Genomic DNA, 56,357 nt, shown 5'->3' with positions numbered 1-56,357 from the left:
GAACACAGGTTATCAGGGGAAGGCTTATTGTAAAGATTCCTAGATTGTAAGCTCTTTCAGCAGTCACATCTCTTCCTGAGTAGTAACAGTTATTTCTAAATTCTGAGATGCTGAGCTCTTTGTGTATAATCTGGTTGGTCCCTGGAACTTTGGGTATCAGTGTGACACCTGAGACTCAGAACTGTAATTATGCAGCTATGAAACTCAGCATTAATCCATATAGCAATTGTTTAAAAAGCTGAAAAACAGATCAGACTTCAGATAGAGATATGAATGAAGCAGATCTGGTTAGGACTAGGGTAAATCAGACTAAAGGGTAAAAGATGATATTGACTATATTTTAAAACTTCATCTTCTGTGTGAGAATAAAGGAAGAGATGTTTATTTGGTGCAAATTTTACATTTTCTGCAGCTATCTAATTTAACTTGTATGGTTAGTTTATCCAAACACCATAATTACATGGAACCTTGAGTAGGGTGTGAGATCTTGTTGGTTTGTACAGGTTAATCTGATGCCCCAATACATCCCAGAATAATTTGCGCAGAGAATAAAAAATTATTTGCAAAACCTCCTTGTGGGACTGGGGGAAAACGTGGAAATTCCACCTGGAGAATTCCAGATATTCTTGCAAGCTTTGGAGACTGCCGATTTAATAGGCTGAGCCCTTTATCTTGGGGCTTGCCCTTATGAAACTTATTCCTACAGAGGAGAAGCTAAGCCTACTTATAATTATGCATAAGAGTGACCCCCCAGAGAACCTCTTTTGTTGCTTTGAGTGTCCTCTCTTTTGAAACCAACTTGGCAGATATACCCTACTGCCTTCTCCCCCTATGTGGGACATGGCTACCAGGGGTGTAAATCTCCCTGGCAATGTGGGACATGACTCCCGGGGATTAGCCCAGATCTGGTATTGTGGGATTGAGGAAGACTTCTTGACCAAAGAGGGGAAGATAAATGAAACAAAATAATGTTCCATTGGCTGAGAGATTTCAAATAGAGTCGAGAAGTCATTCTGGAGATTATTCTTATGCATTATATAGATATTCCTTTTTAGTTTTTAGTGTATTAGACACCCAGAAGGAAATGCCTGACACTGTTGAACAATATTCCAGTAGCCTTGATTCTTGAAGACAATTGTGTATAGCTTTTACAGTGTTACCATGTGATTGTGAAAACCTTGTGACTGACATTCCCTTTGACCAGTATATGGTCAGATGAGGCAAAAAATAAGGAAAAAAAATAAATAGATAATAGAGGGGGAAAAGGGGTATCATGGTTAGGTTCATGTGTCAACTTGGCCAAGTGGTGGTATCTGTTTGTCTGATTGGGCAAGTGCTGGCCTGTCTGACACGATAAGGACCATTCATAGAATTAAAACATGATCATGTCAGCTACATCCACAGCTGATTACATTTGTAATAAGCCAAAGCGGAGTGTCTTCTGTAATGAGTAATGCTTAATCTGATCACTGGAAGCCTTTTAAGGAGGATTCAGAAGGGACAGGCTCTTCCTGTTCTGGCTGGTGAGCCTCTCCTGTGGAGTTCTCCAGACCCTCCATCAGAAAGTTGGCTTCACAGCCTGCCCTGCAGATTCTGGACTCTGCGTTCCCGTGGTCATGTGAGAGACTTTTATAAATTTGATATTTGCAAGTATTCCCTATTTCTCTAGAGAACCCTAACTAATACAAGGGGTATGGGCTGTTTGGGGTGTTCTCTTTCATTTTATTATTATTTTTATATGTATTTTGGGGAGGAGTAATGAAAATGTTCAAAAATTGATTGTGGTGATGAATGCACAACTATATGACGATACTGTGAACCACTAATTGTACAGTTTGGATGCTTATATGGTATGTGAAGATGTCTCAATAAAATTACATTAAAAATTTTTTTTTAAAATTGGGTGGGCAATGGTGGCTCAGTGGCAGAGTTCTCACCTGCCATGCCGGAGAACCGGGTTCAGTTCCCGGTGCCTGCCCATGTAAAAGAAAAACAAACAAACAAAGCACATTAAAAATAAAAAAAATAATAATTTAAGAAAACCACTTCCCAAACAAAGAAATCTCCAGGATCAGATGGCTTCACTGGGGAATTTTATCAAACATTCAGACAAGAACTAGTGCTAACCCTTTTCAAACTCTTCCAAAATTTAAAAGGAGGAAACATTTCCCAACTCATTCTATGAGGTCCACATCATACTAATACCAGATCAAGATAAAGATACCACAAGTAAAGAAAAGCACAGAGTAATATCCCTCATGAATATAGACACAAAAATCTTCAATAAAATACCGGCAAACTAAATTCAACAGTAGATTGAAAGGATTATATGCCATGAGCAAGGGGGATTTAGCCCAGCAACGCAAGGGTGATTCAATGAAAGAAACCAATCATCAATGGAAAGAAGGGGGAAAAAAAAAGTCACCATCTCAGTTTATGAAGAAAAGGCATTTGACAAAATCCAGTGCCCTTTCTTGATAAAAACACTCAGAAAACTAGGAGTAGAAGGGAAATTCCTCAACATGATAAAGGGCAAATATAAAAAACCCACAGATAATATGATACTCAATGGTAAAAGACTGAAACCTTTCCTCCTAAGATCAGGAGCAAGACAAGGAGGCCCATTTCACCCAGGCCATTCGACATTGTACTGGAAATTCTAGCCAGAGCAATTAGGAAAATTTCCAAAAGGAAATGAAAGGCATCCAAATTGGAAAGGAAGAACTATAACTATTCCTACCTATTTGCAGATACACAATCCTATATACAGAAAACCCTGATGACATCAACACAACGGAATATCATTCGGCCCTAAAAAGGAACGAAGTTCTGATAGATGCAACAACATGGATGAGCCTTAAAAACATCACACTGCGTGAGACACAAAAGGATCGGTATTGTGGTTCCACCTATATGAAATAAATGAAATGTGCAAATACATAGGGTCAGAAAATAGAGTACAGGTTACCAGGGATAGGAGACAGGAAACTCAGAGTTAAAGCATAATGGGTGCAGGGTTTTGTTTGAAGTGATTGAAAAATTCTGATAATGGATGGTGGCGATGAAAGCAGGGCATTGTGAATATGATTAATATCACTGAATTGCATGTGTGGGAATAGTTGACATAGGAAAGTTTAGATTGTATATATGTTACCACAATTAAAAAGAGAGAGAGACTAAAGAGGTAATGATGATTAAATGTAATGCATAATTCTGGACTGGATTTAATAATGGAGGAGAAAGTGCTCAAAAGAATAACATTAGAACTGAGAAAAAGAAAGAAACATAGACTAGACTGTGTGCTTTATATCATGTTTGAATTCTAGAAATTGAGAACTGTACTTAATGTGGCTATATAAGTGAATATCCTTGTTCTTAGGAAAGATACATGAAAGTATTAAAGGGTAAAGGAGAATGATGTATGCAATCTTCTCTCAAATGTTTGGTAGATAGAAAGAAAGAAAAAATGATATAGCAAATGTAACAAAATGTTAAAAGTTGGTAAATCTGGTATGTGAGTAGAGTACATTCGAGTTCTCTGTATTTTTATTGTTATTGCAACTTTCCTTGTAAGTTTGAAATTATTTCAAAATAAAATGTTAAAAAACAAAACAAAACAATAATGAAATCTCTGATGGTAGTTGGCAATGACAGAGAATGGTTCCAGAAGATAAATAATAACTGGAAGATGTCTACCAGGATTTGCTGTGGATTGTAAAAGAAATCCATCAAGTTTGCAAATGGTCCTTTGAGGAATCCTATCTAGGTTCTTATATATAAGCCTCTCACAGTATCATCAATATTTGGCAGGAAACATAGTTCTTTACCCTGCAGGGTTGCAGGATGGAGTGGTAAGGACAGTCTCTGGAGGAGGGCAGCCCAGAAATGAATTCTAGTGTACCCCTTACCAGCTATATGTCTTTTGGCAAGTCACTTATTTATGTGTTGGTTTCCTCCTTGGTAAAACAGAAAACAACAGAACATAATTCATGGGACTGCTGTGAAATGAATGCAATAATGAGGATAAAGCTGGTAGGACAGCATTTGGAACATTAAATGTGCTCAGTAAATGGCTGCCATTCGTTATCAATTCAATTCAACAAACATTTCCTGAGTGCTTCTTATTTGGTAGATATCCTGTTCGGCCCTGTACAGTATACAGGAATAATTTTCCTAACAGGCCATTTTCCTCCTTGGAAAAGACATTGTTCAAAAGGGGATGAAGCAGGGGGTTATAAGGGAAAGAGCTCTTTGGAATTAAATACAAAAACGCACCCTGGCTTGCAAAAGTGGTACTACAGCATATTGGCAAAGAGCATGGATTCAGGGCCATTCTCCACATAGTATGTAGAAAAATGCCCCTCCCACTCACCCCCACCCCACCCCTCACCAAAAATGCCCACCTCCTGATCTCCAGAACCTGTAAAAGTCACGTTACATGGCAAAAGGAACTTTGCAGATGTGATTAAGTTTACGGACCTTAAAATTGGGTAATCTCATCCTGGAATTTCTGGGTGGGCCCAACCTAATCACACAAGTCTTTAAAGTGGGGAATCTTCCCTGGCTGTGGGAAGATCAATCCAAGAGATGCAGTCTGAAAAAGACTCAATCTGTCATTGCAGGTTTTGAAGATGAAGGAAGGGGGCCATGAGTCAAACAAATGGATAGCCTCAGTTTACAGCCAGCAACAAGATGGGGATCTCAGTCCTATAACTAAAAGATACTGAATTCTGCCAAAAGCCTGAATGAGCAGTGTGCAGGTTTGAAAGGCTTATGTACCCTAGAAAAGCCATGTTTTAATCCTGATCCTTCCAGTGAAGGCAGCTCCGCTAGAGCTGCCTCTAGTGAATAATCCCTATTCAGCACTGTAGTTGGAAATTTGATTCGACTATCTCCACCCAATTGTGGATATTATCCTTTGATTAGAGATGAGACTCCACCCATCCCAGGTGGGTCTTGATTAGTTTACTGGACTCCTTTAAAAGAGGAAACTATTAGAGACAGCCACGAGAACTATAAGAGACCATGCAGCCAGAGACCTTTGGAGATGAAGAAGGAAAATGCCCCTAGGGGAGCTTCAGGAAACAAGAAGCCTGGAGAGAAAGCTAGCGGATGTCACCCTGTTCACTCTGTGTCTTTACAGTTGAGAGAGAAACCTTGAACGTCATCAGCCTTTCCTGAGTGAAGGTAACCTCTTCTAGTGCCTTACTTTGAACATTTTTTTATAGACTAGCTTTAATTGGGACATTTTCACTGCTTTAGAACTGTAAACTTGCAACTGATTAAATTCCCCTGTTTAAAAGCTGTTCTGTTTCTGGTATACTGCATTCTGGCAGCTAGCAAACTAGAACAAGCAGGAAATGTGTTCTTCTCTAGGGCAACCAGAAAGGAATGCAGCTCTGCCAACATCTTAATTTTAACCCAACGAGACAGGTGTCAGTCTTCTGACCTAGAGAAATATAAAATAATAAATGTTTGTTGTTATTCCACTAAATTTGTAGTAATGTGTTGTAGCAACAACAGAAACCTAATACACTGTGGCTTGCAATTTTACAAATCACGAAACAGTATAGCATACTGCTTAAGAGCACATATTTGGATGCCATTTGCCTGGAATTGAATCCCACATGTGCCACTTATTAGCTCTTTAACCTTGGGCAAATGATTTAACTCCCCCGTCTCAATTTTCTCGTGTCACAGATAAAACAGTATATTTACCCGTACAAGTTATTGTAAAAGACCAGGTTAAAATAAGAGACTATTACAAAAACCCAGTAATAATGTAATTTAAAACTGAAGGCATTTATTTCTCTCTCCTATCATAGCTGAAGGTGAGTTTCCCATTTCAGTGTGCATAGGTAGCTCTGCTTCATACAAACCAGGTGGACCATGACTCTGCATTTGTAAACAGGTAGCTTCCAAGGTTGCTACAGTCAACACTTCAGTGGAAAAATAGCAGAAGTCTAGGGACAGAGCTGTCTCCTTAAGAAAGGGGAGTAGAAGTTCTGTTCAAAACCCAGATGCACAAGTGGTTCAGTGGTAAAATGCTCACCTTCCATGCTGGAGACCCAGGTTCAATTCCAAGACCATGCAGCACCCCCACAATCCGCCCCCCCCCCAAAAAAAATAAGAAAAAAAAATACATTCCATTGGAGAACACTCAACAATTGCTAGTTATTTTTTCCCCAGGTTCTTGGGGAACATTGCTGTAGTTCAAGTCACCTACATTTTTCATATCCTTTGTCTAATCTTGAAAATCAAGCATGTTAGATAAAATTGCAGCTAATTTACAAATGAAAAAACAGAGGCTCTGAAAGCTTTCATAACTCCAAAGCCCAAACACTTTAGATTTAGCCGAAGTTTCCCTTCTGTTTAAATGATATTGTGAAACTAAAAAACAATCACAACTTATAAACAGAAATGGTCAAGAGAGAGAAAACAAAGCAAAATAAAACCCAGGAGATTAAGCAGGAAGGCAAGTGGAACAAACATTAGACAGAATGGAAGTTAGGTTGGAGCTGGAGCTCTAGGGTAACTCTGCTCCTAGCTGTATGACTTGGGTAAATACATTCTCCTTTCTGGGCCTCAGTTTCCTCATCTCTAGAATGGGGGTCTTGGACTAAATCATCTCTGAAAGCTACTTCCACTTTGACATTCTATTGTTCAATTTGAAAAATAGTGAAGCAAAAAACATGTAAGCTGAGGGAAAATGGGTGATTTGAAACAATTGCTCCAATTAAGGAAATACAAGAGTGCTGGGGAAAAAAAAAAAAAAGAGCGCTGAAAGTCCTGGTGACCTAAACAAGGAAATCAGTGAGCCTTTTCACGAAGCTCAGAAGACAAGCAGCAACCTGACTTGGTGAGTCACACCCACTTTTCGCATTCCAAAGGGAGAGTCCCGGGTATGAACTGAAAGCAGTGAATAGTAAATTTTAGGGAGGAGTCATGGAGGTGGAGGTTAAACCCCTGAAGATAGCTGGTTCTGGAGTTCTCTGTGCTGAGCAGAGGCAAACGGATTTTCAAAACGGAAGTGTGAGGAGCTTTTTCTTGGAAGAACCGAGTAAAAAAAGTGTCTCTGACCTGACCAAGATTACCTTAGGCTGCTTGGTGCATGGGACAGCTAGGAAGCCAAAAATAAAGTCTCAAACCCGGGAAAGACACCTGTTTTGATGCAAGAAATGGATATAGTAGCCTTTGCCTTATAGCAATCACACTGCAGGAAAAGAGAAGATTTAAGATATTGAGCTCTAACTGTCCAAACTGTTCTAGGTACTCATATCAATTACCTCCTTTAATCTCTGGAATAGTGGAGAGACATTCGTAAATTTCATGTAACAGATCATAAACTGAGCTTCAGTGGAGCTAAGTGATTTACTTGCCCAATACCCTCTTCATCTTTAATCTGTTTATTTTCTAGGCAGACAAGTGACAGTTTTTTGAAGTGTTTCTTGAAACAAGGGCAAAGTGATAGAGTGAAAAGAATGAGGAATCGAGGGACTTGCTAGTTTTAGTTGTGGCTTTGAATCATCTTTGATCATGAGGGGTTCAGTCAGTTGATCACCCAGGTGCTTTTAGCTAAGGTCCTTCAGGGATTTAGGAAGTGGAAAGCACCCAGAAATCCTCACTCTTGGTTAACCTCAGGCACTTTTGCCGTTGCGGAGCCAGCCCACAGCCAAGCCTGAGAGGACATTTCGGACCTGAAGGGAGGTCCTCAGTCACTGGAGTGGTTGCAAGTTTTGAGATCTCTGGCAGTCAAAAAGTATCCAGTCCCCAAGCCCACACCAGCCCCAGCCCCAGGCACTGAGGGCAGTGCTGGAGAGCTACCTCCCCCCAGATGTTACAGCTGTTTGACTTTCTGGGGTAGGTGGGCACAGACAATAGAGTAGGAGTGGGAGGAGGGGCATGATATGGATTTCAGGGAGAGAGACTGAAGTCCTAGATCCAGCCATTTCCTGTGGGTACATCAACCACTCCCTCTTTTGTGCACACCCATTGTTACACGGATTTCCCAGTATTGCAGAAACTTGTTTACCAGTAGACACCCCCACAGTGAGCTTCTAATATGCACAGCTTTATGTGAATGAGTGAAATAGAGGAGAAAAGCAGCTAGTTTTCAAGGCCAACAAACTTTAAGGAAATAAAGCTTTAAGTTATACAAGTTAAAAAATCTTAACAAACAAACTGCCCACACCCAGAGCCTAGGATCCACTACAGGTTGGCTGTAAATATTTGGGAAAGTCATTTAATCCCTCTCAGAGCCACAGTACTTTGGGATTAAGAAACATGCTCAAGGGCTAAATGCAAATACCACCAATTTCAGAATTGGACTGGGGTTCAAAGGAGATACAGTCTGTAAAATGAATTTAGCTTTCTTTCTCCACTAGTGGAAAAGAAACCCATAATGTTAACCAGAGGCTGACACTCCCTCTAGTCCTAGTAGCTAGTGTAGTCTCCTCCCTCAGACATGTCCTTCTGTAGTTTAAAGGAGTGAGGTTTCCAAATAATCTTATTTAGAAAGACCAGTATTTATATAACCTAGACAGGACATCTCAAGAAATACCACAGTAGCAATATGAAATATTTGCTCTGACAAAAGTGTTTGAAATAAAAAGTCCAAGTCAAATTAGAGAAGACCAAAGTGGTTTATAAATCTGGAGCAAGTTTTCACAAACTCCATCTTTTGGCTTGCGCCTTTTATAAATTTTATTAAATTCATGTTTAAAAAAATTCATGACACCATTATCAAAGACAACATATGTACAAACATTTTACAAAAGAAAACATTATTAATATAGACTGTAATAAGGGCAAGCTGAAGAATTGACACGGAGTTTCTAGGACAGAGTCTGCCCTCAAACAAACACATTTAAAATGTGTTCAGGCAGTTGAAACAGGATCCTTTCCTGGTGACAAACATACGCGGTCAGTAATACAAAAGATGGAAAATGAGGCGGCTACACACGCCCTGCTAACAAAGTTCTCTTCCCATCAGGAAGGAGCTAATCAAATAAACCCAAGACAGTAAAAGTACTGTTTCCCATCTAAATTCTTTTAAGCTTTCAAAATCAATTCCATCACTTGCAAACAATACTGGGTTGTCATTCAAGATGCTTGCTTCTTATATACATAACCCAACTATCCTTTCCTTATCTCTAAGTCAGGTTTCTCTTCGTTGGACCAAAAGGGATTTTAGAAATGTTTCCTCCAAGACAGATGTCAGAAAGAGAGGTAATCCTGGATCCAATATCTACTTGGTTGGGGAGGGGATAGGGGGAGGGGCAGGCAGGGATGGGGGTGGTGGTTGGGGATGAGGAGTGTCTCCTTTAAACCAAGAATCAAGAAGAGTGAGTGATGTGACTCCTTTGGTCTGGGATAATCGTGAAATTCGGAACCCCACCCCACCCCCTGCCCGCCGAGTACCTACAAGCTTGGTTCCTTATTCAACTCCCCCAGTTCCTTGATTTCCACCTTCTTGTACCTCCCCGTCTTCCTCCAGTTCGTGATCACCAGGACAGCCACCCCAGCGGCAAGGGCCACCACGACCACCACGATGACGGCGATGAGGCCGGCCGTGAGGCGCTTCATAGAGAACTGGGGGGGCTTCTCGTCCAGGTAGTAGATGAGTGTCTGCTCCACTTGCAGGGGCTCGCCCCGCACGCGCACGTCGAAGGTTCCGCGGCCTGAGAACAGCGACTCACCCTTGACGTCCCTCTCGAAGTAGTAGGCGGCGTCGGCGATGTCCACGTCGCCCGGGGTCTTTTGCGACGCGTTCTGCCGCAGCTCTATCTGGATGGTGGGCTGTTCATAGTGCACGGCCGCCAGGAACCTGGGGTGCAAGCGGTAGCGCTCGTGGAAGAGCCGCCGCAGCTCGGTTTCCAGGTCCGAGAGGTTGAAGGCGCCGGCGGCCGGGCGGTGGCGCAGGTCAATGAGGATGTGGTGAGTGCGCACCAGCTCGTCGCAGCGCAGGCTCAGATCGCCCTTGTCCGTGCGGCGCACGCCCACCGAGTTCACGCACCAGCACTCCGACGTCTGGTTGCACTGGCGGGCTTTGAAGCGGCCCTCGTGGTCGCATTCGGGGTTGTACAGGCCGTCGTTGTCCACCAGCGCGTGCTCGCTTGGCCGCACCAGCGCGCGGGCGCTCTTGGGGGCGCTCATGCGCGCCTTGAGCAGCAGGCACTTGGAAGTGAGCGTGGAGCAGTCGACCACGTGTTGGGAGCCCAGCGCCCGACACTGGCAGCGGCCGCCTGGCCCGTCCGGGCCGCAGATGGTCATCTTGTTGGTGGGGCACGTGCAGTTGTACTGCGCGGCCGTGTGACGAGCCACCGCCGCCAGCAGCAGCAGCAGCAGCGGCGGCAGCGCGAGCCCGGAGCTCCGGCTCATGGTGGCGCCGACGAGCGCAGACGGGTTACTGGCGGACGCGACGCGGAACGCTCAGCTGGTCTTCGGCTCCGTGATCTCGGACAGTCTCCGGATGTCTGCCGCCCGCCGCTCCCTCCCTCTCTTATACTTCGCCCGACCTGCCCGGCTGGTTCGGCCGCCAACTCGCTGGTATTTGGGTGACACATCCCGCCTCCCCGTCCCGAAGAGGGCCGAGCCGGCCCTTTGCCACCTGCGATAGGATCGGGGCAGCCGGGACTGCTCCCGCCTCCCCCGGACCGAAAGCTAGGGAGAGGAAAACCGATACTCACCTGCGGCCTGCGGGGGACCCGCCCCCGCCCGCCGGGCCCCACCTGCAGAGGGACCCGCCCTCCGCGCACTCTCTGGGTAGGCACCTGCGCCTTCCAGGCCGCTCCTCTGGACAGGAGTTCTCAGGATTTTCATTGGAAAGTGCGTTTCGGGACAGTCGCGCTTTTTACCCCCAGACTCTTGTCCTTCCTTTACTCTCTCCCTTTCCCAATCCCTGTTCCTCGCCTCAAGTTTTCACTTCCTGTTTTCCTTCCCCAGTTCTCATAATAAAGTTTACACAAACATTATTAGCTAATCTTCACACCGGTCCTGACAGGTATGAAATACCTATCAGATCCATTTTATAGGCGATGGCAATTGAGTCTTAGAGACCCAAAGTCGTCCACAGGGAAAAAGACAGCGCATCAGTTTATTTCCTCAGATTCCTGAGAGGGGTGTTTGGTACCCTGCCTGGCTGTTAAATAAATAAATAATGTAAATTTAAATCTTTAAATAAATTAAATGTTTGTGGAAACAAAGTGATACAGAATCTGAAGAAAGGAGAGCGATCGGTCTTTCAGGATATCATGGATTACAATCAGGCATACTGGTGTCCACTGTATTAAAATTCTGTTGAACACTTTTTTTTTCTTTCACAGGCACACAAATATTTACATATGTTCACATACAAGGGAGAAGACAAGGAACAAATTTCTTTAAAGAACCAACAAGATCATAAGGAGTTCTTTTTACAGAGTAATTCTGAAAGAGCAAATCATTGCTTTTTTTTTTTTTCTTGTGACCCATACAGTTGCCGAACCACTTCAAATGGTGAAATAATGGAGCTTGTGGGAAATTGCTTGTCTGCCACTGTGTGGCTACTTTAATGGAAGAGAAGGATTGCAATCTCTTTTTGAATCATTGAGAAAGTCCGGGGTTTCAAAGCTGTAGTAAAATTAACAATAATTAGCAGGGTATCATTATTTCCAGCTCCTCCCTCAAAGTGCATTTTATATTTTCGGCATTTAATGAGCACCAGCAGTAGTAAAAGGGTGTTGTTTAGCACATGAAAGCCAACCGAGCCTCTTCCCCATTAATTTTCAAGCCATTCCTGAGGCAGACAGGTGGAAAAAGCATTATTCCACCATTACAGGTAGAGGAGGCTGAGACATATGAGGGACCATTTCTTCCCAACACCACAACCAGGTGTTAGAAGGATTTTCCTCTGCTCTCTGTCCCTATTGCCTCATTTTGGCCTTCTTTGTGCCAATAACCTTGACAGGATCCAATTTCTTTCCCCTCCTCAATACCAATCCCCCCTGCCTCAAATCAGACTTTAAACCAGGGGGCTGTTGTCTTTTAGGATAAAATTCATACTCTTTAATTAGTTTGTAAGACCATTTCCTATAGGACTTTGGGAAAGCTACTGAATATCTCTATGCCTTAGTTTCCTCATCTGTAAAATAGGGAAATAATAGTACCTATCTTGCAAGATATGTATAAGAATTAATGTAGATAAGCAAGTTAGAACAGTATTTATTCTAACAGGATCTGTACATAGTAAGCGATGGATAAGTGTGGGCTGCTGTCATCAGTATCATCATCATCATTCTCATCATCATCTTGTCCCTGCCAACCTCTCCTGCCTCCCTCGTAACTTTGCAGTCACTCTACCTGGAATCCCCCCCTTCTTCATCTACTTAGGGCATAACTGTGTTTTGCGCCTCAGTTCTCAGGCCCCCTCCAGGAAGCCTTTCCTGATAGGCCCCTCTCTGTTACATGTGGGGGAATGCCCCTTCTCTAGCTCCCTGTTGCAGAATGACAACAAATATTTTTTTCTGGGCTTCTGTCCTCCCCTCTGTAAAATGGGAATAATAGCATCTCTCTAATTCCTAGGTTATTCTGAGAATCAAATCTGAATAGCTGAGATTGTAGATGTCAAACCTTTGTAAACGGTAAGATGTTCTAAAAAAGATAGGTTGCATGTTTGTTTTTAAAATATCTATCCTGTCTTCTCACCTGTCCAGCTACTGCCTAAGTTGCCACACTCCCTACAACTGACAGGGTCAATGTACTTATCATTCCACTGAATCCCAGCTTGGCAAGAGGAAAACTGATAGGGGAGGCTCCTCAGAACTCAGGAATGCATTTGATAGTGTGATTGATTGACTGCTTAGCTAGGACAGCTGAAGTGGCTCTTCTTTGGTCAGTGTTCTGAAGTCTCCAAACCTCCATCCATGTTGGGTGCTGGGAGGATGAGCATAGAAGAAGATTTTGGCTAAAGAGTTACTTAACAGCCCTGGCTTTGATATCCTCTATGGAAAGATGAAGTAAACACTGAGGATGTCCAAGCCCCTCTTCCCCCTCCTTAAATCCTGGGGTTCTGCGAGACTTTCACAGGCACATAAATACCATAAATACCGTAATGAGTTCATTTAGTAAGCACAACCCCAGCTCTGATTCTCCCTTCTCCCTTGGTCTCTGTCTTGCCTAGGTCTGCAAAATATCACATTAGCTTTTTTATTTTAATTTTTAAATATTTAACAAAAGCTTCATGAACTCAGGCTCATCAAGGGTATATAAGGAGCATAAACCACATCTGAGCACTGTAGCCCCAGATCCAGGCGTATATTAGGTAGTAGTAATGTTTATTGGGTTCATTAACAATGAGTTGTATGTTTCAATGTATGAAATGTTGCTGTATTATTCTACTTTCCTAGGAAAGTATTGACCTTTTCAATACTTTTCTCCTGGTCCCATTCTCGCAAACTACTCTCATCATGAACGTCCATCTACACCCTAACCTGCCCTCCAAACACTTAATTACGTGGAAGACTGGGTGATACCTTTTGTGTCACTTTTGCTTTTAGCTCTATCCCAAACTTTTATCATCTAGAGGCTGTAGGGAGAAGAGATGTGGTCTGATGAGGTTGGAGCTGCCTGGGAGTCCATAGGCAAGCAGTGTGGTGTAACTTAAAGAAAATGGACTCCAGATCCAATGAGGCTTAGCTTCAAATTCCAGCTTCACACCACTTACTGGCTATGTGGTTTTGAGCAAGTAACTTCACCCCTCTGATCCTCAGTTTCCTTGCTTAACTGAGGGTAATGATGCCTACATTGCCCCAATCTCAGTTAAACGTTCTACCAAACATTCCAGAAAGAATTAGTACCAACTCTCCTCAAACTCTTCAAAAAAATCGAAGTGGAGGGAAAACTACCTAATTCATTCTATGAAGCCAACATCACCCTCATACCAAAACCAGGCAAAGATATTACAAAAAAAGAAAACTACAGACCAATCTCTCTAATGAATATAGATGCAAAAATCCTCAGTAAAATTCTAGCAAATCGTATCCAACAACACATTAAAAGAATTATACATCATGACCAAGTAGGATTCATCCCAGGTATGCAAGGATGGTTCAACATAAGAAAATCAATTAATGTAATACACCATATCAACAAATCAAAGCAGAAAAATCACATGATCATCTCAATTGATGCAGAGAAGGCATTCGACAAGATTCAACATCCTTTCCTGTTGAAAACACTTCAAAAGATAGGAATACAAGGGAACTTCCTTAAAATGATAGAGGGAATATATGAAAAAACCCACAGCTAATATCAGTTAAACGTGATTTCCCACCTTGTTATTAAGAGCATGCTTTCCTCCCATTGAACTTCACCAGCCGTTCTCGTGCTCTGTTTCAGAAACTGTTTTTGATTATCTGATTCTCCTTGGTATAAGATCTGTACCAACATGTCAGTTCTATATTAAAGGGTACAATTTATAAAAACAAAATGGAAAAAATAAAACTGTCCTTAAGAAAAAAAACATCCAAAATTATTTTAATGATTCAAGATAAAGTATATGAAATATGTAGCACAGTGTTTGCCATGTAGAAGATACTTATAATCTTAGCTGTTATCACCAGTCATCTTAGGAATGTGAAAATGCATAGAGATCATTAAAGGATTCTGTACAGAGCTGGTGATGGTGAGATTGCTGAAGAAGAGGTTCAAGGAGCTGGGTGCTGGTGGGGACAGCTGTCTGAGAGTCCCTATTGATGTCCCCTTTCCAGCCACCATCCCCTGCCCCTTAGGATGCAAGAATATCTTAAATATTTAGCTGCTTTATTGTTTGTACTCTGATCATTTCCTGCAATCTCCACAACACCCCTGGGGAGTAGGCAGGGAAGGTATGATTAGACCTATTTTACAGATGAGGAAACAGAGACCTTGGCAGGGGAAGGGAAGGACTTGCCCATAGTCACATGCATAGAAGTAGTGAGGCTGGGCCTAGACTCCAGGTCTCCTGACTGCACCTGTATATATAAATTAACACAGATTGGAAGAGGATTGGACGGGCAAAAGAGGCTAGTCTTGCGTTCTGTAGTTTTATTATTGTTCTTTCTTTCCTTTACATGTACAAATATTTTTGGTAAATTCCAGTTTCGTGAAGAGTGGATTCTAATTGTGTAGGGCACAACAGTGAATTCACAACACTTTTCCGTGACACAGTTTAGTCTCTTACTGAAGGATCCTGAATAAGCAAGAGGTGGTCAAAGATGTTGGGAAGGTAAACGGGGTGTGGTTTGGATCTGAACCTCATAGGGAATATCTGATCTTTTCACTTTTCTGGGAAGACAACACATTTCTCTGTTTGCACTTTTACACCTGAGTGGGGCCTTACTCAGTTTTTTAAGGACCAGTTAGCTGTGACACCTGTGGTTCTGTTTGGTTCTTGTAGGCCATCAGAGTGGGAAAATTGACTGCAATTTAACCTTAAAAGTGTGTGTCATGGTTTCACTTCAATATCTCCTCGTCATGATCTCTTTATGATCGTGACATCACAAACTGCACACCAAAAGTGACTCCTCTCATTCTGGTCTCTTCCTGTAGGGGTAGTTGATGTCTTTTCCAAGGGCTTTACACTCCAGGGAAAGCCATAAAACACTCAATAGCTTTGTACTTATTTTGTAGCTAATCTCATTGGCTGTCTGGCCCAGCAGTTTCAGGAGAGATTTGGCAACAACTGAGGATGGATTGGGAAATCTCATCACAACATTACTGAGGCAGCCACGTTTCTCAAACCCCATATTGATGAGTCATGGTGCTTCTTTTCCCAGAACTGGCCAGGTGATGTGTGATGCCTGCTGAGGGCGTGTGGAAACCTTTGCTGGTTCTGAGTACTTCCAGCTATTCCGGAGGTGAGGGTGGGTGGTGAGAGTTCTCAAATGTGCTGCTGCCAGTCCCAAACCAGCCAGCCTTTCTGGGAGGCCCTGATCTAAGTTATGTTCCTTAGAATTATTGAAAGGGATCTTAGATGTTATTTATTTCAGTCTCTCACCCAAAGGTAGAATTCCTTCTCAAATCCTAAACAGGTGCTTATGTGCTACCTGCGATGAAACGTCCATTCTTCCCTACGAGACAGCACATTCTGGTTCCAAGCAATTTTACTAGAAAGGTCATTATAATATTTTGGGAAATTCTGTGCCTCTCTAATTTTCACAAACTGACCCAGATCTCCATTCTTGGAGCAGTAAAGAGTAAGTGATTTTCATCTTTCACTTGCTGACTCCTCAGGCATTTGAAGCCAGCTCTCTTGGTTCCCAGTTCCCTCCCCTCTCCTCCTTTCTCCTCCCTGCCTCTCTCCTTGCTTCTCCAGGTGATCACATCCTCATTCCTTCATCATTCCCCCTGTGCCAACTGCACACCCTGGGGTGTAGCGCTGTTTCCAACAGTGGCCCAGTCCAGCAGATGATGTTATGTGACTAGACAGTCTTGGGAGATACCAGCAGAAGTTCCTGGGGAGGCTGTGAAGGAGGTTTTGCTCCTGTCCTCTTGCCTCTCTACTCCCCTGCCCTGGAAGGTAGGCATAACCAAAATTGCCCCTTACCTTATCCACAGAGTTCCTCTTTCCTAGGAACAGATAGTTTCTTGGCAATACTAAAAATATCTAGAATTTATTGAGAGCCTATTGTGGGCCAGCTACTCATGTATATTATCTTTCTCCTTACAACATATATATAAGGTAGGTTTTATTATTCCTACTTTATAGATAAGGCAACTGAGGCAAAAGGACCCTTTCCAAAGAATATACAGTCTGTTTATGGCAAACTGGAAGTCACTTTCTTTTTTGTCCAGTTCTGAGACCATGCTCTTCCTATTATATCATGTTGCCACAGACCATATGAATTTCCTGAACACAAATGTTTTAAACTCCATCACACCCAGTAGGGTGCAAATTCAAACCACGTCCCACCCTCTTTTTCTTCTACAACTATTGAATCAGAACATCAGAACATCAAAACAGTCAGTCTCTCAACTGCATCTAAGTCATGAAATGGCTTAGATTTTATCCAATGCCTAGTTTTGCTAGCTTACACCTTGGGTGAGCCCTGCACCGTACAGATGATAAAAGTCCAGTCTAATGCAGGTTAATGTTTGTCCAAAGCAACAGAGCAGGACAGAACCCTCCAATCTTTCTGGTTGCAGACACATCATTTTTTGTGCCACCCTTTCCACGGGTGCAAGTATCCCAGCCTTCCCCTCTGCGGAAGGGATTCCCTGTTTGCTCCTCCCTGCCTCTGATCATATTGAGACATCCCCAAGCACATCCCATCAGTTGCTTGGAGACTGTGTGTGCTGAGAGGACTGTATTCCATTCATAATCTCACTAGAGACTCACCCAGGACATAGAAGTAGACGTGAGAAGAAATAGGAGAAAGGGGAAATTTCTGAACTCGAGGAAGAATGAGGCAGGCAAGAGAGAGGAGGCTTCATTATTCTCTAATTCCTGGTTGTGTGTGTCTAAGACAAAGGGCAAGAAAGTCCCAGCTGTTCCTCTGATCTTAGTGGGATAGAAGCAATTGGATTCATTTCTTTGGATTCAGGTGGGAAGTTCTGACTCTGTCAGCTAAACTTCAGCTATGACCATTCAGACTATGATTGATAGAAAGGCAGGACTGCCTTCAAAAGTTTCTCTGAGGTCATGGGAGGCTACTGATTGGAAAGGAACCAGGAACCAACAGAAACCACAGTGCCCAGCACCCTTAACCTCCTTTCCCCACCCCACACTACTGATTCTCATACCTCCATTCAACCATCTACTCAGCCAGTCAGCCAGTCAGCTGGTTATCATTTATTCATTTCAAACCCTTACTGATGATATTATACAGCCATGAAAAGGAATGAAATGCTGATAAAAACTATAATATGTTTGAATCATGAAGCTGTCCTGTAGAGTGAAATAATCCAGATACAAAGGACAAATAATATATGATTTCACTTGTATGAGATACCTAGGAGAAGCAAATTCATAGAGAAAAAAGTAGATTACAGGTTGTCAGGGCCTAGGGTGGCGGTGGCGGGGAAATGAAGAATTATTGCTTCATGGGTACAGAGTTTATGTTTGGGATGATGAAAATTTTTGGTAATGGTGATGACAATGACACAATATTGTGAATGTAAAATTGATATTTAATTGTACCACATAAGTGGTAAAAATGGGGGAAAAGAGAATATGTTGATTACAAATAAAATAACTAAGTTTTGTACAGAGAGAAAAAAACCAAAAACCTTTATTGAATGTCTGTCTTGTGCTTGGCTGAGGCAATACCAAAGCAAATAGCACATAACCCCTGACTCTGGGGCACTCACCATCTCGCCTCAACCCCTGCCTCATAGGAGCTCAGTACACATTTGTTGAATGAATAACATAGAAACATATGAATAATTACAATAAAGAGTTATAAACAATAGTCCCTGCCCTCCCCACTAATGTAGCTTATTTATCTAGGGTTATCTAGAATGGCAGACTGCATCAGCAGGAAAACCAAACTTGTTCTTAGAGTTTTCCTACCTCTCCTCATTTTTTTCAATTATGAATATGTAGAGCTTTTGAGGAAAAAGACACAACTCAGTAGATAAAACGTTTGGGATTTAAAAAAAAAAAAGACAACCAAACAAGCTAATATCTGAGCAGAAAAGACAACATAAAGGATAACATTTAGGGGGAAAATATAACCCCAACAGGTAACATCAAAGACTGTTAAAGCTGGAGATAATCATCTAAGAAATCTCATTTAGTAGTTCTTATCTTTTCTGAGTCATAGAATCCATTTCTGAGGAAAGCGATAAAGTCTCTTCCCAAATAAATGTACCTCTGTGTACAAGCATGCTAAATTTTGTACACTGCTTCCAGTGGGGGTGTCACAGAATTCCTGGAGTTTATTCCTTTCAAAATCCCACCACCCCCAATTTAGAACCTCTGATGGAGTTCAACGCCATCATCTCATTTTACGGGTGTGGTGAAATGACTTGTTCAAGGTCACACAGCCAGTTAATGGAAATATTGGGGTGGGGGGGATAGAAAATATTAAAAGGGGACATGGAAGCAAGCTGCCTGGGTTCAAAACCTGACTTCCCCTTTTACCAGCCATTTGACCTTCTTTAGATTACTTAACCACTGTTTTCTCATCTGTAAAATGGGGATTATGTTAGTGACCTACTTTATAGGGTTATCATTAGGATTATGAGTTAATCCATGTTAAATACTTAGAACGGGTCACAAACTCTTTCAGAAAAAGGCCAGAAGAGAAATAGTTTAGCTTTCTGAACCAAGGGGACAAAGTCAACATTATTATGTTGGTACTTATATAACCATTTTAAAATGTAAAACAAATTCTTAACTCATGGGTCATTCAAAAAATGGGCCTGTAGTTTGCTGACGCTTGTCTTAAAGCAGTGTCTGGCTAAGCACTCAATAAATGTTAACTTCTGCAACCCAAACCAAGGCTTTTTTGCCTGCCAACTACACGTCCATGCAGCTTAAATAATAATAGGGAACAAGGTGCTGGCTGACCAAGTGAGCCAACCTGTTTGTTAAATAACTGAGGTCACCACTGTGTAAAATCTCCCTGCTCCACCCTGTCGTGGAGACCTTTCCGACTACATCCAGCTTGAGCAGGAAAAGCAGCCAAAGTCCCATCATGTTCGAGGAAATCTTTTGGCACCTGTAGGAGGCCTGCTGGCCAGGCCTGCCACCTTCTGCCCACACCTACTCTACCTTAGAGCTGCCACACCTAGGGCAGCCCCAGACACACGCAGAGTTCGTGAGTTAGAAGACACCCAGTGGTCATCTCTCCCCAATCGTCTCAACTTACAAATCGGAAACAAAGGCCCAGGTTGGAGAAGTGACTTGGCTGAGATCACGTAGCAAGCATTACTCCTAGGATTTGAAATCTTGGCTCCTACCTTCCAGATGAATCCTGTTTCTCTACCTGCTCTAGTGCGCATTTCCGTCTTCAGCCTGTACAGGAAACTACCGAGAGGAGTTGCTTCATCCAGTTTTCATGCTCATCAGGGTGCAGATGAGTTTGAAAGTGGTTACAGTTTTTTGCAGCGTGCAGTTGCTTGTTTATTTCCAGAGCTCCTTCTATGTGCCAGGCTCTGGGCTGGGTGCGAAAGATGAAGATAGAGCCAATTTTTGCTTTCGAGCAGCTCAACTTCAATTCGGTGTGATTCTTATTACTGATTTGCTTGTTTGACTCATTTGAACATTCATTCAACAAGCAGTTATTATGCACGCACTTTGTATATGGAGTGCAGATGCTGGGAATTCAGCATTAATAAACAAGTCTAGTGGGAGAGATAAACACAATAAACAAATACACATATACAGTAGTGTGTAGGTAAATGTTTAACATCTGGCTGTCTGTTAAAAAAAAAGAAAAAGGGCCAAGATTTGTCACCTGTAGTGGTTTTTTTTTGGTGTAAATGCTTCTATCGTGGCCAATTTCAAGGTACCAATGCAAGGTCCCTAAATGCCAGTTTGGGAGAAATGTACACAATTGTCTCTCGCAAGCTGTATGAGCTGGCCCCAGCACCATTGCATTGACACCCCAACAGATGAGGGTGCTTTGAGGGGAAAAACACATTAAGGGAATAGAAAGTGGTGGAGAGTATGCTATTTTAGATAGGCCAATCAGGACAAGTCTTTCTGAAAAAATTAAATTGGAGCAGAGACTTGAATGAAGTGAAGAAGCCAGCTATTTAGTGAATATCTTATAAACAGCATCTCAGGCAGAGTTGGAACAGCAAGTGCAAAGGCCCTGAGTCAGGACCATGCATGACCTGTTTGAGGAATAGTACGGAGGCCAGTCTTCATGGGCACCAGATTTTTTTTTTTAATTGTGAAAAATAATATCACAAAAAAGCAATAAATTTCATAGCGCACCACAATCTTATCTTTTGTGTTATAACTTCACCTTCTTCTTTGATCTTTTTCCCAATCTTTCAGGGTATTTGGGCTATGCCCATTCTAACTTTTTCATGTTGGAAAGAGTTGTTGATAATATGGAATGGGGATGAAACTAATTGATGTTCTGGAGAGGCTGGCCCTCTGAGTTTCAGAACTTATCTGGCCTAGGAAGCCATCTGAAGATTGTAAGTTTCTAGAAAGTAATCATTATGCATGGAACCTTTGTACAATCTCAGATAAAGTCCTAGGTGTACTTTAGGGTTGGCAGGAATGGTTTTAGTTAGGGTTTAGCAAACCATGGTAAATAGTAATATCTAGCTGAAGCTTGCATTTAAGAGTAGTCTCAGAATATCCTCTTGACTCTATTTGAATTCTCTCAGCCACTGATACTTTATTTTGTTACAATTCTTTTCCAGCTTTTGGTCAGGAAGTCATCGTTGATCCCACAGTACCAGGGCCAGGCTAATCGCTGGGAGTCATATCCCACATTTCCAGGGAGAATTTCACCCCTGGTTGTCATGTCCCACATAGGGTGGAGGTGGGCACTGGATCCTACAGGAGCACACAGAAAGGGTACACGGGGATCTGAATCTGACAAGTAGGGGTAGCAATCATGGGGACAGGGGTGGAGGGTAAGCATTGGAGATAGGCTTCCTGGAGAATATAATGTTTGGAGGCAATTTTAAAATATGAGTGAGGTTAACTGGAAAGGTGGGGAGCATGGGGCAGAGGTGGAAAGCGAAGGGAGTTCCAGGAGAAAAAATGGCCTGGACAAAGGCACTGAATATGGAACAAAATAGTCTGGTGGGGGCCTAGGTAATGTGTGGGCAGTCCAAGCTAGACAGGTAAGCAAGAGCCGCGTCACAGAGCTAATGACAACTTTCAACAAGGGGACAGGCACAGGCACATTTATCTGTAGAAAGATCGCTGAGGCAAGCACCTGTGAAAGATAAATTTGACGGGGAGACACAGGAAGCAGGGAGGCTGGAGGCTACTGGTGCAGAATAGAAAGAATGAGGGCCTGCGTCAGGGCAAAGTTCGGGCAGAGAGAAAGCGGTGGATTTGGAACAGATCCCTTCTCTCTTTAGTGTTTATCCTAAGGGCTTTCACACAGGCCATCTTTTCTCATCTTCGCGACAGGTCTGTGCGCTGCATAGGACGGTGTAGCAGATTAAAGATGGTGGCACCTCTGTTTTAGTTCACTAAAGCCGACAAAATGCAATATGCCAGAAATGGGTTGTAATGGGAATTTATTAACTTACAAGTTTACAGTTCTGAGGCCATGAAAACGTCCAAATCAAGGCATCGGTGATGCTTTTTCCCTGCAGCCTGGCTTCTGGTGATCCTCAGGGTGCATGGAGACTTCTACTCGTCTATCCCTTTTCTTCCTGGTTTTGTTGCGTCCAGCTTCTGGCTTCAGTGGCTTCCTATCTGTTCTGTGGTTTCTCTATCTTCTGTGTGTCCTTCTCTAGCTTTTCTCTCTCACCTTCTCTCTTGCTTCTCTGAATTTCGTCTCCTATAAAGGACTCTCCAGTAAGAGGATGAAGACCCACCTGGGGCGTGCCTCACCTGAAACAACCTCATCAAAAGGTCCCACCCACAGTGGGTCCACACCCACAGGAATGGATTAGCTTTAAGAACATGATCTTTCCTAGGTACGCAGAGCTTCAAACCATCACAACACCTTTAATAGTCCCCTCGTCACTTCCCACTGAATCTGGGTCAGTCGCGTGGCTCACCTATAACCAATAGAATGCCATGGAAGTGACACACAGGGACTTCCAAGCCCAGGTCAGAGGGAACCTTGTTGTCTGCCTTGGTCTCTTGGACTGTCTGTTCTGGGGAAAGCCAGCTGCCATATGACAAATCTCACCACCTTAAGACTATCAGGGTCTGAAGAAGTCCCGGCCAGCAATATGGAGTAAGCAAGCAGCCCACCAAGCCCACTGTGTTCCATCATCCAAGCCCAGGCATCAGACCTCTGAACGAAAAAGCTACCTTAGATGTCCAGTCCAGGCAAGCCTTCAGATGGCTCTAGGCCCAGGAGCCATCTGACTGAAATCGCATGAAACCCTAAGAGTCACCTAACTGAACATATTCAACATGAGAAACCTCGAGAGAAAATAATACATTGTTGTTTTAAACCACTGTGTTTTGGGATGGCTTTTATGCTGTAACAATAATAACATACGACATGATCCCCTTTTTGGATGGGGAGACTATAAACTCAAAGAGATTAAGAGGGTTTGGTCAAAGTCACATGACTCATAGATGGTAGAGCCCGAGCTAAAACCCAGATGTGCTGACCTTTAGAACTGCTGTTTGGACTGTTTCCTGCCATATCATTAGTATCCCTTCTGTGCCCCAGGCCTTCCTGGGGAGGGATGTAGCAAGCCATCCAAATCTTTCTGCTAGTCCAAAGGCAGGCTCACTCAAAGTGTTTATACAAACCCAGATCTTTAAGAAGTAAGAGTAGTATGTCCCCTCCAGCATTCCTAGCCACACCCTGATGCCCAGGGATGCCCCATCCTGGATTGTCCTCATATTCTCCCTCTTCCCATGGAAGCCGTGCCCTCATTAGCTGTCCCCTTGGGAAGGAAGAAGCTCACGTTTAGGGGCATCATCCGGCTAAGCATTTTTACATGGTGTCAGCTCAAACAGTCTGCACAGTAAATCTATCAATAGATGCTGCCACAACTGGTGGGAGCTGAGGCTCAGAGAGGGGAAGGGACTTGCCTAAGATCAGAACTGGGATTCCAACCCGCGCTTGTCTACTATAAAATCTCTTTTCATTCTACTAGCAAATGAGGCTAATGTCATGCCAGCACAGCACCTGATGTACCATATGTGCTCAATACATGCTAGTTCCCTTTCCCTTTTTCTCCCTCCACCCTACTCCAAGTTGGAAAAAAAAATCTGACCTGCTAAAGGGCAAGGACAGTCCTTGAGTAGAAATATAATGGCCTTTATTTATTGACCTCTTTGTGGTCTAAATTCATGGATTATCTCATTTAACCCTCACAAATAAACTATGGATCAGCTACTATCATTAACTCCACTTTATAGCTGTCAAAGGCTCAGGTAGATAAATAACTTGTTCAAGACCACACAAGTAGTAAGTGATGGATTCAGAATTCAAACTCTGGTCTGTTTGACTCCAAAGTCCATGGTTTTAAACAGTTAAGGCTGCTTAGGTCCCTGAACTTGAAGCTTTTATGCCAGGTTCCCACCTGGCAGGGTGCCTGATGAAGCAGGATCGAATAGGCTGATTCATGAGGGCACTGACCTGGGGAAAGAATGAGGTCACATTCCAGAAGGCAGAGGCAAGGCAGTCCATGCATCACTTCAAAAGACTGGCTCTCTTAGGGACAACTAGCAGGGCTGAATACCTGTGCTACCAGTGAGTGAGAAATGTTGAAAATTTGGTTCGGTTCAAGACTGCTGGAGAAAATAAGTTTTTTTAGAATGGGATGGATTTTTCCAGACACCCAGACCTGACAGCGACTTAAGATGCCTGCCACACTTTATACTTTCAGCTTATCCACTCCCTAGAAAACAAATCACAGGGCCTCAAACCCCCTCCCATGTTGAAGGAACTTTTCTTCAGACGATGTCCATTCCCACCTTATTTCAAGCTGTTCTCACAGTCCTTTCCCATATCCTCTTATTTGTGCATTTATTTATTTATTTACTCAACACATTTATTCATTTAATATAAACTGGCTATAATGTACAGGCCCTGGTCAAGTTACTGAGGGTATAAGGGTGAACGAGATAGCTGTAGCTCCTGCCATCATGTAGCCTAGCAGGCAAGACAGATTCTCGGAGAACAGTGAGTATAATTTGTAATGGAAAAACACTGGGTGATAGGCAAATTCTCAGCAAGGGATGGGGGTGAGGTGGGGGTTAGGGAAGGCCTTCTTCAGGAAGTAAAGTCTGTCCCAAGACCTGAAGGAGTAGTAATGTCAGGTCACAGGAAGAGGGAAAAAAGCATGCTCCAGGCTATGGTGGATACAGTCTATTGGTATTCAGTATCTACTCTGACTTCTTTCTATAAAGCTTAAACCCATATTTCCCAGATTACCTTGCAGCATGAGTGCTGGATGTGTGTTAATTCCATCAGTCACATGCATTCATGCAGGATTTGGAAGGTGAAAGTGATGAAGTGGCCTTGCTTACCTACTTCTGTAATTTCACTGGAAAGTAAGCACCATGTGGATGAGATGTCTGGCTTTCAGGAGGCAGCTCTTGATTCTCGTGGTTTCCTGATAGCTTCCAGACTGTGACTGTATGCTGATTTTCATGGTTTCCTGAGCCTGGCAGCAACAGCTTCCCAGTTTGGGCAGACAGCTTCCTAAAGGGAGAAAAGGCTGCTGTGATGACTACAGCTGCTGTGCAGCTCTTGAGATTGTTCTTAAAGTCTTATCTTCGGGCTTGCCATTGCTTTTGAAACCAATGAATAATCTGTAATAAATCCCTTTGTTAAAAAAAAACCTAGCTAAAGTGGATTCTGATTCCTGCAGCTGAGTCCTAACTAAGATATAAGACGAGGGAACCACATATGTGAGTGTCCACTATAAGAAAGCTAGTAGCATTCCAAGGATGTACAAGCTGGCTAGGGTAGAGCCATTCAAGGGTAGAGGGACTGGAGGGAGCAAAAAAAGTGCTTAATTGTGAAGGGCCTCATGAATTAGGCTGAAAAGTCTACCCTTTATCATAAGGACAAGTGAAGGGTTTCAACAAATATAACCCCAATATCAGATCTGTAGTTTTCAAAGATGCTTCATACTGAGTGAGTGGACAAAGGGAGGCCAATTTGAGCCTAATGTATTTGTTTGGGATTTAAATATACCTCACACTTCAATACTCCATTTCATGCAGAAATACTGGAAGTTAAAATAAACAGATTCTTAAAATTATTTTTGTACAATTTAAATCTACTTTAGTGTCTTCTGTTTTATTTCAATTGGAGTGTGACCACAGTTCTGACCATCAGTTTACAATATTTATTTGCTCCCTTGTTGTGTCCTTCATCTGAAGCCTTCACTCTGTATGGTCTGTTTCTACTCTCTCTCTCTTCTCCACTTTCATTATGAGAACTGCTCCTTCCCCTTATCCCTTCATCTCTAGACTGGTGTTGTCTCTTGAGCTATAATTAGCTTCAGGGTTCTGCGCTATCCCTTCTTCCTTTATAGTCTCCGTATATCCAGCCCAAATTTTTGTGAATAGTCCTTTTATTAAACTCTCCTCAAATTACCTAATTTTGAATGTGCCATCTGTTTCCTACACACACATATATATATGCAGTATATGATAAATATACCGAGTTATTTGTCTTACAGAATTTTCCTACATTCCAGGTTTGGCCGATTTTTTCTTTTTAATGTCATTTAATGTTTTTCTCCACCTCCTGTATTTCCTGTCAACTGATAGACCTAGAGACTTGAGGAAATTCAGATTCAATTTGGGGGGGAGGGGTGGCAATAATATTTCATGGGTGGCTGCCGTGCATATCCTACAGCATCTCATTAGGAGTCACATAATGTCTAGTTGTCCTACTTTTGGCAATGTTAAAATTCATCAGTGGGTCAGGTGTTCCAACTTTATTGCTTCATTATAAAGTTCCCCATCAATTTTTTACCTAACTATTTTTTTGCAGCCGTTGATGATTATTGACTAGATCTATTAATTCATTAGGGAGCTGCAAAATGGTGATTTTCTTATTCTGCTCTTCTTCCTGCACTTATTAACTGGGATTCTAGAATAAAGAAGAATCCTTCAAAATCAATGGACTACTTTTTTATTTTTGAGGCACTTTTTTTTTTTATTTCAGATCTAATCTGTAGCATACCTTGAGATTTACATTTTAGACACATAAATGGACATGGGGCCGACCTGAAAATCATTGCAAGATTCTAAGAAAAAAGCATGTGCATGTGTGTATAATTAACACTTGTGTGTCTACTATGAATTAGCATCTTCACAAATTTTATTTCCTGAAATGCTCAAAAAGAGCTGGGAAGTATTTTCCTCCCCCATTTCACAGATAAGGAACCGGAGGCTCAAGGTTATTAACTAACTTGCCCAAGGTCACACAGCTGGAATTAAGGTATAAACCAGATTACCTTAATAACCCAGGCTCTCTGCCACGGCCCCAGGTGGATTCCCAATAACACCAAGATCATTGGACAAATCTCATGAATTTTCATTTTAAGAACAGAACTTTTCCTTTGACTTTAATGGGTGACCGTTACTTTGTACTTGTAATTTTGCCCACATTATAATACTTTAACTGGGAACATTTTATCCACCGATTATCATTTTTCCTTTGAGAGAAAAGAGAAAATTGAGACACCTAGAATCATGTAAGTTTGTCAAATGATCCTGCAACAAATGCACTTAGAGATAAAACTTGCTTTATAATTCAGCTATTGTACCTATGCAGGTCTGAGGGATCCTTTAGGACAAACTGTTCTCATCAGATACAGAATTACTACTGATCATAGCAGAACTCCATATACAACTAATTAACCTTGAATCCTACCCACAATTATTAGGTAATGAAGGTCCTTATTATAATAAATCGACAAGAAAAAGAACATTACTTTAGGCCATACATCAACTGGCTTTCTAATCAATTTATGGTCTGCATAGCTAAGGACACCACTTGAAACAAATGGTTTCTGCCAAGTAGTTTTTCAGAGTTCTTGATATACATGTTGGCAGTGGTAGATTGTAAGAGCCTTAGAGAGATCTTGTCTTGGACAATGTTGTATCTTTCCCAGAGTCCCCAAGCCCAATGTTTGCACATTCAACAACTTTTAAAATCAGTGCATGTATTTTCAAGGTTGGCCTCAAGGACACTAGAAATGTGAGGACAGACTGTAATGGACAACTATGCAAACTAGGAGGGGGAACTGCTGGCACCAGGGAAAATTGTAGATTTACGAGGAGCTACTTTTAAGATTTTCTGTTTGGTTTTCTGTAATTTCAGTGTGATGAGACTAGATGTGACTCAATACAGGTATGTCAGAATGCTTCACTTCTATTATCCCCTGGCATATATACTATAGTCACATACTCTTATTCTATACATTACTATTATTATTTTCATTTCAATGTTCATTTAAATAATCTGAAAAATATTACCCACAATTTTTGTTTCTTATTTTTCATTCTTTCCTGCATTTCTGACTTCCAATCTGGGATCAGAATATCCTTTAGAATTTCCATCCCTAAATTGCCTGACTACTGTGTGGAAAAATTCTTTTTCCCTTGGAAAATAATGTCTGACCAGGTTCAAAGACCCCATTTATTTTCATCATTCTTTAACTTGCCTCTTTAAGAGCTTTCTCCAAGTCACCCTAAAGGAATTTCCTTCACCTCTCCCTTCCATAACACCTAGAACACCCCTAAAACACCCGGCCTAGCCTTTATAGTCTAAAGTGGGTATTCAATAACTACTGTCCATTTGGTTACTTTGGACATTCTTCCTTGTCAGACTTTCTCTGATGCCTCAGGCTCCAATATAAGCCTTCATACCTTTGACCATTGAATCAGTAAGGACTTGCATTTGCTACAAATAAAAACAAAAAGTCAACCAAGCTTTTACAATTGGGGGTTCCCTCTACACACAAACCCACACATACATGTACACACAACAAGAAGTCCAGAGTTGCTAGATCAGTGGTTCTGAAATGTTGGGGCCAAGGTCTCTACAATTTTCACATAATCAGAGTACTCCCCTTTCCACCTGGTGCAAAATAGCCTCTGGAACCCTCCTTACCACCCCTTATGCCTCCTTCTCTTTCCTTACTCAACTTTATTTTTTTCCTCCATTGCACTTATCACTATTTGGTATTATATTACATTATTTATTTCATTGTTTGTTCACCAACTCTCTCCTTCCATTGGAATGTAAATTCCATAAGGGCAGGGATCTTTCCTATTTTATTCACTGCTCCATTCCCATTGCTTCTATCAGCTTCTGTGTTTGGTAGTCTGCCCAATAAATATTAGTTAAAGAAGGAAGGGAAGGAGGAAAGAACGCCAGCCACCATACCTGATTGTCTTTTCCACCTGATCAACTCCCACTCAGCGTAAAGACTCAGATAAGGTACTGACTTCTCCCTGGCTGTCCTCCCAGGCTGGGCCAAGAGCCCTTTGCTTTCCTTCGGGGCTCTCTCAGCCACCTGGACTTGTCTCGATTTTAGCACTGAGATCATGAGTGGTGTCTTCCACTCCAATCTCTAAGTTCCTTAAAGGAGAACAGTATTATTCATTTTTCTTTTTAGGGCCTTGCATAAACTAAGTGTTTGGTAGAAGTGGCATAAATAAAAGGATGAATAAATGAAAGAAGTATAGCAGAATTCTTTAATTTGCAAATTTGCAAATTTTCTGATGTGCAAAATAGCAATTTCCTTTGATGATATTGGTCTCACTTTGCTCTTGAGTCTCCATTTCTACTGATGCTGGAAAATAATTCTTAAATTTCCCAATTAAAGACAACTTAGTTTGTTTTGGACTAATGCAATCTCTCTCTGACTAATTCCGTCACATTGGGATAGACAGTTAATTCAAACTCAAGCTCTCTATCAATACCAATTTTTTTGCTCAGTCAAGAGTCTCCTCCACCTGGGTGTAAGTGTGAGTCCATGCATCCTCATGGCCATGGAGTTGGCAGGGTAGACAGGAGAGATGGGGAGGGAACTCTGATCCAAGAGTTCCTTTACTTCTCACAGTACACCAATACGGTGAGTTTGGCCTGGCCCCTGGGCAGCCTGCATCACTGTCTACTGAGTAATTCATAATTCCTGTGGTTTTTTTGGGTGTCATCCATCCATCCATGGCCCCTGATGCTGTAGACTTTGTCCCTGCTTTACCTTCTAGATGCGGGGTCTCTGTTTTCTATGGCTTCTAGCTTCAGATCACAACCCTGAGGCTTCTACAGATGCTCTTTATCTTTATCCACCCCATGCTAGTGTGCAGCCTCTGTGACAATGCCCTTAAGGCACCTCTTTAACTGTTACCCCTCACCATTCCGTGCTGTGTTGGACATGGTGCCGTGCTGAAAATGAGACTTGCAGTTTTCCAAAGTTAGACCCTGAGAAACAAGGAGCAATCTATTCTGCTCTGTAGCTCCCAAATCTCTCTCACAAAACAGCTCCTGCTTCAGAGAGCTCAGTCCTCAGGTTGGGTTTTCTTCCCCTTCTATCTCTACTGCTCGAAACCCTGATGCCAGGAGAGTTTTCCACTGTCCATTTCTGTCTGAACAGATACCGCCTTATTTCTTAATGCTCCTTCTTTTGTACTCTATAGCCTTGCTTCTTTCAGCTGCTTATTGCTTAAGTAAGCAATATACCATAGTGGTATAGGGATACAGAAGATTCAGGAGAAAGGAAACTACACTGGAGATACTCTCTTCAGATGGATGGATGCATATTAGGTGACTTATCCCATATCACCATGTTCTTATATAGAGAAGCCAGGACTACAAGCCAGGTCTTCTGACCACTCTTTCCATTGTGCCTCTTGGACTGAAAAACCAGTTGCCCAACTTCCCAGCTTTCCCAAATGTCATTCACGCTGGAAAGCTTTCTCAGAGGGTAATTATGTGCCTTGAGAACTCAGAGCTGTTCAGATGTGAGGATATGGTTTCCAAGGTGTGTGAAACAGTAATTTTTCCTGTGAGTTTCCCAGCCCAGTGCTCTGCAGAACCAGCTAATTAAAGGCCATATGGCAATGACAGGAAATGACAAGGCAGCAGTTTGATCAGATTCTCACTGTGGAATTCTATTTTGTTCCCTATATTTTCTGCCCAAAATGTCTGGTAGAAGAACTCTATATTGTGGCTTTTAAAGTAGGTTTTGTTTCTATTTTGAAGTCAGTTCTCTCTCCACAAACTCTTGATGCTTGAATCCAAATGCCCAGTCAATGTTTTGGTGTCTACTTGGCATTTCAAACTTACATCCACAATTAACTTCTGATTTGTGCCTATATCCATACTCCTCCTTCATCTTTGGCATCTTAGTAAATGGCCACACTATTCTTCCAAATCCTGGAATCATTCTTGACTCTTCTCTTTTTCTCATATCTCACATTTACTCCACTAGCAAATCTCAACACCTACAACTTAGCGATGCATCTATAATCTGAGCTTCTCCTTGCCTTCATAGCTATTACCTGTTCCCAAACTGTCATCATCTTTGCCTGGATTATTTTTAAAGCTTCTAACTGGCTTCCCCGCTCCCATTCTTGCTCACTGAATTAGTTTACACACATATACACATTATATACATATATATATTATTACATATATACATGGGCATATATACAATTACTTTGACAGAGACCCCTATGGTGTCTTAGATAGGGCAGGAATTTATTTCTCACTCACGTAGCAACCTCAGTATAAACAGTCCAGGGATTGGGTGGCAGCTTCACAGTGTCAGGTTCCTTCTTCCTGTGACCACCCCCCCCAGGGAATTTTCCTTACGCACGTGATCCATTATTGCTCGCCACATTCTACTGGTGGAGGAGTAAGTAGGTAAGGGAAGGGCATGCCCCTTTCTTTAGCTGCATCACCCACAAATTGTGCTCATCTCTTCCATTTATATGCTATTGGCCAGAATTTAGTAAAAAGGCCACACCCAGCCATATGAGGGTGAGAAAATGTAGGTTCTCTTCTGGGTAGCTAGGTGTCTGGCTATAGAAATCGGGGTATCTGTTGTTTCAGAAGAAAGGCTGAGTGCATTGTGGGGCTGCCATCACGTGCACATCCCTGCGGTCTGCTTTCCCTACGGCACCGAAGTGATCGCTGTAAAGCAGAGGCCAGGGTATGCCAGCGGTAAATGACAAGCTGGCACTCAGTAAATCTCTGTTTAGTGGCTGCTTTATAAATCCCAAGTCACAAGAAACAGGCCTAGAATCGTAGTCTCTGCTGGCTGGAAGAGACCTCAGAGAATATTCAGCACAATGGTTTTCAAAATCATTGTAAATAATTTTTAAAAAAGACAGAGAGAGAGAAAAAAAATTTCATGAGGAAGGCTAGAATGTAGAATGAATAAAAAGCCAGCTGCTCTGGTTGAAATCAGGTACAGCCCAGGGACCCATCTGATTTCTTTTTCTGACCTTGACCCAAACCCACTGCAGATTTTGTGGCACCGCCAGAGCTCTTGAACCACAATTTGGAAACAACCGATTCTAGAACATCTTCATTTTCTTGATGGGGAAACTGAGGTCCAGGGAACAACAGAATTTGCCACTTACTGAGTGCCTCCTTCATGTGTGGCACTGGGCTGGGCCTTCAGAAAAATGAGCTAACTTGCCCCAAGTCACATAGCAAGTTACTGACGGAGCTGCAGCTAGAAGCCACGGCTGCTGGTTTCTGGCTCAGTACTCTTCAGCTGGGACCCTGGGAGACCCCTGCCAGCAAAGAAAAGCCTGACTCCCATCTCTTCCTGGAGTGCCTGGGCCTGTACAGGCCTGAGAGGATGCCCACAGATGATTCTTGCCATAACTTCATGCCCTCTATACAAAGTACTTACTATGCCCATGTTTCAGTACCTCCAAACTGGCTGCCAGGGTTTCCTTTTAGGGAAACAAAATGAGGGGTGCACTGGGGAGAGCCCTTAACTTGAACTAAAGCCACACTGAAAACGTGGCTAAGAGTTTTATTTACTTTGATAATAACATCTCCTTTGAAGGGTTGCTGCAAAGATCCGTGTGACACAAGGTCTGCGAACAGTAGAGAGAGGTGGAGGGCTTGTCTGTGCCCTGTCTTGCCCTGTTGTTTGTGGGCAGCACACTGTGCTGCACTCTTGTACCCTGAGGGGCTTGCAGGTGGGGGTGGAGACAGGACAGGAAGGAGCCAGAACTACCAGAGACCTGGCAAAGGCGCACAGGAGCCGTGCATGTGATGTGTGCAGGAAGTTCCAGCACCAAGGCTGTGGGAAAAGGCCTGCTGCTGGAGGTGACCCTGCTCTTCCGCCTGCCCCGGCAATGGACTGCAGAGAGCCTGAGGGTTGGAGGGAGCTTCCTGGTAGTCTAAACTAGAGGCTGTGTGGTGCAGGATGCAGCCATTCGGACACGAATGGGCATTTGAGTTGCAGGGGGATCTCGCTAAAATGCAGATTCTGGTTCAGGAGGTCTAGGGAGGGGTCTAGGATTCTGTCTTTTAAACCAAAGCTGCTGGTCTTGGTGACACTTTTAAGTAGCAAGGCCATGGGAGACAGAGCTCCATTGGTGCTGGGGTAGGACCAGCGCGAGCTCCAATCTCCTCTGCCGCCTACAGCTGTGGACCTCAGGCAGGGCCTCGGGTGCTTTACCTTTTAAATGGGGAGATGATTTCCAATCTTGCACCCAGACTTCCAACATCCAGAACTCCCCATCTTTCCTCTCTGAATCAGATAGAAGACTGGACACCCGTGGCATGGAATGGCTGCCTGCAGAGTGGTGGCAAGTGATTCCCTTACACTTCCTTTCGCTCCTCCCCTGCCCACACCCAGATCCCACTCAATTCCTCCCCTTGCTGTTTTGTTTTGTGTGTTTTGTTTCATTATCTTCACTTCTCTGAAAAAGAGATAATGCTCATCTTTCAGGCTTGTTGAGATTCGGTGAGCCAGATGGTGAGGCAATTAGCTTCCACCCCTAAGCAGCCGCACTGCCCCACCCATGCCCCAGCCTTGAGCTTTCTGCCTTTTGATCTCCATCACAGGACCCCGGGACCCACGGGACCCCACGGGAAAACAGCTGCAAGCCGTGTTAGCCTTCTCATCGAGGGATCTTTTGGCTTCTCTTCCAGTCTTAGATACGGGCAAGGAGCCAGGAGGGCAGACTTGCTGGGCTAAAACAAACACGTAGAGAGGAACCAGATCTCCAAGGGGGTAAGAGAAACCTTCTGCTTGTTTCCTGCCACAGACCGAAAGGTTGAATCACCTGAATCTTTTAACCTCGTAAAGTGTTTTACCATTTGGGAATCACATTCGCGTGTCTCACTTCAGTCAGTCCATGAAGGGAAGTATTACTATTAATAGTAGCAGCCCTTAGCAATAGCATAAACCAAGGCTCTGGCTCAGAGTCACACGGGAGACGAGTGACAAGTGATTCAAATGCAGATCTTGGTGAGTTTATCTCCATTCTAGAAGTGAGCCTTTTGTCTTAGAGGATGCAAATATATTCTGCGGTTCAGAGTGATTAGTTTATTTGCTTACATGTTTTAAGTGAGGCAGAAATGATATGAGAGTCTGGATTCAGGGGGGAAATGGTTGAAAACAGCAGTTTTTAAGAGAGAGATCGGGTTGAATCCCAGCCATGAGCTGTGCAAACTTATCCTAAATTATCTCATCTATAAAATGGAATAAAAAACACTACCTACTTCGCAGGAGTGTTGTGAGAATTAAATGTGTTGACATACTCATTCCAATGCCTAGCACATAATAAAGACCAAAATAAATCTCAATCCTAATTATTATTCATACAATTAAATCCAGACTCTATCACTTCCTAGGTTCATAATCTTGAATAAGTCACTAAGTCATTAAGAACCTTGGCTTCTTCTTATATAAAATGATTGGGATACTTACTTCTTTCTGCATCTGTAAGGATTAAACAACCTCATATATGTGAAAGCATTCGGCACAATGATATGCACAACCTAATGATAAGAGGAAATGTTTCTTTCTAACGCCTGATGCTTCCTTTCCATGGAGGGACCAAATCAGTGAGACACTCTGTGTTTCTTAACTCCCCTTCACTCTTTCTGCCTCTGGGAGTGAGGGGTGAGGATTAATTTTTCTCATAGAAATTTTCAGAGAATAACTGGGCATGCTCAGTTCAGCTCTGCCCTTCTTCCTCTTGGGAGCAAGTCTGCCCACAGGGAGCAGACATTCTACTGTGATCCCTTCTGCTGCATTGGCACCCAAGGTCACCTCACCAGGGGAGGAGTCTGCCTGATGCTGCAGTCCCCTGGCAGGCCCATTTTAACCAGTCGTAAGTGTACAATTTAGTGGCATTAATTACATTCACAATGTCGTGCCTCCATCGCCACCATCCATGACCAAGAGTTTTTCATCAACCCAAATGGAAACTCTGCCCATTCAGCAATATGTATCTTTACACCTGGGGAGGAGAACCTTTATTTATTGGAAATCTCCTTGAAGGACCTGATAAAGTAAATATTTATTTAGACTTTTTGTTTTTTTAACTTAGCTTTATTTGGAATCTACTATGTTCCAGGAACTGAGCTAAACATTAAGAAATAACTGAGACAGGACCTGCCAATCAGGAACCCACCATTAATCTGGGTTAAGTCAGGCATGCAAGCAGACAAAGACAACACAGTGTGCAGAGTGAAATGAAAGAGACATTATACAGGATGTTAGTGGAACACATGGGAGGGCACCTAGACTATCCGACAGAATCAAGAGAAACTGCTGGAGGAGGTCATAGCAAAATAAATTTTAAAAGTTTATAATATAGACTTCTGTGAAGAAGGTGGAATAGGATAGGCTGAGTTCACTCTGTTCCATGGAAGAACAAAACAAGTGACAGAAAAGTGACTGGGACAGCAGTTCTGGTGTGCTAGTGGCCTGGCAGGGTCTTCCAAACTATATAGGGAGATTCTGGATGAAAAAGCTGAGGAACTGGGGTGGAGAGAATGGGGTGAATGGGCTCAGTAATGGCTCCACCTGGGGCAAGCAGCAGCACGCAGGAAGGAGTCCCGAAGGTGCAGAGCTCCCCTGCACTCTTGCCCGCCTCTGCAGCTAGCCTGGGAGATCCTCCCTCTCAGCTGCACAGCCAGGAGTTCCTCTGGAAGCCAGCAGATTTGATTTGCCTATGCACAGACTTCCAGCTAATGCACACTGCCTGCCCCCACTGTGGGTGCTTGTTTTTTGTCAGAGACTGGGGGACCCTACTTTTGGGGGGGGGGCAGAGAGGAGACAGCCAGATAATTGGCCAGTGAAAGATACTCATTGGGTCCTGCTACTACTTCCCTTTCCCCATGAAGGCCCAGTGCCATCAGGTATGCACAGGTGGAGAGGCACAGCCAAGGAAGTGAGCTGAACTGTGCTGCAATGCCAAGACTTCTGGGCTGACTGAGGGCAGGGACAATTGAAATACTCAGTCCCACAACTCAATGTCATTCCAAGCAGGAGCCTGGAGACCACCAGACCCATCAGGCCCACAAGCAGATTCTCTGCTGAGTAACAAACTGCCCATCCCCTAGCCCAGGGTTTGGCAGCTTTCAGCGTACACCAAGACCAGCAGCCTTGGCTGAATTACACCGGGTCTCCATCCTGCTCAGTCAGCTGCCGTGGTCAGGGAGGGGTAGGCCTGAGGGGAAGAGGTGACTTAAGAATGCCATCTGCTGGGAAGATGCAGAGAGTGCAGTCTGACACGCTACCAATTTGTCAAACTTTCGACAGATCTACAAGTAGAGATGCATCTCTTGCAGGAGGTCTGGGCCTTGGCTTGATGACAAATTACTGACAAACCAAGAGCAAAAGGAGACCTTCAACACAAACCCAAGCAAATCCAAAACCTTAGAAGAGCAAAGGAAATCAATTTTCAAAATAAATTTATCAAGATAAATGCCTCGAAGCCAACAGAAAATCACAAAGCACATGAAGATGCAGGCAGATATGGCCCTGTCAAATGACCAAATTAAAACACTGGAGGAGACCCAGAATTTGGAACAACCAATCAAAGACATTCATGCAAAACTCCTGCTTTAGTTTGTAAAAGCTACTGGAATGTAATATACCAGAAACAGAATGTTTTTTAAAAAGGAGAATTTATTTAAGTTACAAGTTTAAGATCTAAGGCTGTGGAAATGTCCAAATTAAGGCAAGGCCATAAATGTCTCAACTAAAGCATCCAGGGAAAGATACCTTGGCTCAAGAAGGCTGATAACATTTGGGGTTTCTCTCTCAGCTGGAAAGGTATGGCAATATCTGCTAGGTTTCACTATAGGTTTCTTCAATGGCTTCCCTGGGGGTATTTCCTTTATGCATCTCCAAAGATCTCTGGCTGTTTGGGCTGTGTTGGTTCTGGTGGCTCGAAAGCTTTTTCCAAAATGGTTCTTTCTTAAAGGACCCCAGCTTGAATGGGTGGTGACATATCTCCATGAAACCATCCAATCAAAAGTTACCACCTATGACTGGGTGGGCCACATCTCCATGGAAACAATCAGAAAGATCCCACCCAGCAATATTAAATGAGGATTGAAAGACATGACTTTTCTAGGGTACATAATAGCTTCAAACTAGGACATCCTCTGAATAAATTCAATTGGTTGTCTAATGACATAAAAGATATCAAGAAGACCCTAGAAGAGCATAAAAAATTTGAAAGAATAAGTAGAGAATAGCAGCTTTCACAGATATAAAAGATACTGCAGACCAAATTAAAATTATGCTAGAGACACACAACAGCAAATTTGAAGAGGCAGAAAAAAGAATAAGTGAACTAAAGGACAGAACAACTGAATTTGAATGCACAAAAGAACAAATGGAAAAAAAGATGGAAAATTTGTAACTGGATCTCAGGGAAATGGTGGATGACATGAAGCCCACAATTATAAGAATCATCAGTGTCCCAGAAGGAGAAGAGAAGAGTAAAGGACCAGGAAGATTAGTTGAGGAGATAAGGAGGAAATACTTCCCAACCCTTATAAGAGAATAAATATGCAAATCAAAGAAGTCCAACAAACCCAAAATAGAATAAATACAAATAGATCCACTCCAAGACACATAACAGTCAGACTGTCAAATGCTGAAGAGAACCAGAAAGTCCTAAAGGCAGCAAACGAAAAGTGATTCATCATATACAAGGGAAGCCACATAAGACTAATCTTGGCTACTAAAACAGGCACCATGGAGGCGAGAAGGCAGTAGTATGATATATTTAAGATTCTGAAAGAGAAAGATTTGCAGACAAGAATTATTTATCCAGCAAAGTTGTCCTTCAAAAGTAAGGAAGATTAAAATTTTCACAGACAAACAAATGCTGAGAGAATTTGTTAACAAGAGACCTGACCTACAATAAATAGTAAAGGGGATTCTGTTGGGTGAAAAAAAAATAAGACAGAAGAGGAAGTCTGGAGGAGAGCACAGAATTGAAGCGCATCAGTAAGGATAACTTAAAAGATAAAAAGAAAGAAAGTAAAAAATAAATAGCTCTGAAAAATAAAAACTAAAGTATAAGATGATACATTCAAGAACTGCTTTTACAGTAATAGCTTTGAATTATAATAGATTAACTAATCAATTAAAAGATACAGATTGGCAGAATGGACTAAAAATATTACCCATCTATATGCTGCTTGCAAGAGACTCATCTTAGACCCAAGGATACAATAGAGTGAAGATGAAAAGATGGAAAAAGATGTTTTATGCAAGCTTTAACCAGAAGAAAGCAGGAAGAGTTATACTAACATTAGACAAAATAGACTTTAAATATTAAGATGTCACAAGAAACAAGGAGACACTACATATTAATAAAAGGGACAATTCATCAAGAAGAAATTCATCAAGAAGAAATTCATCAAGCATAAATATTTATGCTCCCAATCAAGGCGCTTCAAAGTACATGAGGCAAACATTGGCAAAACTGAAGGGAGCGATAGATGTTTCAACAATAATAATGGGTGGCTTCAATACACCCCTCTCTTCTATAGATCAAACCATGTTCAATAAGGAAACAGAGAACCTAAACAGTGTGATAAATGAATTAGACCTAACAGGCATATATAGCTCATTACACCCCAAAACACAAGGATATACATTCTTCTGTATTGCTCATGGAACATTCTCCAAGATAGATCATTTGTTGAGGCACAAAACATGTATGAAAAAATTTTCAAAGATTGAAATTATTCAAAGCTCTTTCTCTGACTACAATGGAATGAAGCTGGAAATGAATACCCACCAAAGAACCAGAACTTACACAAATATATGGAGATCAAATAACACATTCTTAAACAATCAGTCAAAGAAGAAATAGCAAGAGAAATCAGTAAATATCTAGAGACAAATGAAAATGAGAATACAACATATCAGAACTTATGGGATGTGGCAAAGGTTATGCTGAGCAGGAAATTTATCACTCTAAATGCCTATATTAAAAAAGAAGAAAGAACAAAAATCAAAGACTTAACTGCTCACCTGGAGGAACTAAAGAAAGAACAGTAAACTAATCCTAAAGCAAATAGAAGCAGAGAAATAACAAAGATTAAAGATTAAAGCAGAAATAAATGAATTGGAAAACAAAAAAAAATAAGAATAAATAAAACCAAAGTTCTTTGAGAAAATCAATAAAATCAATGAACCTCTAGCTAGGCTGACAAAGGTAAAAAGAGAGAGGATGCAAATAATCAAATTAGAAATGAAAGATGGGTTGTTACCATGGACCCCGAAGAAAAAATCATAAAAGGATACTATGAACAATTATATGCCAACAAACCAGACCACTTAGATGAAATGGACAAATTTCTAGAAATGCAGGAATAACCTAAACTGACACAAGAAGAAATAGAATATCTCAACAAACCAATCATAAGAAAAGAGATCTGATCAATCATCAAAAATCTTCCATCAAAAAAAAGCCCATGGGACCTTCCTGGCAACGTGGGAAAGAAATCCTAGAATGAGCTGAGACTCAGCACCAAGGGATTGAGAAAAACCCTAGAATGAGCTAAGACTCAGCATCAAGGGATTGAGAAAACCTTCTCGACCAAAAGGGGGAAGAGTGAAATGAGACAAAGTGTCAATGGCTGAGAGATTCCAAACAGAGTTCAGAGGTTAACCTGGAAGCTATACTTACGCATTAAGTAGATATCACCTTGTTATTCAAGATGTAGGGGAGAGGCTGGAGGGAACTGCCTGAAAGTGTAGAGCTGTGTTCCAGTTTCTTGACGATAATTGAATAATGATATAGCTTTCACAATGTGACTGTGTTATTGTGAAAACCTTGTGTCTGATGCTACTTTTATCTACCTTGTCAACAGATGAGTAGAACATATGGAATAAAAATAAATAATAGGGGGAACAAATGTTAAATAAATTTAGTTTAAAATGCTAGTGATCAGTGAAAGGGAGGGGTAAGGGGTATGGTATGTATAATTTTTTTTTCTATTTTCATTTTATTTCTTTGTCTGAATAGATGCAAACGTTCCAATGAATGATCATGATGATGAATATGCAACTATGTGATGATACTGTGAATTACTGATTGCATATGTAGAATGGAATGATCAAAATAGGAATGTTTGCGTTTATTATGTGTTTTTTGGTATTTAAAAAAATAAAACAAAATAAATTTTTTTAATAAAAAGAAAGAAAAAAGAGAGAGAGAGAAAAGAGAGGAGAGAGAGAGAGAGAGAGAGAGAGAGAGAGAGAGAGAGAGAGAGAGAGAGAGAGAGAAAGAAAGAAAGAAAGAAAGAAAGAAAGAAAGAAAGAAAGAAAGAAAGAAAGAAAGAAAGAAAGAAAAAGATGAAAAGAAAAGAAAGAAAGAAAGAAAAAGAAAGAAAGAAAAACCCACGGGCCAGATGGTTTCACAGGGGAATTTTATCAAATATTCCAAAAAGAACTAATATCAATCCTGCTCAAACTCTTCCAAAAAATTGAGAAAGAAGAAATACTACTTAACTTATTTTATGAAGCTAACATCACTTTAATAACAAAACTGATTAAAGATGCTACAAGAAAGGAAAATATAAGTCAATCTTCCTAATGAATATAGATTCAAAAATTCTCAACGAAATACTTGCAAATCAAATCTAATGACACATTAAAAGAATTACACACCACAACCAAGTTGTGTTCATACCAGGCATGCAAGGGTGGTTCAACACAAGAAAATAAATCAATGTAATATCACACATTAACAAATCAAAAGGGAAAAATTGCCTGATCATCTTGATTGATGCTGAAAAAGCATTCAACAAAATTCAGTTTACTTTTCTGATAAAAACACTTCAAAAGGTAGGAATAGAAGGAAACTTCCTTGATACGATAAAGGGCATATATGAAAAACTCACAGCCAACATCATACTTGACAATGAGAGACTGAAAGCATTCCCCTTAAGATCAAGAACAAGACAAGGGTACTATCATGCTTAGGTTCATGCATCAACTTGGCCAAGTGGTGGTACCTGTTTGTCTGGTAGGGAAAGTGCTGGTCTGTCTGTTGCAATGAGGACATTTCATAGAATTAAATCATGATCATGTCAGCTGTATCCACAGCTGATTCCATTTGTAATCAGCCAAGGGCAGCGTCTTCTGCAATGAGTGATGCTTAATCTAATCACTGGAAGCCTTTTAAAGAGAATTCAGAAGAGACAGGCTCTCTTCCTGCTTTGGCTGGCAAGCCTCTCCTGTGGAGTTCATCCAGACCCTCCATTGGAATCATTGGCTTCACAGCCTGCCCTGCAGATTTTGGATTCTGTGTTCCCATGGTCACGTGAGACACTTTTATAAATTTTATATTTGTGAGTGTTCCCTATTGATCCTGTTTCTCTATAGAACCCTAACTAATACAGGTACCCACTGTAACCACTATTATTCAGCATTGTGCTAGAAGTTTTAGCTAGAGCAATAAAGCAAGAAAAATAAATAAAATGCATCCAAAACAGAGAAGAAAATAGTAAAATTTTCATTATTTGCAGATGACACGATCCTATACTTGGAAAATCCTGAGAAGTCTACAACAAAACTACTTGAGTAAATATTTGAGTAATGAAGAGATATTCATCTTCATTAGCTATAAGGGAAATGCAAATCAAAACTATAATGAGATATCTCCCACCTATAAGAATGGCTGCTATTAAAACAGACAGGAAACTACAAATGTGGGAGAGGATCTGGAGAATTTGGAACACTTGTTCACTGTTGGTGGGAATGTGTAATGGTACAATCACTGTGGAAGACAGTTTTGTGGTTCCTTAGAAAACCAAATACTGAGTTTCTCTACAACCTGGCAATACCAATACTCTGTATATAACCAGAAGACCTGAAAACAGTGACAGAAACAGACATTTGCAGACCAACATTCATAGTGGCATTATTCACAATTGTGGAAAGATGGAAACAATCCAAGTGCCCATCGACAGATAAGTGGATAAACAAAATGTGGTATATGTATATATGATGGAATATTATGCAGCAATAAGATGAAATGAGGTCCTGAAACATATGACAGCATGGATGAACTTTGTGGGCATAATTATCAGTGAAATAAGTCAGACACAAAAGGCAGAGATTGTATAATTTCACTAATATGACCTTGGTAAAGGTAAACTCACAGTCTTTTAATGTTGAATATTAGGGGATCTAACGATACACAGAAACTAGAGATGGGTGAACAGTTACCTAATGAGGTTGAACTTAAATGTATGGGAATGGATAGAAGTGATGGTATTTCATTAGTGGTTTTGTAAGTAATATAGCCATATTGAAGGTGAATATGATGGAATGAGGATGTTTAGAGTCATGTATCTCATTGATTAACACTACAAATATAAATAAATTCTGACATGAATTACTTCAAAGGTATGAATCTTGTACATAGAGTCAATAATAGAGGGGTATAGGTGAAAACTACTATTGCATGCTATGGTCTAAATTTAACAGGAAGACCACACAAGTACCATAACAATACTAGGGGTAAGTAATTTGGGGGCGGGGAGGCAGAAGTTAAGGGGAGTTGTAGATTTTCTTTTTGGTAAGGGTGTGTTATTCTGTTATTTTTCTCTTTGGAACAATGAAAATTTTCTAGAATGAAGAATGATGATTGCACAACTAAGTGAGGATACTGTGAGACATGGATTGTTTATTTTGGACATTATTCCTGATGCCTGATGGATGAAGATGGCCAAAGGGTATAATGACTGAGAAGCAGAGAGGAGAACTATAGTGTACACATATGATGAATATTCTGTGACTATAGAAAGGAACAAAGTTGTAAAGCATGCAACAAGGTCAGAGAAGGTTGAGGACATTATATGGTGCAAAATAAGCCAGAAACAAAAGGACAAATATTGTATGGTCTCTTTTAGAGAATACTTATAAGAAAATTGGGGCCTAGCATGTAAAACCCCTATGGCAGTCACATTTATTCCTGAGCTTTAAGTGTTATTTCTAGATTCTGAGATACTGTGCTATATATGTATGACCTGATATTTCCCTGGAAATTTGGGTTCCAGAGTTGGAGTTCTGCAGCTCTGAAAGTCAGCATTGTTACATACAACAATGGTTAAAGAAACCAAAAAAAAAAAAAAAAATAGGTCAGGCTTCAATTAGAGATAAGAACAAAGTCTATCTGATTTTGTTCTTAAGGTAGATTAGAATACAGGATGACATTGTCTGTATTTTAGAACTTCACCTACTATATGGGACCAAAGGAAAAGAGTTTTATTTTGTTCAAAACCTAAATTTTCTTTAGCACCAATCTAACTCTACCTGTCTGAATAGATCATTTAAACAACCCAAACACATGGAGCTCAGAATGGGGATGAGGACTTGTAATTCTGTATAGCTTAATGTTATATCTGGATACATTCCAGAGTATATTGGGCAGATAATTGAAAAGTATTGTCAATGTCCCTTGAGGGGGAAAATCCACCTGGGAAACCTCTGATATACTCTCAAACACTAGGGACCCCCAAGTTAATAGGCTAAGAACTTGAACTTGAGGCTTGCTCTTATGAAACTTATTTCTGTAGTGGAGAAGCTAAGCCTACCTATAATTATGTCTAAGAATTACTTCCAGAGAACCTCTTCTGTTGCTCAGAAATGGCTTCTCTTTCTATAAATCCAACTTTGCAAGTAAAATCATTACCCTCCCTGCTACAAGGGACATGACGTCCAGGGATGTGAGTCTCCCTGGCCATGTGGGACGTGACTCCCAGGGATGTGCCTGGCCCTAGCACCATGGGATTGACAATGCTTTCCTGACCTATAGGGGGAAAAGAAATGTAATAAAATGAGGTATCAGTGGCTAAGAGAGTTCAAACAGAGTGGAGAGGTTATTCTGCAGGCTATTCTTACACAAGCTTCAGCTAGATATTGCTAATTGCATGATTTGCCAAACCCCAATATCACTCCTGTTAACCCTGAAGAACACCCAGGGCTCTATCTGAGATCCTACCAACGTTTCATGCACTGAGTTTACTTTCCAGAAACCTAAAGCCTTCAGATGGTTTCTAGGCCAGATAAGTTTTGAAACTCAGAGGTTCTAGTCTCTCCAAGGACATCAACCTGTTGCATTCCCCTATCCCATATTGTTGACACCCCTTTCCAACATAAAAAAAAGTTAGAATTGGCATAGCCCAAATATTCCTACGGATTGGGAGAAGGATCAAAGGAGAAGGATTTATAACAGAGAAGTTAGGATTTAACAAATGTATATGACTATTGAATCATTATATTGATACATCTTTTTAGTCTCCAGTGTCTTGGAGCAGCTAGATGGAAAAACCTGAAACTGTGGAACTGTAACCCATACTAAACTTTGAAATCTGTTTTATAACTACTCGTTAAAATGTATTTTGAAATGTATTGCTTTTATGTACGTATTTTATATTTCACAATAAAAAATGTTAAAAAAATTATACTGTAGCATCACAACTAAGTTTCATTATGTATCTTTTTCCTGCTAGACAGTAAATTCCATAAAGGTAGAAGCATGTGTGTCTTGTTCAATGCTTTGTGTCAGGTGCTTGACATATAGTAGGTGCTCAATAAATATCTGTTGAAGAAATGGGTAACTGTGCTGGTTTGAAAGGAAGTATGCCTCCTAGAAAAGCCATGTTTTAATCAAAATATCATTTCTTAAAGGTAGAATAATCTCTATTCAATAGTATGTTTGAAACTGTAATCAGATCATCTCCCTGGATGATGTGATTTAGTCAAGAATGGTTGATAAACTGGATTAGGGGACGACATGTCTCCACCCATTTGGGTGGGTCTTGACTGGTTTATTGGAGTCCTATAAAAGAGGAAATATTTTGGAGAATGAGAGATTCAGAGAGAGCAGAGGATGCTGCAGCACAAAAAAGCAGAGTCTACAAGACAGCAATCTTTGGAGATGAAGAAGGAAAATGCCTCCCGGGGAGCTTCATGAAGCAGGAAGCCAGGAGAGAAAGTAGCAGATGATGCCTTGCTTGCCATGTGCCCTTCCAACTGAGAGAGAAACCGTGACTGTGTTCACCATGTGCCTTTCCAGATGAGAGAGAAACCCTGAACTTCATCGATCTTCTTGAACCAAGGTATCTTTCCCCGGATGCCTTAAATTGGACATTTCTATAGACTTGTTTTGATTGGGACATTTTCTCGGCCTTAGAACTGTAAGCTAGCAACTCATTAAATTCCCCTTTTTAAAAGCCATTCCGTTTCTGGTATATTGCATTCCAGCAGCTAGCAAACTAGAACAGTAACTAAACGAGATAAAATGAAATTGGATACAGGAGTGTATATGAGGTAAAAGGAGCAGGGAAAGAGAACAGAATAATTGAGGGGGTCACTGCCATGTGGTCAGGTCCAGGATTGTTGCCTTTACCCCATTTCTGCATTCCTACGAGGTAGGGAAGATGGTTTTAGAGATAATATTATGGGATGGGAGGGGCTGTGTATTTTCAGGGCTATGAAAGAGTGGAGGATGAAGACAGAGTAGCAGGCATCAAAGGAGTACGTGGCATCACCAACAGGGGGGTGGAAGACATGATTGAATCTCCCAGGGGAGCACAAATGCCTTGAGGAGGTAGCCCAGGAAAGCAACTCTCAACGACAGGACGCAGTAGGTCCTCCTCTCGTCCTCATACAGTTTTCAGAGGAAAAGAGCTTTGAAACTGACATAAGATTGATGTTAAAAAGGAATAAGTTCTCTCTGTTTTGTTCCTTGCTTAAAATTTCCCATTAATCCCGGTGCCTGACCATGCAAAAAAATAAAAAATAAAAAAATTCTTTCATTAAATTTTTTTAGAAATGAAAAGTACGCCTTTTGGAAAAAAAAATTTCATAAACAGAACTGAGTTTTAAAAACAGAATAACACTACAGTATTAACCAAAAGTTGTTACAAATTAAGTAAAGTTGTCAAACATTAAGTAAAAATTAAGCCAAGATGTTGTTAGGGAGCCTATCAACAGTCAGAGAAGGAAATCAACATAGCCCAGATTGGAGGTAACTGTTGAAAAAATAAAACCATTTCATGTTTTATGCCCAACAATTTGAGACTCCCATAAACCAGTTACAAACTGAATTTCTATCAAAAAAGAAATAAAGAAGCCAAGAAAAAGCATGATAAATAGAAACACAACATAAGATGTCAGAAAGAAGTTCAAACACCTCAACATTCACCAAAAATATAGCTGATTTACAGAAGCAACACTTGACAGAGTTGGTCATTCCCATTTTCTGAAAATGCTTTCTTTTCATGGCTCCCAGCACCCCACACTTTCTATTTGGACAATGGGAAAATCAAGAAAACTGGACTCTCTAGCAGAGACATAATGAAAACAACAACAAAAACAAAAAATGGGACTCTCAAATGTCGGCAACTTGCTGTGTGAATCTGGGGAATTCCTCTCATCTCTGTGGTTCTCAAGTACCTTATATATGGATCAGTGGTTGATCAGGTAGACGCATAAACAAATTAATGATTTAATAAATAAATTGAGTTAACCCAAATGCCTGCAAAACATTTGCTGGAAAATAGGAAAACCTATTTTCCTCCTACCTCACAGGCTGCTCCTTCACTGTCTCCTTCTCTGGACACTTCTCTACTTCCAGTTCTCTAATTATTGTTCCGCATGGTTCAGTCATCCCAGATCCTCTCCTATCTGATTTCCCCAGGGCTTTAAATAATATCTGATGACTCCAAATTCATATTACCAGCTCTTACCTCTTCCTTGAGCTTCAGACCCTTTAGCTAACATCTACCTTGATATCTGCACTTGTTTATCTAACAAGCATATCAAAATTGGTGGAAATAGAACCTTTGGAAATTTGCACCCTATCCCCATTTTCTCCCAATTCTTATCCACCCAGTAGATGGCACCACCGTTTACGCAGTTACTCAGGCCAAATGCTGTACAGTCATCCTTAAAATCTCTTTTTGTCACATGTTTCTGGCCCATGCCTACCTCTTAATCTCCTCTCTTATGATTCCTCCCTTGTTCACTCCATTCCAGATTTCTAGAACACACCAAGCTTGTCTGCACCTCAGGGACTTTGCACATATTTTTTCCTTTACTTAATGGTATTTTGCCTTATCTTCACGTGACATACCCCCTCACTGCAGATTTCTGCTAAAATATTACCTCCTCAGAGAGGCCTTTCTTGATTCCCCCAAAATAAAATAGAACTTTCTGTCCATGTTGTGCTCTATTCTTTCACCGAACTTTATTTCTCTTTGCACTACCTCACATTATATTTCAAATGTATTTAACTAGTTTTTCCTCTGACTACAATGTAAGGTTTAGGAAGGCAGGGGTTTTGTCTTGTTCATTGCCTCTTTTCAGTGACCAGAACAATGTCTGGCATGTAGAAGATACTCAGGTAAATATGTTTGGGATGAATGAATGAATGAATGAATGGGTGAATAAATTAGTGGATGAAAGGAGGCAGACCTGTTAGGAGCTGAAAAAGTAGTGTAGGAGAGATGCAATGGGGGGTTGAACTAGGTCTTTTCAGCAGGGATGGAGAAGCGCGGAAGATAAGGGAAATTAAGATGACCTGGGAGGAAGCATCAGATCAAAGCATCTGGGTTGGGTAACTGGGAGCTTGTTGGTATCATATACCAAGAAAAAAAGGTGATTTCTCCCAGCAGATGTTTTGCAGGCATTTGGGTTAACTCAATTTATTTATTAAATCATTAATTTGTTTATGCATCTATCTGAGCAACCACTGTTCCATATATAAGATAATTAAAAACCACGGAGATGAGAGGATTCCCCCAGATTCACAGAGCAAGTTGCTGAAGTTTGAGAGTTCCATTTGTTGTTGTTGTTTTCATTATGTCTCAGCTAGAGAGCCCAGTTTTCTTGACTTTCCGATTGTCCAAAATACTTGAATAAGTTTTTAGAGGCTTCTGCCTGTGAATGTCAGAGTTAAGAAACTGACTGGAGGTCTTCCTGGTTATATCCAATTCCTGGTTAATGCCAGAGATTTTGTCATCCCAATAGAAGTGAAGCCAAGCTTTCTCCCCCAGATTTTGCTGCTACTTGAGCTCAGTTTCTTTGCCAGCAGAGAATGGGCTAGTGAAGCTGTGGGTGTGTCAAGATGCATATCTAAGTAATGATAGCCCAGAACTTGAAAAAACAAAAGACTCAGTGAATTATTATTCATCTTTCTTCAGTAATATAAAGAAAAGAATCCCATCTCATTGCACCAGCCAGACTGTCAGAGATGATGAGGCAAGAACTAGACAGAAGACATCTTTAAAAAGTAAAAATTCTAGCATTCCTTTAATATGCAATCTATAAAGTGTTTTTAAATAAATTGAGTTAACCCAAATGCCTGCAAAACATCTGCTGGAAAATAGGAAAAGGTGCATTGGAGCTTCACAGTTACTCTTTGAAGCAGATATTTTGTTCCAAATTTACAGGAAAGGAAACTGAAGATCAGAGATATTAAATCACTTCTCCAAGTTCCATACCTAGTAAATTACAGAGCACAATCCAAACCCATGACTCCTGATTTCTAATCATGAGCACTCTTCTCTAGCTACCAGGTTCTAAACATCAAGTCTGGGCTGTCTAAATCAGAATGACTTGTGGAGTTTGTTAAAAATACAGAATTCCTGGCTATCCTCTCAAAAGATCCGATTCAATAGATGTGGAGTGGAGCTCTGAAATTTGATATTTGGAAGGCACCCTGTAGATACTCCTGTTCTGCCAGGAAGTTAACTAAGCCCTGCGATGATTAGTAAATTATGCTGGATCTAAGGGCTACAACGGGACAAAATAGTAGGGAACTAGATTGACCCAGTTTCTACCCTTATGGAACTTCTAGTCTTTTAGATGAGACAAACGTACAGAAAAATAATAAAAATAAACAGATAATCTAAAATTATGATATATATAGGGGATGATTAGAAGAGGGTGATTAGAAAGAAAGAAAGAAAAGAAAAACAATACCTGATTTAGATAGGGGCAACTGGGATATGTCCTATAAGAAAATGGCATTTGAGTAGAGACCAGTAAGGATGGAATAGACTAGCTGGGCAAAGGGGAAGGCAGGGATTTTCAGGCAGAAAGAAGTGTGGCCTGCAGTAGAAAGAATTTAGTGTGTCTGAGAAACTGGAAGAAGGCCAGCATGGCTGAAGGCCAATGAGCAAAAGAGGATTTAGATATAAGGCAAGGTAGTTACAGTGGGTGAGGCCACATAATCCAAGGCTTTATGAACTCTGGTAAGAGATTTAGATTTTATTTTAAGTACAATGGAAAGCCAATCAAGGAATGCAGTAGGAGAATAGCAATCAGATTTGCATATTTAAAAGACTTGCCTGAAGAATGGGGAAGGGGAGAGAGACAAGAGGGGATTCGGAGGGCCCATTAGATGCTTAGGCCCATTAGATGCCTATAGCAGGAGTCCAGTTGAAAGACAAAGCACTTCACTACAGCCACATAGTTATAGTGTGGTGATAGTGTGGTTATAGTGAAGGTAGAAAGAAGTGGATGGATTCAAGATGTATTTTGATGGGAGAATGGACAAAAAGAAAGGGAGTGGTTATCAAGGATGGTGTTTGATTTCTGTCATAAATTACTGGAATCCTGAATGCATTGAGAAGCCATTTATTGAGCCAGGCCAGTATGGAGAAGTTTATTAGGTAACACAGAAAGAATGAGACTTTAGTTTCTGTCTATTAGACGCTCAAGTGGATATGTCAGGTCTTGGTTGGAGAAAAAACTGTTGACCCTGTCAGCATAGAGATGGAAGTTACGGCCATAGAAGTGCATGAGCTCATTTGGGAGGAGAATTCATGGCAAGATCAGGAGAGAGCAAGACACAGGCTGCAGAAAGGGACTGATCGGGAGGTCAACAAGTATCCAACCCAGACTCGGGTGTCACTGCTTCTTACTCTACAAGAGGCCAAGGTAAAGTGACTGTGAGCACTTATTGCCCTCTAGTTAAGTGTCTTGTTCATTTTTCTACATTTCTCAGTGGTCTATCAGCTCTTCAAGTTTGAAGGATGGGATCATAGATCATTCATCCTGAAAACCTCCACACCTAACACACTGGAAATCTAAAATGAACCAGGCTCTGTGCTAAAAGTCTTACATTCACCATATCATTGAATGCTCCCAAATTATATTATCCACCTTTTACAGAAGAAGAAACTTGAACTTAGAAAAGTTATTTGACTAAGCTCACATGGTAAGGTCACTTTTAGAAGCAAAGTCTATCAGAATGACAAGATGACCTTCCAAGTCCACTGGAAGAGATTGTCATGACAATAGCTGTGATAAATGTCTTCTGGTATCTTCTGTTGTACAGCAGTTTTGCATATAGATAGTGTACATTTTATCAGTCTTTATGTTATGATTTATGTACTGTATATCTTATTTAAGAAATCTCTCCCTACTCCAATATCATAAAGATGTTCTCTTGCATTATCTTCAAAAAGTTTTAAATATTTTTTTTTTAGTTCACCTAAAATGTATTTGTGTTAGTGGCATGAAGCAGATAACTGACTTTATTTATATTTGTGTGTGGATAGTAAACTGTACCAGGACCATTTATTAAAGGTTCCTTCCTTCCCCCATTGATTTATAATGCCACATCTGACATTCACTCACTCACTCAGATTCTCTTTTAGTCACTGGAGAAAATATTCAAATCCAGAAGGCTAGAAAGATCCAGGCACAGTTGTGAAACCTGAAAAGATTTTAGTATACCAGAAACAGTTATATAGTATAACAATAAATAATATGTATTCTCATTTTTTTTAGGTTCAATTTAGGCAATCCTAAATCCAGGAAGTCTCCTAAGATCTTCCCAACCTCAATTAATTCCTGTTTTTGTTTTCTTCTTGTTTCTTTATTGATGCACTTACGGCAGCCTATGAAATTTCTACTATGACATTGGTCACATTGTGTCACTGCCTGTTTACATATTTTTTTCCTCAACAACAAAAAAGAACATCTCAAGAGCAGAGATCTTGCCTTATTTATTGCAGATTCTAGGACAGTGCTTAGGTTCCAATTCATATCTGTTAAAAAAATTAATATGTAACAGTCTAGTTATACCTATTTAACTTCAGAGTTATGAGGTACACTGCAATCTTGCTATTGGCTGATTGCAAACACAGATGGAATCCAAAGAATGAAGCAGAGAAAATTTACACCCCCACAAGTTCCTTTCTCAATGGCGTGCTCCAGCAAAAGTAGGGAAAGGGAAAGGTATGAGATGCCGGCAAAGGAGGATTCTATGCAGGAGAGCAGCAAAGAGAATTCCCCCGTCAGCAGCCTTGCTATAGGTCTAGAGAGCAGCCTGTGTAGATTGGAGTAGGAGGACAGAATCCTGGAGAGCAATTTCCATGTTTAAACAAAAAAAAGTTGGGGGTGGGGCGGGAATGATGAGATAAATAAAGTATCTAATATGAGAGTGTTTGGAAACAAATCAAAGGATAGGTAGATGGAAGAGCCAGTGACTAAGACTATTTAACAATAAAGAATTGTTAATTTATTTGAAAAAAAATGAATCCTTTGAGAACAGTGGAGGCAGCATAAAGAAGTGGAAAAGATCATGCTTCTTGGTAACAGACAGTCTGGTGATGGAATTCTAGTTCAGTCCCATTACCAGCGGTAATTTCGGGCAAGTTTTTTTAAACACATCTGAGCCTCAGTTTCTCATCTGTAAAATAAGACAAATAACAGTACCTATTTCACAGGTTTTGGGCAATAAATAAATGGGATAATTTATTTAAAGCCCTTAGAACAGTTCCTAACCCATAGTAAGCTCTCAAAACAGTTGAATGAATATTGTAATTCTTAACAGAAGTCTCAAAAATGTAATTATAAAAATCACAATTCTAAATTATTTTTCTAGACCATTGGTTTAAAATTCTGGGGAAAAATATAATTAGGCAGTGATTATCTCTCCAACCTGCTGCAGGAATATTTTTCCCTAATTACAATGTAGATTTCATTAGCTGGTTCTGCAACATTCAGTCCAGGACACAAAAAGCCCACTGGACAAATTATCACCTTGGACTGGGCACAGAGCCCTTCATTTAAGCGACTCTTGGGGCATGTCATCATCATCTGTAAAAGTCTGGATGGCAGGTGTAATTTGGGGAACCTGGGAGGTTGAAGAACGGGTTGTTAAACCAAGTGATACAGAAGTAAGAATATGGAAGATTTGGCTTTGAGTTCTCGTCATTCCATCTGCTGGGATTGCCATCTTGAGCAGGTCACTTATCTTTCCTTCCCCCTCTCCCTCTCTTCATCCCTCCATCCTTTCCTTCCTTCCATTCAATAAACATTTACTAAGCACTTAAGTATGTGACGGGTGCTGTGCTAGACCCTGGGGAAAGAGATGAGCGATTTCTGCCCTCAGGAGTTTACTCTCTAGTAGGAGAGCGAAGACAATTTCATATCCTAGTAGTAATCACTGGAATTAAGTCCATCGTATCATGAGATTTAGTCTTGCGTTGGGACCTGGGAAGTTAGAGGAAACTTGCTGGAGAAGTTAATGCTGAGTCGGTCAGGAGGAAAGACCAGAAACAAAATTCCAGGTAGAGAGAACAACACACAAATGGGGACAGAGGGCACAATAGCACATTGCAAATAGCTGAGTAAGGCTGCCACATGGATTGCTAGTTAGGGAATGAGGAATAATGAACTCAGAAAGGAGAGCTGAGTTCAGAACAGAAGTAGCCGCAATGAGCTAAAGAATTTGGAATCTGTTCTAATGATAATGGAACATCGAATGGTTTTAGGTAAAAAGGGACACTATGAGATTGGGGGTTTATGAAGACCATACTGTCAGTACTTATATGTGGTTTGGAAGAGGAGGGGACCTGGAGCTGGGGGCGGGTTGATGGGGGGGATGAGTGTGTCAAGACAGGAGGCATAAATACCAGCCCAGGACAGATGATGGAGCCCTGGGCTAACACAGTGCAAGTGGTTAGAGAGGAAGGACTGAGAGATGCGGTGTGAAGAGGTCATCTCACAGTCTGATGGCATGCAGGAAGGGAGGGAGAAGGAGGAGAGCAGGCTGTCTCTTATTTTTTGGCTGGGTGACCAACTAGGTGGTGGTGGTACCATCTGAGATGGCCAATTCTGGAGGGTGAACAGGTTCTGGTATGGATCAGGTGACGGGGGATAGGGTGGTGTCAGTAAGTTCCTGTTTAAACACGTGGTGTCTGGGATGCTTGTGGATCATCCCAAGCATGATGTTGTGTACCTGTCTGGAATATGAGTCTAGAGTGTAGGAGCTATTCGTACTGGAAATGTTTCCTCATCTACACCAAGGAAAAACAACATCAACCTTCCTTGCAGGGTCATAGTGAGGATTCAGTGGCACAACGGACATGAAGATATTTTGTAAACTAAAAAGTGTTTTGTTGTTGTATGAGTTCGGGTGGATACTCATAAGCAGCTCAGTTTTAAGACCCCAGCTTTCTATTTACTGAAAAGATGTTTTCTGTGCACCTGCCATGTCCCAAGCACTGTGGGGGACTTCTTATAGTCTAGCGGAAGAGTTATGAATAAAGTGTAATATGAAATGTAAGGGAAACTGGTTATCCTAGAGATGTAAGAGAGTGTGTTTTACCAGCTTGAGGGGGCAACTTCCAGCAGATTCTCACTGTGCATCAAAACACGAGGGCAAGGACTTTGCGTCCTAGGCCTCTTCCTCCCTGATAGGCACCTAAGATCCCACCTTATGTTTCTCCTCATAGGAAATCCTTGTGCTCCCACAATTGAGAAATATAATTCTTAACCCCCATAAGTGGAAGCCAAACCCTTGTCCCAAATTTCTTTCCCTGGAAGAGAAACTCTTACATGTAAAGCACTATATACCTGTGTGGTGATATTGTCCCAGTTTCTTGAAAGTCTGAAAGTGAACAAAGATACACGTGTCTTTCTTGCCTTCATTACCTGGGATTGGGACTCATTTCCCCAGGCCTTCCACTGTGTTGCCCCTTGTCTGTTTCTCAGTTGCAAAGGCTTATAGGGTTGTGCACAGGTATTGAGACTTTATGACATCAGGGAGTTTTGTCTACCAAGGTAGCCAAGCCCATGCTTACCTTCCTACTCTCGCTCCCTGATGTACTTCTCTTCGAATTAGAATTATAGGTTCGCAATTTAAGCTTGGGAGCATGTGCCTGCCCTATGTTTTGTCAGGCCCCACTGGTATTGAAGGATGTTGGGGGTAATTTACCCGTCTGTTCTCTGGTGGGCACTAGGCTCATTTTATGGATCACCTTGACACCCCTTGCCACACCTGCCTCCATAGGTGTGAACACCAGCATGGTTATATCCTCCCTCATGTAGAGTGTGTTTGCAGCTATTTCACTCCATCCTGGTGGTTTGTATCTTTACATTTTGGACTTTCCTCATTCTTGGGGCTTCCTCTTATTCCCACCTCTTGGCCAGATTTAATAAAGGAGAGAGGTTGGGATTCTGTCTGGTTAGGCTTAGATTAGTGGATTTTCGCAAAGAGTAGCCAATGACCAAACTTGGTCCAACGGGTTCTCATTCTCATTTCCTGGGTCTTGCAACCTTAGTCAGTGCTCTCTGTACCAGAGATACTAATAATATTAAATTTTCACAATGGGATCATTAGAGGGATACCCACCCCAATCTAGCTGTAGGTTCTCTTCACTTCCAAACCATACATCCCAATGCTCACAGCATGATCTTTATAAAGCACCAATGTCATGGTCTTCTTAGTCTCCTTTATATCATTCAATGCCCCATTGTCATAGGACAATGAAGAATAAGGCTGCTTTCCCAGACTAGTCAGGAAAAGCTCTGACTCAGAACAGCACATTCCGCTCACCCCCCCACCCCCGATTTTTCAATGCAGAGCCAGTCAATCCTTGTCCAGCTACCTATATTAATAAGGCTGTGACAGATTCATAGAAAACTTCCTTTGTTCTATCTCCTCCTGCTCACATTTGCATCTGGCTTATTTCATTCAGTTTTGTCTCCTCCAGGTTCATCCATGTCGTTCTATGCCTCAGGACCTCATTTCACCTTATTTCTGCATAATATTCCATCATATGTACATACCACATTTTGTTCATCCATTCATCTATTGATGGGCACTTGGATTGCTTTCACTTTCTAGTAATTGTGAATAGTGCCATTATGAATGTTGGTGTGCAAATGTATGTTTGTGTCACTTCTTTCAACTCTTCTGGGTATATACTAAGTAGCCGTATTGCCAGGTCATAAGACAACTTGATATTTAGCTTTCTGAGGAACCGTCAAACTGTCTTCCAAAGCAGCTGTACCATTATACACTCCCACCAGCGTGCATAAGTCTTGCAATTTCTCCACCTCCTCTCCAACATTTGTAGTTTCCTGATTGTTTAATAGCAGCCATTCTTACAGATGTGAGATGATATCTCATTGTAGTTTTAATATGTATTTCCCTTATAGCTAAAGAAGATGAGCAACTCTTCATGTACTTTTTTGCCATTTGTAGTTGCTCTTCAAGAAAATGTCCATTCACATCTTTTGCCCATTTTAAAATTCGGTCGTTTATTCTGTTGTTGTTGAGTTGTATAATTTCTTTATGCACACGAGATATCAAACCTTTATCTGATGTATGGTTTCCAAATATTTTCTCCCATTGAATTGGCCGCCTCTTCACCTTTTTGACAAAATACTTTGAGCCACAGAAGCTTTTGATTCTGAGGCATTCCCATTTATCTAATTTTACGTTTGTTGCTTGTGCTTTGGGTATAAAGTTCAGGGAAGTACCTTCTATTACTAGGTCTTGAAGATATTTTCCTAAGTTTTCTTCCAGAGTTTTATGGTACAGCCTCCTATATTTAGGTCACTGATCCATTTTGAGTTAACTTTTGTACAAGGTATAAGATATGGGTCCTCTTTCATTCTTTTGACTATTGATATCCAGTTTTTCCAAGCCCATTTATTGAAAATACTATTCTGTCTCAATTCAGTAGATTTGGGAGACTTTTCAAAGATTAATTGACTGTAAATTTGGTGGCCAATCTCACCACTCTCAATTCAGTTCCATTGATCAACACTTCTACTTTTGTGTCAGTACCATGCTGTTTTGACAACTGTGGCTTTGTAGTAAGCTTTAAGTTGGAAAGTGTTAATCCTCTCACTCCACTCTTCTTTTTTTAGAATATCTTAACTGTTCAAGGTTTCTTTGCCTCCTGAATGAATGTGATAACTAGCTTTTCCAAGTCTTCAAAATAGGTTGTTGGAATTTTGCTTGGTATTGC

The 56,357-nt window shown here is 41.3% G+C and overlaps 1 protein-coding gene and 1 long non-coding RNA gene across 2 annotated transcripts; both read right to left on the bottom strand.

The window, feature by feature from the left end:
- Window positions 1-8,623: 8,623 nt before the first annotated feature.
- Window positions 8,624-10,648, bottom strand: TACSTD2 (tumor associated calcium signal transducer 2). Its single transcript, XM_077149502.1, has one exon. It carries the CDS (start codon window positions 10,378-10,380, stop codon window positions 9,421-9,423), a length of 960 nt encoding a protein of 319 aa, XP_077005617.1. The 5' UTR covers window positions 10,381-10,648; the 3' UTR covers window positions 8,624-9,420.
- A 13,575-nt stretch (window positions 10,649-24,223) lies between these two features.
- On the bottom strand, window positions 24,224-54,084 carry LOC143662930 (uncharacterized). The gene is made up of 3 exons (XR_013165673.1): window positions 53,953-54,084; window positions 25,109-25,283; window positions 24,224-24,367 (listed from the first exon to the last, which is right to left on the bottom strand). It is a non-coding gene; the product is annotated as an uncharacterized LOC143662930 (long non-coding RNA).
- Between the last annotated feature and the right edge of the window lie 2,273 nt (window positions 54,085-56,357).

The sequence above is a fragment of the Tamandua tetradactyla genome, chromosome 2 (genome assembly GCF_023851605.1).
Source record: "Tamandua tetradactyla isolate mTamTet1 chromosome 2, mTamTet1.pri, whole genome shotgun sequence".
NCBI lineage: Eukaryota > Metazoa > Chordata > Mammalia > Pilosa > Myrmecophagidae > Tamandua > Tamandua tetradactyla.
This window is presented reverse-complemented; position numbering and strand designations above follow the sequence as displayed.

Excerpts from the sequence above, each read along its gene's own strand:
- TACSTD2 (XM_077149502.1), bottom strand. The coding sequence starts at position 10,380 with ATGAGCCGGAGCTCCGGGCTCGCGCTGCCGCCGCTGCTGCTGCTGCTG.